The sequence below is a fragment of the Solea senegalensis genome, linkage group LG10, assembly GCF_019176455.1.
Source record: "Solea senegalensis isolate Sse05_10M linkage group LG10, IFAPA_SoseM_1, whole genome shotgun sequence".
Classification (NCBI taxonomy): domain Eukaryota; kingdom Metazoa; phylum Chordata; class Actinopteri; order Pleuronectiformes; family Soleidae; genus Solea; species Solea senegalensis.
Genome location: NC_058030.1, coordinates 10305470 through 10376512, shown reverse-complemented (window position 1 = coordinate 10376512; position 71043 = coordinate 10305470). Strand labels below are relative to the sequence as shown.

The following is a 71043-nucleotide window of genomic DNA, read 5'->3' as shown; positions in this document are numbered from 1 at the left end:
ATACCATTGTTTAGAATCTATACATCTGTCAGAAATGGTGATTTAAAAAAATGGAATTGTGTCACGTCATCTAATTGTTCTGCCCTTGGAGTTACTCGTACACTTTAGAGTTTCTTGTGTCTAACCAATGCTTGACTTTGAGAACTGTGATACACAATTTCCTAATTACCTTGTAAACATGTTTAATGTTGCTTATAGATTTCAATGAATTGAAAAGGAAAATGAAGCACAACATCTAATACAACTGATAATAGAGGGTATTAAAGCAATTCCCCTGTAGGTATGATTGATTACTGATGATCTAACAAGAATACTGTACTGTATATCATGAATCCCTGATAGTAATATACCTTATATCCTGTCTCTTTCACGTTCTCGTTCTTAATGATGCAATTACATGAACATAATGTGATTTTAATTTGTTGTATTCCCTTCACACATGGCCATGGATTGCCCTTATAACATGTCAGATTCGCAATAGAACCGTGCACTGCGGATGTTGTTAGGCCCAGAGTTAGTGCAGATACAAGGAGGCAGTGATGGAACAGACACACCATTAAAACAAAGTCAGTGGCGCTTACAAAAGGTCATGGACATTCACTGGCTTCCTGCACCACACTGTGTTCGGTGACGACAGGGGTTTTTCTGCTATGGCGAGTGAGTGCTATGTACAATCAATATCCCGTCGTAAGTGATGTTTAGCCGTTGCATGTTAAGCTCAAGCTGATGTGGCACAATACCCCATGCATTTATGACATCATACATTTGCACCCGTTGCGTGTCTAATACGATGGTGATATGTGTAGTTGGGTGTGAACAGGCTCCAAAAAAAAAGGAAAAACAAATACTGTGAAAGGGCCGCAGCTCATCAAGTCATCAAACTGATCCCGAGCAATAATGCCACATCTGATGTGATATTAATAATGTGGAAAATTGTGTTGTGTCTTTTCAAAGGAGTCACATCACTATTTCATAAAGCAAGCAGCACATTTCTTGTTGCCATAGTGACTGAAACACTGAATGTGAAGAACGAATATTGCTTGTGCCCATAAATATGCATTTACTGTACAGCAGGAATGAGATTTTTCCTTCACAGAGTGTGCTATATGAGACAAAGAGATAGTGAGGCAGGTATACACTAAGTCTGAAAGTGTTTGCCCTTTGGAGGCAAACTATGTTTGCTCTGCTTAAAAGAAAGCCATTTATGGTACAGAACGGATAGGTTCAGTTCCAAAACAGTAGCACAATATTCAAACTGCTGAAAGTCTTACCATACATTACTTAAGAGGAAATAAGTGCTCATTCAAGTTCCTCTGTGTGACTTTGCTCACGGTTTAAGCAATGACAGTCTAGTGATAACTTGATTTGGTGATGTACTGACAAAAACTGTATTGCTTTTCCAATGCAACGTACGATGTAGTGGGTCACCATCAGATTTACTGTTACATGATATGCTGTGCTCCGAGGAGGCTCACCGTTGAATCAGAATGCTAACTGACTAGACTGTCACATTTCCAGGCAGCTCAACTGTCAAAACCGAAATTAACAAAGATACCTGTCGCGTCGCGATGCTCTCATTTCCCAGGTAACCTCAATAGGACCTGAATTATTGTCCAGTAGAGGTTTCCTTGCACTATGCAGTTAAGAACAGCTGTGTGCTGGGATACCTGCCCTGACAGTGAAAGTGACATAATGCTTGGCAAGTGTTCAAATCTTGTGTGTTTTACTCAAAGCTTTTGAAAACAAAGTAAAATAGGGGAGGGTTTCTGTTAGAAGCACTAGGTTTTCATGCAACTCTCAAAATACATGCTTATAGACTGTAGTAGCCTAGGCTTGAATAATAGAAAACGCACACCCTCACACACACACACACCTTTAAAAGTGTGATGTATTCCGTTTAGTAGATGCTTTAACCCCACAGCACCTCACAGAAGGTCAATACAGTTTTGACCCGTAGTGGGAATCAATCAACGACCAAATCAAGAGGAACAACAATCCACATGTTTAAATCATATTGCTCTCTACAAGCAAGGATGATTGCACCCTTTCTTACTCTGTCAGATCTTCAAATGCATTTCCAGTTTTGCACAAACGCACACACACAGAATACAATTGCAGGAAATAACATGTGACCCTCCAATATATCAGTCCCAAGTAACAGTTATTTAATAAAATATAAAAATAAATTGATAATTGAGGCACACAGCTGATATATAATACAAATACGCCGTATACAGATGAATGAACACTGCACCAGTTTCATAAATGAAGGTCAGTTTACGAATAAGCACTCAATTAAAATTAGAAGAGAGAGCATCCTGATTACTGAGAAGATTAATAAGAATAAAGATTTCTCCTCATTCGGTACCTGGACCTTACTTTGATGACTACTTTCTCTGGTGTTGTGGTCATTAAATAAAGTGCAATGCAATGTGTTATACATTAGACCCCATACAACTGATGAAATAAGACTGTGGCTCACCAAGAACCAGCAATAATAACTTTTCCTGTACTTGGCAATGTCTAATGATACAGTAGCGGTGGAACACCATTCTTACGAAACCTATCCCGTCACTTGATGCTTTAACGATGGTGGAAATTGAGCGTTGCCGCTCCAGAAGTTCCTATTTGTTTAGTTAGGTTATGAGCTGATCATTTGAGACATATCATGTTGATCCTCATCAGATCCCCAAGTGACCTCCACGGCTTTTTGGAAGCATCAGCCTTTGTTATATTTCTCCTCATTAATCCAGGGTTTTCTGTTAATTTGTCAAACTTTTCATCTATAATTCACCAAAAAAAAAAAAACAATTGACACAATAGCCTCAGTTACAAAGAAGAAATATCATCTCAGCAGAGAGAAAATGCTTTCCTGAGTCTGAGGCTGATTATATTCCAGTGATCCATTACATTCTAAATGTGATACATTCTAAATGATCAGTCCCACTATGAACCCCCCTGGCCACATCCCTCCACTCATATCTGCAGATGAGTGTGGGAGGAAGTGAAGTGCTCTCTGCCTGTCTGCCTATATGACCATTTACAGGAGGCTGGCGCCAGAGAGCCTTGGATGAAGAGATTCAAGTGTGCATATCAAAAGGCCAGTGGAGACAGATGGAGGACAGGGATGTTTGGACAAGCTCCTCTTGTATCACTTTAGAAAATGTGACGCGTTTGTCTGTGACGTCAACAGAGAAATGACTTGTGTGCTCTGGACATTGCATGACATTAGCTGAATATTACAAGCGAAGTATCCCCCCTCAAAAATACAAATGTCTGCCAAAGTGTGTTACATAACTCCTGGATTGTGAAATCATCTAGAAGATTGAAGAACTGTCACTGTTTTTATCCTAAATAGCTTGCTGGCACAAATTAGGCTTTTCAAGCGATGTGGCTTGGCACTGAATTTGGCCATGGGGACAAATCTGATTAGCATTATGGTGATGGGTCAGAGCAGGAGTGCAGTCATCATTTAGAGGACCTTTGGTATTGGTTCACCAGATCCAGTGTCCTCTAGCTATATCACTGCATAACATAATGTTGTGACAGCACTTGACCTTGCAGTTGCTTCTCTGAGAAAATTACTTCACAAATCAACAAGCTCCGGTCTTTTCATGTATACAGTAAATTGTGACGTGCAACCATCAACACAGTGCAGTGCCAGTTTTTAAATCTCCTCCACTGCAAGGATTAGTTATGACAGGATTTTGCTGGGGTTGCTGTCACATGCATTTTTATTTATTTTTATTTTTTTTGCATTCAGCCAAGGAATTGCTTTCATCAAAACCTCTCAGCACCCATTTGGTTGAGGAGCAGTGATTCATCAGTAACACCAGGATACAGTTTGTCCTTTAAATGATGAATCAGCAGCAAAGTATTTGTGGTATAAACAAAAAAACATGTTATTAGTGCAGTTATGAAACATCTTGTTATTCAGGTGAACTATAGCTTGCATTTATGTGTTGGTGTTTGAGATGTTTATACTGTATTCACAATCACAATTTGCAGAACTCTCACAGGAGGACTCTTCTAAGTCCCACATGTGATGGCACAATTACAAGATGAAAAGTAACAGGAACCATTTGGTTTTAGTAACTTGTACCCATTTGCAAACACTCACATTTCATCTGATGTGGAGAACTACCACCACAAACCATTGTATTCTTATCTTAAACAGTAGGAAAAACAAAAAGATGTGGCCAGAGTTTGTTCAATTGCAAAAAGAAAAGTATTTGTAATAAACTGGCATGTATGAACTAATGTATCCATATAGCATTTGAACGACATGTGCCTTAACTTTGCCTCCCAAGGTTCTGTTGTCCTTCTCTGTGCCTGGTATCAGCAGATTCCCAAACTCTATCTAACCAAACAACTGCTGCCCATGGGGGGGGGGGGCTGTTCCAGGTGATAAAAACCCAAACACTGACTCCTTTCCCCTGAACACCTGCACAGACCGCCTTGATGCCCTGTGCTGTCTGTTCCTCAAGAGGAATAAAACTCACAAAGACACCTGCTGTTCTCTTGTCCTTATTTCTACACTCAACCATCGACACAATAAGTATATTTAAATATCAGTGGAAGAGAATAATTCAAATATTGATAACCATATGATGTGATTGAAAGTTGGACATGTCGACTTTAGAACATCCTCAAACATAGGTTTGAATTAACTTCTTCTTGACAGTCCACAAATACTAAAGACAGTGTAATTCACAAAAGCAAATCTTGTAGGAGGGTTTAAGTGCAAGTGTTTATTTTTTCACTTTGTGTGTGTTTGGAGTGACTGTCCATGTCTGTGTGATTGATGCTCCCTCAAGGTGTGAGGTGCAGTTGTGGTGGTCTTGTGTTTCCTCCAAACTCAGATCCTCAGGGGCCCGGTAGCCACGCGTTCTTGTTTGTTGTTTGGTCTGCATCAGCGGTCTTGGACCACTTTCACACTGATACAAATGCACCGTACTAAGGGGGTAAAATCGATTTAACCACACTAAACCAGGCTGATGTGAACGCACCCTTAAGCTGCCACGATCAAGACACATCAAAAAAGCTAAAGGTGGTAAGAGAGAGTCCCTCTGGTCCATCATGGCAACGTGGTTAGTACTGGATATGATCCAGCAATGAGAAATGAAAGTGATGGCAGAACGTGAAAAGAAAGTAAAAAGGACAGAGAGATGTAAAGAGAGTGAAAGACAGACTTGAGTGGAGGTAAAGTGTAAGGGAGGTAGATGGGAGAGAGAGGGTGGAGTGGAGGGAGTAAATAGTCAGAGCGATAGAGATGTGGGAGGATGAGAGGGCTTGTTATCTCAGGAGAGAGGCAGTTTGGGGGTTACATTTTCCGCAACACTGCCATCTGGTTCTAATGACGCAGCGCTCTGCCAGAAGGGGCGAGACATGTGCAGAAGCCATGGGAGCAAAAGCATCCACCTGGAGAATAACTGACATGTGAGGTAAACAGAGCAGGGTGACCACAGGTATGACAAAAAAAACCTCTGGGCCAAATGACACATGTCTATATACATCTTATACTTATACAACTTTAAAGAGAAGAAAAAAACATTTTAAGTGATCTTCATCTTTGGGTGTAAATGATTGATTATGAGGATGAGGAAATCAACATACACTTGCTTGATGATAAATAATCTCAGCCCAACATCACTATGAAGCTGACACATCTTAATAGATTTCAATAGCAAATAGAGTATTAAACTGTAAACTGTATTAATGTAACAGCCAGCTGAATCTGGACCATGAAGAGTCTTCATGCTGCTTTTGAATTTTGATTAGACTCGGACAATTGAGACAGACATGAACTGGAGCTTCAAAGTTATCTCCTTACTGACTATACAGGGACTTCCTGCAGTTTGTCAGCATTTTGAGGAAGCGTGCCCCTATACAACTGTACAGTTATAGGTCTTGACATCTCCGGTTCCATCTCCTGGCTTGTTGAGGCTGTTGAGGCTTAGGGTTTTGAAGAATGTGTAGCTACATTACATGTTCATCCTTTTCCATGTAAAAGCTCATAGAATTATGACTTATATTGACTCATATTGTCATAATGACCGTAAACAAGTGGTTTATTAGCAGTAGATTAGTTGACAAATGGCCAGCCATTAAATTAGACCTACAAGGCTTTGGCTAAACAGCACATAATTCACAGAAATAACCGAAAACAAGGTTGGCTACTAAGTAGTGTGAATATTGACTTTAAATTAGCAATAATCATTTAATGTACCCTGATCACCACCCTCATATTCCACTCATTTATTTCCTTTTATACACTTTTATCCCATTTCATTTGAAATGAAACCCACCCATGCAGTGTAAAGACACCCAGGGCAATGGATGACAAGGCACTGATCACCTGCCTAAGCAAGGGAGCTATTGTGGAATACAGAGTGAATTTTAATTATGCTGCTGTTGTAGTTATCACTCAAACAGAGGGCTATTATTTCAGAGAGACAATTGTGCCCTGGTCCTGTGAGCCGCCCAAGAGATAAAGGCACATTGCTTTGACGATGTCAGCTTTGCAATAAAAGACCTCATGCAATACATTCAATGAGGAGTGACACATTTATAAAATTCCTTCTGACAATGAGCGCATAATATTACCCACACAATCAATCTGGTAATCATCTTCTAGTGCTATTATACCTAAAAGGAAGCCAAAAGCAGGGTAATGTAATCCCATCCATCATTGTAAAATACTACGTACGTACATACATACCTACATACAGTGAAACCTTGATGTGACTTGTGATGGTATTAGTTGTTAAATTGTATTCCATGTTTGTAGTTTGTTGTTTACAACTTACCATTGTATTTATTGTAGCGCAGAATCGAGGAAATATACTGAGGGTACACTGAGATGACAATAAAGTTAATATGCAACATTCTGCATTACAAGATATCAGGAAACACAAAAGTAAATAGAGTACTCTTTGCCCTTTGTTAGACTTGTGACCTGTCCAGTGTGTTCCACATGTCAGCCAGTTGTATCCATCTCCTCTCATAACCCTCAACCGGATAGGCTGATTTCTACATTTCACCTGCTTATTTGTAGGTGAAGAATATTTCTATTTTAAAGTGATTTTACTCTTATACAGGCATAATTATGGGTCGTAGGCTCGGTTGCTGCCAATAACCCTTCCTGAATGTTACATACTGGACCTTAAAAGCACAAGTTCAGGACGTTGTGTGGAAAATATCTTTATTACGGATTGAACTTGAACATAACATCACACACAAAAGTAAAAAAGACGCTCATTAGTGGCAGAAAGTAGTACAGCTGAGAGCTACTCTAAAGCATACCTCCAAAGAGGCAAGTCTCCAATGTCCATCTGAGATAACAGCTAACCGGCATTGGGACATGTTACATATTGCAACCAATATGTACGTTGAAAGGTTTAAATAAATAAACTCAAAGACTATTTCTGAATGTGGAGAGGCTCTTGACATGAAGGAAGCAGTGGTGCTCTTGCTATGACCTTTTTACTAGCACTCCCTAAGTATGGGGACAGAGTTTTCTTCTCCAAAGATTGTGAGGTTAAAATTATGAAAGGGAAGGCTGCTAACAAGAATCCAAGATGGCATTTGACAAAGATAAGTGTTGGCAAAACCTGTCTGGAGATACAATCTCCAAATCTCCAAATGGCATTTAGAAGTAAAATATTAGGCCTAGATACCCATCACAGTTTTTTCTTTCTCTCTTTTCATCAACCAAGAAAATTTTAAAAGGGTTATTGCTCACCTCTTTACTCAAGAGCAACTTGTTTATTTCTCAAGGTTCAAAGCCTGCATTTTATTTTGCAAAACAGCAAACAGAACAAAAATGTGTCAAGCACAGCTCGACATTCAGAGATCAGGAATCACACGAGCTGCAATCTTGAATTACAAGAGCTGACACAATGGAAAAAAAACTGCAACAGAACAGATCAGAGTCAACATTCATACTATCTGCACTATACATTGTTTTACTTCCATCTATCCACGCAAATATATCCATTCATCCATCCATCCTTATTCTAATGGGGAAAGGCACATTGGGCCAATGAAAGCTGACACTGCAGTATGGTTAATAAACAAGGTCGGTCAAACATAATGATGGAATAATTATGAGAAACTCAGCGATATTAAAGACATCCAGACTGTCCTCAAGCTTAAAGAAGCACTATGAATCAATTACACTCCTCCCTGCAGTCATCCCTACTGTGGCCTGCTGTGGGCTCTGGAATGCAGTAACCCACAACCATATGCTAATCAGACTCACATATGTCACCTGTGAGACTATCAAAGAACCCGCAGGACCCAGTGGACAGAGGGTGTTGCTGAGACAAGGGTGGGGTTCGCTGGAGAAGAGACAAGTCTTTGCCCTGTGCATGTCTTTGAGTTGTAGCATGGAGAGAGAGCGGGACGGGGCAGTGACTGGGACAGTCTGGCTGGCAGTGTACTGCCAGATGGAGAGACTGCCTGTGGACATTCACACGTAGTAGGAGACAAGTGCATATACCCTGGCGTCGGAAAAATAATCTCCTCTTGGCCCGCCGTTCCTTCAAACCGGAACTCTCTGTAGGTTTGGCACCTGCACTTCAGCTTAGACACTGTGAAATGTGTCTAAGCTGAAGTGACATATAAAGAGACAATGATCAGCACATATTATGCCACAGGTCAGTAAATGACACCATTTATTTGACTTTATCTGAGCTGCTTGAAGAATATTTTGCCTATTGTTTTTATCCACTCAGTGATGGAAGGCAAGGCAAGAGCTCTCCAGCAAATATATTAAAATTTTGTTGGGTGTTTTGCATTGTGTTTTCTGTTAATAGAGTTTATTATAAGATGGATAGAAAGTTGATTCAGGTTGATCTTTAACTCTCAAATGTGTTGTCTTGCTGAAAGAGGCAGACAACCACTTTGTGTTGTTTCAGGTTGTTTTTCATTCATGAAAACAAATACTGTGTTCATTACTGAAAGAATGAAGGCATGACTGCAGGCATTAGTGCGTTTGACTCCAAAAGAAGTACTAGACAGAATAGTGAGACAGACGTGGCAAAGAGCACAAATGAGTGACTTGCTTGTTGTGTCTGCATACATCAACACTCTCCAGACAGCCTAGAAGCTGGGGGTCGCTCAGGGTCACCCCACATGTTGTCAACATTGCCAGACTCAAAGGTCCTTGGTTCGAGACATTCAAGCACAGAATTTAAAAAAAGCCTCACTTTTATTAGCTTTTTATTACAGTCTATCACCGAAAAAAAAGCATCTTTACAATCTTATTGGTGTCAAGTCAACCTTTTGTGCCACTCCTCTGAATACATACATCTTAAAGAACAGTTGCTTTGTATGATCCAGGGTACACACAAGACAACAAATCACAGACAATAGTGCAATGTAGTTACAAAAACACACAGTTGCCAGTGGTCAATCAGGATTGTTCTTTGGTCATCATTGTTTGTTTGTTTTTTAATATAAAAATAAAGAGCTGCTCATGTTCCCATGTTTTCCCCATTTATGAAGTATTGCCTTCTGTTCTCTTGCTGCAGGTTTCCATTCTGTGTGTCAGTACGTCTAATGGATTCAAGTCGATCCGCGTATCACCTCTGATCATGCCATCATTCTTTGATGTGAGACACAATGTTGCTACATATTTTGAAGTTGCTTGTTAACTGTTGGCTTACCGTGCTGTGACTAGAGTTGACATTCTCCCCTCTGTCTTGGTCTGTTTTGCCTTTGACTATATTTAGAATTGGGTTTAATTAAACTGCGAGTAATTCAATTGTGTTCTGTCTTTCATCTCGTATTCTCCTCTTCATCTGTTTTTCTCTGTGAAAACCAATTCAATACACTGGGTTAGGGACTGCAGTCAAATGTCTGAATGTATGAATAATTGTGCATTCATAGTTTGCTTCCCAACGGACTTTGTTATCATCATAAAGTAAACTGTCATTCTGTAATTCTGTTTCAGTGAACAAGAGCAGCCACTGGCACATGCTGTATTTGTGCAGGAGCAGTTCTGAGACTTCATAGCTAAGTAAGTCAGGTCAACCTTCCAAAACGTACAATTCTCTGCTATTGTTTAAATGGGTCACAACATACCTGGTGCAGTCTGTCTTTGACAAATCCTAGTATCCTGCATACACAAAAAATATTGTATGCCATTTAAACAGGAACATAGAATGGAAACGCAATTCAGACTCATTACTGCTCCTTGTCGCTCCTATGATCTGCGCCTCTGCTGTGTGTTTTGGGTCAAAGTTGGTTAAGGCTGTAGGCTGAAGAAGAAAGAAAGGAAGTGACCCAGAATTCAGATTGTTGCCCCCTAAACAACATCTCAGGAGAAACGGCGATTCTCTGTGGGTCTCTTATAGCCAGGGTTTTGCTTCATTGAAATGCAGAGGCTGTCATGTTAATGCATACATCCCATGTCTGAGTTCACAGCCAATGCACAGAGTCCCTTTGAGACACAATCCAGTGTATTATTGTACGCAATAAATCAAGCATGAGTACCTGCGAGTCTGTCATCTTAAGCCAAGGAAATGTCAAACAATATTTGTCGTCTAATTGGAATGCGGTGTCATCAGTCTCGTGTCGCGCTTTGAGTCTCAGAAGTGCTGAGTGTTTGGATGCCATTAATCAGATCTAAGTTGCTCGAGTTACTGAGGCAAATGGCAAAAAGAGTAGCAACACAAATGATCTATGCTAGACAAACCTCACTAAATAGTTTACATTATTTATGTAAACTAGCTAACTATCTGAATAGGAGTGCATGTTTTTGTAATTATTTTGTCAGGGTGTCAAATACTACTTACAGCCGTACATGGATTTATATATACATATATACACACACATATATATATACATATACATATACTTACATATAGTATCATATTCAAGCCATTTTATATTTACATTTTAAAAGTGGTTGCCTTGGTGACTGAGTGTGTCGTTGCTTATGTTCTTTCTTTTATTCACTGCAGTGAAAGCCAGTCAGTTCACAGAGAGCCTGGATTCACGGAATGGTGAAGAGTTCCCCATTACTAGCTTCTTCTGCCATATTTCCTATTTTGAAGTCTGTATCCACAGGGAGTGTCCTAGTTCTGTGAGACAGTTCAAAGCCCAGGCCAAGGACAGAGACTGTCAGTAAATAAGGCATGTTATTAACACAGTGTACTGTACACTGTCCACCCTGAGGTCTGGCTGTGGACATTTGATGCATAATACATGTCCCATAGATCTAATGATAATGTAATTGGATGCACACTTGGAAAATAATTGGTGCATTTCGGATTTCGGCTCCACAGTGGGTTAATGAGGGTAAATAATTATTGTTGTGTAAGAAGTTATAACATGAACGTTCAAACATCCTGTATAAAATTTATATAATTTGGAGTTTTTTACTCAGCTAATCAACAGAAAATTAAGTGTAATGAGATACACAACATTTTTATAAAGCATTTTCTGCAATTTATATGCATTTTTCTTCTGTTTTATCCACTAAATTTAATTGCCTTAACTTTTAATTGTGTGAAACGCCAAGGTAACAGTGACATAACAATTAAAACAAAAGAATATGAAGTTGTGGTGAAGCTTTTCCCACTATTCACAGTTTTAATCCACAAACTCCGTACAAATAGGGAGGAAGATGGACTCCATCTTGCATAATAAACTTAATAAAATCTTATTTACCAACTCATCATCAGCTACAATCATCTAACTAAACTCTACATTAATGAATGACATCAGATAACACCCATAAACTGTTCTACCCTCTATTTTACAACAATTTTATTAAGACACAAGAAGCAACACAAAAAGCTGATGTGATGCAAATGTTTCATAATTGTGTAATTAAAAAATATTTTGAAAAAAGTTGCATCGTTTGCAAGTCTGCCTTCTCTCAGGAGTGCAGTTTAAATGATGCACTGACACCATTATCTTCATCTGTTCATCTTCTTTAGTGTTTGTAAACATTTATATCATAAGTCATTATTTGTGCTCTGCAGTCTGGAATCACACAGTCGCAGTCAGCCAATGGTTGCAAGAGGCGTTACACTATAGATATATATGTATATATACATATATATATGTATATATATATGTATATATATACTGTATATATATATGTATATGTAACATTCTTAAAATGCCTGTGACGCTTTGAATTTTTTTTATTTTATTTGTTATGTTGTTAAAATTTATTATCGATGAAGGCCTTTACAAGTCCACATTTTCAGAGTGAATTAAGAGAAAAGGTCAGGATCAAACTGACGAGAGACGAGAAGCAGCTATTCATGATGTGGTTTTTCCATTGATCTCCTAAATTAAGACTCCCTGAGATGAAATCGTGACAGACAACCATAAAACAATGTTGGGCCATGCTTCTCTGCCTTTCTCTTGCATCTGCTAAGGCTGTAGACAATTATTCCTCCCTGAGTCGAACTCACAAACTAATAATTAAGTACAACTCGACTTCTGCATGTCACCATGTCTTCATATGAAACTGACTTCCGATGTGGAGCTGACTTGACGAGAGAGAATATATATTCTACTCCCCACACATGAAGAGGAGAAGAATAGTCAAAGGAATAAGAGGAAGAGGAGTAGGATGGAAATACCTGTTTATTATGGAGAGTCTGCCAGTTTTCACCACTCACTCCACTGCAGGAGGTCCCATTAGCTGCTCTCTCTGCGGTGCCAGCGTCTGTGTGAGTGAGCAGGCTGCTGGCTGAGGTTTGACGGGCTGCCGAGGGACTGAGAGGAGACTCAGGCATCTTAGTGCAGGTCCTACAACAATATTATGCAACACTGAATAAGCTGTGAGATTCTGTTGATTACAGCTCTGCATCCCTGCTAAACACAGCAAGAAAGACCAGAAGTTTGTTTCGCGTGTGTTAGATGGACAGAAGAAAAACAAATGAAAACATGGGGCAGGAGCTATGGAATACAACCTATTCTATCTAAAAGTGAGCATAAAAAGAAGTCAAACTAGACAAGATGAAAATCTGATCACATGGTAAGAACAAGAGAGCTTTGTGTTTTCATAGGATATAAATAAAGCGACATACCATTCAGCTGAATAGTCAAATTCAAAGCAGCCGGGCAGAGTTGATGTCTCCTTGTCATGCAGTTTGGAGTGAGGATGGGAGATATCAGCTACACGGGTGCGTCTACCTGAGAGGGAGGAGTCACCACATCAGTCAGTAAAGTAGACAGAAGCAGGAGAAGCAGTCGATTACTACATTATGTGAAGAAATGATGCTTACAAATCTTTAGTAATAGCTGTGGGTAAGTGGACTTGCTCGAAGCAATAATATGACCTTGATGACTGAGAACCTTCTCAAACACAATGGTTACAAATGGATTATTTGTGCGGTAAAACAAAGCCACACTCATCAATATTGCATAGAGCAAAAGCCATGTTTATTGTAACATGTTAAATAAACAAAACATGATCCTGTGATTTTCAGTTACCTTTCTGACTTTTCTTTGTTGCTATTCCTATTCGTACACAATCTAATAATGAAACCTAAAAAAAAATCAATCTTTAAACATAACTTATTGTCTTTAATGGTGAAAAGAAAGGCCCCTTTGAGAGAAGACAAGTATAGTTGTCTGTGACTTTATTTAGATATAACAATTTTAAACAACAAAAAGCGCTCGGCGGCGAGAGATTGTCAGAGTGTTATCAAAGAGCTATTTACAGTTGCATGTTTACTTGAACGATACATCAGTGCATCTATGAAGAACAAACAACAGTGGTTTCATTTGCCGGTTAATGCAGTTGATACCAGGGTGCAAATGTTCATTTGCTATCCCTTAACCTAGTCATGCTTGTTTAGTGTTGTTCTTTCTGTTGAATAATGAATTATTGTTTTTCTTCTTCTTCTTTCTTCAGCTTTGTCACATCACATGTTGCAGCTTCTTTTTTTTTATTACAAAATATGTTTTACAGATGACACATGAAGCAAAGGTCACTCTGTTGTAACATCAAGAAAGAGAGAGAGAGAGAGAGAGAGAGAAGAAACAAAAACCTTGAGTCCGTCATTTCATATTTTACATGTTTGTTTTTTTTAATTGTAGTATTTATTTCATGCTGTGACACAACAAACAGCAAATAACATACACAGAAATAACGTAGACTAGAACGTGTCAAAGGTTAGGAGCTGCGTATTTATTTATGCATCCACACAAATGACAGGTGAGGACAAACATCAGATTCAAGGACTTGATTCAAATGTAGATTCTGTTTCCAAGGTAACTTTCTGCCACCTACTGGACTAGTATGTATCTGTTCTGAAGTGTGTGTGAGAAGAAGAAGAGAAAGTAAACATCCCGTGTTGTCCGCTCTTTGTTTGCAATGTGGACAAAGCAGTGGTTGAACCAAAGGTTGACTTTGTAAAGCACAGGTTTGTCAACTCTTTGAAGAGTGAGGTGTCACAACAGCAAGAATATTTTATTTTATTGCTGCAACATTTTACTACTAGACCTTCATTTTCAAAAGAAAGAGTCTCCTTGATGACTGACATGATAATTTCTCCTCCAGTGGTGGATGTGCAAATTGTGCAAATGTGGTTTTATGTGACACAGCCGTATCCAGGAAAATTCTGAAAGGTGTTGCAGTGCACAGTCATGTCACGAGGCTGCTGTCATGTGTCTCTTTTCACGTCAGGGTTATTTGTGTCTTCATGGTGCAGCCTGGAATTTAGAGGTGGAATGCCGTGCATCGCCCCAGCTGCAACACTACACATTTGAGTCAGGAGGACAGTGACGTGTCATCCAGCTGGGGTTTTGTAACCAGCCAATGTGAACACTAAAAGGCAGATAGCACGGCTGAGTCCACTCCAAAGGAATCATCTGATACCTCCATGGTTCCTGCAGAGGGCATGATGGCTCCACCCAACCCAAAGATCTACTCTCACAGAGCGTTCTCAGGAAGCTGCTGCTCTTCATCCACACCACATACTGTGCCATTACTTTGTTATATCGCTCCCTCTCCCTCCTTCCTCTGGCCTTCCTGTACTGCTTGTAGTTCCCTTGCTCAAAGTCTCTAAGGTAATCTCGGTGGACACCCCAGTGATGACCTCGACCGTCCTCACAGTGACTCACCTTCACAAAGCAGTCATTTACAGACAGGTTGTGCCGGACACTGTTCTTCCAGCCCGGACCACGGCTCTTCAGGTGAGGAAACTGCTCCTCCATTGCTGCGTAGATGGACGCCAGGCTGAGTTTCCGGGAGGGGGAGGACAATATGACTTTGGCGATGAGGGCAATATAGGAGAGCAAGGGCTTTGAGGGGAGATGTGCATCCTCAGGAGAGGGATTGTCTGAGCAGCTCCTCATGTTAGCTGGAAGATGGATTGGGTTAGTGAGGACTGCAGGCATTTCTTGTTCAGTTAATTCTCTGCTGCACTGCGATGTCTTCGAGTCACATGCTTCTTTTTGTTCCTGCCCATATGAATTCTCCATCAGATGTTGTCTTGTTCTAACTTGCTCTGTCTTCATGCTTTATTTTCAAGTCTGTGTCAGATCCCGTGTTCCTTTGACACAACGCTGGACTGAGTTATTATCGTACCTGAAGGTTTTTCCATGCTTTTATACTATTCATATCCAAGTCAGGGCGTGGGGGGGGGGACACACACACACACCATTCTTCAGTTAAGACACAACACTATTACTCATTTTTGAAATATCTATTTTATTTGGTCAACGAGATTAAGAATTGACCACTTTGGTCATGGCTTGGGCTTGACATGCCACTCTGTCACAGCTGTGAGATAAACACAGGAAGTTAATACAAACACATTGTTGCACAACTGTGAACTGTGTAATTCTTGAACCCACAGTTAAGTCTTGATATGGAATACGCCGATAAAAGAGCATACTTATGTGAGGATGTTGTGGTTCTTCACAATGTCAGGCTTTCGCAGTCATTGCACCAGGGTGTTAATGGTCGGTCAAGGGAAATGATTTTGGAGGAAAGCAGTATGTCAGGGCCATTCGTCTTGTTTTAGACCTCATGTGGTCAATTTTAGGCAAAAAAGAAACAAAACAGCTGCCTTGGGAAATCCCATTCCTATAGCGCAAATGTCATTAGAACTCCTCAGAGAGCAATTGCTGTAGTAAACAAAACAGATGAGCTTTTGGGATAGTTTTGCAGTAAGGAAAAGAGATCATATTTGATCTATATTGTAGGGTTAGGGTTAGCTTGGATCAGTATACATAGTTTTAGTCCCCTCTCACCTATTTATAGTGTTGGCCCTTGCAACAAAGTCATCTGTAACTCGACGCCATCTGTTAAATCAGAGCATGTTGAATGTCAGTTGCCAGAAGCAGAATCACTGCAGCTCATTTCCCGCTGACTCCCTCACCAAGTGCCCCATGGAGTGTGTGGGACAACCAAGACTTTCCATGGCCTGTAACCTCCTGGAAGTACCGGGCCTCAGCTACTCGGATTTTGACGGGGATGAGGGTGAAGTGGTTATCGGCATCAGGCCCAGATTTTCACCTCAACCACGGAGAAAGAGCTCTATCACCGACGATGACTCAGAACCTGATCCTCCCTATTGCAGCTCAAGGAGAGTGTCCTTTGCAGACGCCAAAGGCCTCAGTTTGGTACAAGTGAAGGAGTTTGACACATGGGCTGTTCCCAAACTGCCAGGGTATGATTCATCTGAGGGCGACGGTAATGAGGCCAAGGAATACTACCTGTCTCCTCTCACCTTCTCTCTTCCCTTACCTACCGAGGAGCTGCTCGTCAAAGTGCGAGACCAGAAAGTGGAATTGGAGTCAATTGAGTTACTTCCAGGGACCACAATACTGAAAGGTGTGATCCGTGTCCTCAACATCTCCTTCAGTAAGACAGTTTATGTCCGAACTACTTTGGATGCCTGGTCCAACCACTTTGACCTGCTGGCAGAGTACAACCCTGGTTCTAGTGATGGTCTGATGGACTGTTTCTCATTTATGCTAACATTAGTGCCCCCATTTGGCAAGCAGGGTGTCAGAGTTGACTTTTGTCTGCGGTATGAAACTCCTGTGGGGACATTCTGGGCTAACAATAACCACAGGAATTACGTGCTGTTCTGTCACCAGAAAATGAAAGACAGACCACAGAAGGACAATGAGAGCAAAAAAGGCTGCCTCAAGGCTGTCAGGTGAAGTTCTGTGTGGCATGTTTTACTAACAATACTTTTTAAAAAGGTCAATAATGATGGTTGATGATCAGTTTAGTGATGGACATCACAGATGGAAGAATATTCTTGAACCCAGTGTAGATGTCTGACCAAAACTGAAGCCACTTTTACAATGATTTTTTGTCATTTAATTAAATCTTTAATATATTATGATAGAGCAAAGGATAATGTAGGTAGATTCGGTAGATCTATGCATTTTAGATTTGTTTAGGTGCATGAGGACTTGTTTAGTATTTTTAAGATTTAAGCAAATCATTTCACAATAGCTTGCATCTGAAGTGTACATGTATTAGTGTGTAGACAGAGCTAGTGTATGATCATAGTGTATGAGCCAGAGCTATAAATGAAGTCTGACTCATCACAATTTTATATACTTCACAGTCAGATCTACTCCTCTGAGGAAAACATTTCCGGCTCAGATGCATCATCACAGGAAAGTATCTCAGCAGGTGAAAATGAATGTTGCTGCTTGTGAAATACATAAATAAATGAATAAATGTGAACTTTAGAGAAATACACCTGCAAAAGTGCAGCAAAATTTATATTCATTATGTCTTCTCCAGATGAATTGAAACTTGGTGAGGAAGTGAACTCTATGAAAGACAGGCAAAGCTCAGATGATCGGTCAAAAACAACTGGAGAAGGTGAACAGAAATTAGAGGTGAGTAAAAAAAAAAGTCCCGGGATTGAAAACCTACATAGTTTATCATCACACACCTAAATCCTGCTAAACACTGCATTTTAACACTGCACTTAACCAGAGATTTGATATACTATTGGCTATAAAAGGGAACTGAAAGAGACGGAAAGAATGGCAACCTGAGCCCAGGTGCATTTTTGTAAAGGTCACATGCAGTTTCAATAGCACCAGTGTAACACTGAGTACTGTGCACATACAGGACATGATGCTGTTTGCACCTTCTCCCTCATCTCATATTTTATATTGCATGCTAATTTGATACAATTTTATTCACTTTAATTAAAATTGTTGTGGTGTACACTAATCCCAGGATGTCCCCCGCGTGACTTGGAACCTTTAACGTCACCCCACCCCCCTTTTATTATAATGTAAAACTTCATAACATAATCGCATAACTATTATGTGATCAGGCTGACATTTATTTATTGCTTCTGTTGATGGACAGACTGAAAATAGACCATTCATCAGCCGACGAAGTGCCAGAAAGGCCGCACGGTTAGCCCGGGTGAGGGACCATTTTGCTCAAAGAAGTAAAGAAGGGAGTGACACTGAAAGAGAAGAAACACCTCCAGAAGTAAAGCAGACAGCACAAGAAGAAAAGCCACAGGAGGAGCACTCAAATGTGCCACCGTTTTCTGAGGAGAACAGTAAATCAGAAGTTTCTTCGTTTGCTTCCAACTCCATGGGAGTCCGCAAATCCCTTGTTGACGTTCCACGTGACTTTTTGCAGGCAAGTCACAACATAGCTTCCAATGAACCGGAGAAATGTGAGAGCAACGAAATGGATGACTTGGCCACAGGAGGTGTGAGTGTCACAGAAATCCCAGACAACCCACTGCGTTTAAATGACCAGCCTACTCATGCCGAGTGGCAAAATGTAACCATGTCTGCCTCCAGAGCTGAGGAGGAAAGTCAGATGCAAAACACATGTCATGGACCTGTGAACAACACTGCACCTGATCCAGGTGTTACTTCATCAGAGATCAGCGAGAACCCCGTTGGTCAGAACAACCGTTTCACATTCGGAACTGTGGTGGCTCCTCTGTATCATCAGATGCTTGGCAGAGAGGGAAGTGAAAGACAAAGCACAGCTGACAGGGGAAGTCCTGTAAGGGTCACACTGAGTACTGGCGATTGGAGAAAAGAGAGTTGCTGTACTGGTTCAACTGGTGTTGGACATGACACAGTTCAGGGAAATGTGATGAATGCTCAAGAATCAAACCAAAGTCCCTCCAATGTGGAGGAACAGAGAAGTGACAGCGTGATGGCAGAAGATGTCCTGGATCCTCCAGCTCAGATTATACAGTCAGACCACAGATGCACAAATACAGCTGAAGACCCAATTGTTGTATCTGGAGATACAGAAGTACATCAACACTGTGGAAACCTTTTAAGCACTGATACACTGAGTGCACAAATACCCCCTCGGAGGTTACATCTGCGGGGAAAATCACAGGAAGATACCAAACCTTGTGACTTCCAGAACCAAACTACAACAGAAAGAAAAATTGAAACTAATATAAATAAAACGGTTTTACAAACTGAATCTCAACAAGTCAGGCCCACTATAGGACCATCGTTCGCTAGCAGTGAGACACACCAAGAAACCAGGAGCGGTGGAGAATATGACTGTCAGTGTGTAAATGAGTCAAACTCAGAGGCTGATATTGGCAAAGATGATACAGAATCAATAACCAATTCATCTCCAAAGTTGGATAACCTTTTAGAAGCTTTGTATGATTTGAATTCTGATCAAATACATCGTTCAGATTTCTCCACACCTGGGTCATGTCAGGAAACTAAGAACGAAACTAGTTATGTGGAAGAACAAAATGAGATGACTAACCATGAAGATGAATCTCAAAATTCTGCTGAAACTGAGGTTAGTGATGAGGCAACATGTGATGATGACATGTTTGTGAAGCTGAAAGATGAAGACTCTTTAATGGATGAACCAAGATCAGTGTTTTTAAAACAGGAGGATATTACTTTAGCAGACACTACTGATGTAAAAAAGTGGGAAATGATGGTTGATGAGGAGGAGAGGACTATCTTACTCAGTCATGAGGAAGTCGAGGCAATGAGATCAGACACTGAAGCAGATCAAGGAGGGCAGTTAGAGGACACAGTGATAGGTACAACATTAGAAAAAGAAAGAGGGAAAACACTCGGAGAAGTGTGTGAGGCTCTCACAGCTGCAGGAGTGTATGATGGCACGGCTGAAGATGCTGTGATGTTAGAGGACAAGGGTAGAGTGGAAGAGGAAGAAACGTTGGAGGCTGTGGCTGGAATAGAATATGTTCAAGCCACACAGACAGTAACAACAGCTACAGGTGAGGAACAACAAACTGGGGAGGATGATCAAACCAGTGTCCAAGAGGTAAAGAAGATAGTGATAGAAGAAGAGATTAAAACAAGAGAAGAAAAGACAGGAGATGAGGAGATCATTGGTGATGAAGCAGGAGACTCAGACGATGTAAATGCGGAGTCAGTCGGCATAACAACAGATGACAGGGGAGATGAGGTGAGGTGTTTTGAAGCGAGTTTAGACATTACACAAAACAATGGTGAGGATGCTTTATCTCCTATGATGAACAGTGTTCAGAAGAAGAGAGTAACTGGCAGAAAAAGGGAGAGGGTAAATGCACACATTCCACCTGAAATCGATCTTTACAACAAGGAGGATTTTCAAAGCAGTGAGCACGTTAGACATGACCGATCACACGGAGACTTGTGCTCTGTCACCGATGAACCTGAAAGTGACCAAACAAACCATAACAGTGCGTCATCTGAGTCCGACTCAGACGACGAGGTGGAGTTGTACATGCACTGTCTGAGGGCTGTTCACACTGGGGCTCAGGCCACTAAAGACAACGACACAGGGTTTAGTGCGGGCAAAAGGGGCTCTATGAGCAGGAGGAAGTCACTGCCCACGCCCATGCCTTCCATCTGCGAGTCTCTGGATGAAGAACCACACTTCGGCGGCTTTCAGGACAACCATGAAGACCTGAACCCAGCAGAGTTCCAACCTGCACCTGCAGCTGCAGCTGCAGCGCCATCAGTGTCAAGTGGACAGGAAAGCAACAGTAGCGATGTGTCATGGTGGAAAGAGACTTTTTCCTGCAGCAATGTTTCCAAAACTTTGTTATACACTACACTGTTAGGGGCGTTTCTAGTCGTGGCATACCACTATGATTTTCTTGCCTGTTTTGTGCTCTACTTGATATCAATAGTCTGGCTCTACTGTCAACGAGAGCAACAGCCGTCGAAGAACAACAGCAGAATGGAATGAATTAAGTTTTTGAAATCGTAAATGAAATATATCAGTTTTAGTTGTGAAACTATTTAACACAGACTTCTATGGTTTTCTTCACTTAAAAATAGTTAGTAATGGTCTAAAGAGAACAATAGCATACAATAATGGGCATTGATTTAAAGCAATGGTTCTCAAACTGTGGTACGCAAGCTTCCTCTGGTGGTACTACAGAAATACTGATCTACTGTATATACCAGAGTATGTGATCAGTGTGGAGCTGAGGAATTTTAACCAGAAAATGAAATAAATAACAAAACTGACTTTGCTCAGCCTATTTACACCACTGTATTTTAACGTTGGTGATTATGGTGTTACTTCTAGAGGTCAATATTTTCTCAGGTGATACTTGGTACAAAAAGTTTGAGAAGCACTGATTTAAAGTATATTATAGTAGAATGATTGGTCTGTATTCCCTATGAGAGGAGGTTAACTCTCTGATGTAGATAAAGCTTGGCATGGACTCACCAGAGTGTTTCGTGTGTGAGGTTACACTTAATTTTCCTAAGACTGGAATGAATAAATTGAACTGTAGACAAACAAATGTGTTGAGTGACTTTAATAATGACTCCATGACAGTGACTGTTGCCAGAGGCAGTACATATTTCCTGGTAGTCTGTCTCATTCTTGTTAACACAGTGTTTCAGGAATGACCTGATGGATTCTGATGAATTTTGACCTGGACTCATGGATGAATTGATTACATTTTGCAATTTTAAATCTCAGGAGAAATGGAAAAAAACTAGATTGTGGTGGCTGAATGTCAATGTCATTTTTAGCATCGTGAAGAAAATATCTCAGTAGTAACTTTTTATGAGAGTTCTGTGGTCACAGCTCAGGATCCCTATAAAAACACAGAAACCAGATTCTGATCAGACTATTCCGACTCTTATTTGTGTTTCTGGTGTGTGGAAATGTTTTTTTTTTTTATCTCAGTCTACATTCTGATCAAATCACTTATCACCACTTATCATTTTTAAAATATGTTTGCCATCAAGCTGAGGAACGCGAATAACCTGTGTTTGCATACCATTTACAATAGATGTGCGGGGCTGTTGAGGTGCAGCCTGAAAGTCAGCATTAAAAAACAAACATCTCTTGGGACAGAGTAGAGAGACATTGTTTTCTCTGAGTTATTTCACATCTTGTTCCATCCTTCTTTCCCTGTCTTTCTCTGGGAAAGAATGTCAGGCTTCTTTCCAAGATGGACTTGTTCCAAACAGAGGATGAAACATGAGCCAAGCCAAGTCTCACATGCTGACTTGCGTGTTAATTCACAACAGTAAATCTAGTGAAGTGGAATTCTCCTCTGAGCGTGCAATGTCTGTCTCAGAATAAGTGAGTAGAGTTTAACCTGATCACTTGTATCTATAGCACATAGTGCCCTGCTCCCGGTTTGAACTCTGGCTTTCAGCAGAACACAGCTGCAGTGATGTACTCGCTGGCAGATTCCAGGACAGCCGCCTATGAGGATTACCTCTCTCTCTTTTGCCAGAACACAACTAAAAAAAACACAGTAACATTTTAGACACACAGAGTATGTTTAAAGGGGAAGTAATCCTCCAATAGCCATCAGTAACAGATTTGATTCTTGTTTTATATGAAGTCCTGCATTTTACCTCTCTACTCTCTCTGCATTTATAAACTGCGATGCTTTAAATAGGAGTATCAGATGAGACACAATAACTCTAACTTCTACCTGCCTCATTTCTATGATTTTAATACTTTCATTAAGCAAGAAATCACCCTGTCATTTGTTATAGTTATATAACAATTAATATTTTTGGAGTTTATAGGTATTATTTGGCTACATATCATCTAACCCTGTAGGATGTTGACCCTTAAATTGACGGCATCATTCTGATGACATTCTGATGTTCAGTAGCCTCCTGTACAGAACATAACATCCTGTTTCGTGTAAAGTTGCACTCACTCAAATCTGTTGTGCAATACATACATTCCATTTCTGGGCCTAATCTGCTTATCCCATTTGTTAGCCAAAGGTATTTTTGACATTGCAGCATCTAAGACAAATCACTGTATTTTTGGGAAGCTGTATGGGCACCTTTTTGGATTAATGTATATTACAAGGAGACAAATAAACAATGATAGGCTGGCTTTTGCATGGGTGTGTATGCAAATACACATGCTGGCCACTTTTGCATTGTATTGGACAGTTATAATGTAACAAAGTACAAAATACTTTGTTACTGTACATAAGAACAAAATTCATATATCTGTACATTACTTTATTTATATTTCTAGAGACTTTTACTTTTACTCCACTACATTTCCTGTAACTATCTTTGTTACTTGTTACTACCAAATAAAATCAGAAGAGTTGGTAATGGTCTGTATTTATATAGAGCTTTTCTAGTCTTTTATATCAGAAAATTACAGTAATTGTCAAATACTTTAAGACTTTTAACTTAAGTAATATTATAAAAAGGTGACTTCACCGTCTTTCTGTGAAAATACTTGTACTTTTACTCAAGTAGCCCTTTTAGGTACGAGGTATGAGGTACATCTAACATATATAACATATACATATATATATATATAAATAGAAACATATATATTTTCAAAAGTTCAATGAGCTGTAAGTTCAGAGATGACCTTCTGCATACTGTGGTTGTAATGAGCAGCAGTTTCTGAAATACCCAGATCATGTGGCACCAGCAACCATAGCACATTAAGGGTTACTTGAATGCCCTTTCTTCATAATTTTGATGCATTGAATTGCGTTAAATATTTACATATAACAGGGGGCGAAAAATCCTAAAGTGACCGGTGAGTGTTCACGTTATTGATAAGTAGTGGGATTTACAGGATTCCTTTAAACGCAACACAAAGCACACTTCGACTTGAGTACGTGTTCTGGGCTGTGATTGGACGACAGGCTGTCACTTGCGTCACGTGCCTGTTAGACTCCACCAATCAGCTATCGCTTTGTTGGCCAGTGCGCCGGTTCGCCGGTCGGGTTGGAGCTTGGAAAGGGGGGCAACAACTGGTAGAAGCATCAGCGTCCCGGTGCGGTTCGGTGCTATGGACCCCAGCGACAATGTCGAGACCGGGGAGACAGAAAACTATCCTGAGCTATTTTACGTGCCTATCCCCGGGGAAGCACCATTCAAGAGGGAGCAGGAGAAGTTGTCAGGGGTCGTGAAGAACGTCCACAGAAAACTGCGCAGGAAATATAGAGAGGGTAAGCTGCTTCAGCGGGCCCTTCCTTCCTTCCTACCTACCTGCCTGCCAGCCTGTGTCTGTGGCCCTGCTGCCGAGTGGCTAGCACTCACGAACACTATAACCGTCTCCGTTACAGTAGTGTCGTTAAACAGTTCTTTGTGCTCACAGCTGACCTTTGGTCTTGTGTTGAGAGTTGAGAGTGGCTGCTGTCGACAGTAGAGAGGAGGACACTACATTCATTCAGCGAACGAGGCCTTTAAATCCACCACAATTGCTGCTGCTGATGCTGCTGCTAACTGTAATCCTGTATCTCAACAGTAAACATCTTATCACTCTTTCAAACCAGTGTACTGACTAGTGACACATATGTAGTTTAATACAAATTATGTAAAAAGAAAAAAAGGGTCATTGCCACCAAGTATCTAGAGGTTGTTGTTTCATAGAAACAACAACAACATGATGTCTGTCATCTTTTGACGAACAATTGAACAAGCTTATCTTAAGAAATCGGAGCTAACCCTAACCCAGTCAGTGGCTGATATATGAAGGAAGGAAGCAGTTTTAAAATAGTAAAGCTTTTTCAAAACCGCATAGAGAAGAAATCCATTTTGCATCTACGGATCAAGTACCAGCAGTCCATACAACTTATCCCTTCATTTGTGTCCATCGGTCCATCCATCTGCTACTACTTTATCCTCCACATGAGGGTTGCTGGTGCCAATCCCAGCTGACATCAGGCAAAAGGTGGGGTACACCCTGGACAGGTTGCTAGTCCATCACAGGGACACAAACAACTATCCACTCTCACAAATGTAAAATAAAAATCTGTTTGCATACAGAGAAAAAAAAAATTAGCCCCAAATTTCTCTTTAATCTTCATCATTCGTTCAACAATCTAAACTAAAAAGCCCAGAAACATTTGCATATACAATTATCAACACTATAATCCACATTTCCAGTTGCAAAACCTTTTAATTTAAGCAAGATTCTCTTATTTTTCTTACTATTCTTAGTCCATCTTGATAAGAACATGTCTGGTGGGAAAACCCTGAATTAGTGTCATTGCATTAATTGCTCAAACTTGATACAATGCCATCGCACACAGGCTTCTTGCTGCGGCTGACGCTGCACTCTCATTTTCCGAGGACATGCAGAAATTTGCTGGAAACTATGTTGGAGCAAACACAAAATCTTTCTGTTTGACATTCAGGGTTCTTATATGATTCAAGCAGAACAACAGCATGGCACTTTGCAGCAACATGTTTATTACACTTTAAAGTTCATTGCTCATTGATGTTCTTTATACATTTCACTGCCTCTTAATTCAAAACATACATTTATTTATTTGACTCCTTGGAGACTTATGGCAAACCATAGAAAATATTAAAATCAGCATTATAGAGTTGTAAGCAAATGTGGTCACATTCTCTTGTATCAGTTGTATAGTAACTAAGGCAAAAGAGGTGACATCCAGCTGTTATGTTTTGTAGCTCTGACGTACTTTTTCACCTTAAAAGCAATAAATGACCATGACCACAATGCTTTAAATATATTTTGGATCAAATCATGTTTTGTAAGTATTAGTTATTGAGCGTGAGAGAGAATAGTGGGTTGTTTTGGAGGCTGGAACAGTTCAGAGAAGTTGCCCTGCTAACAGACCTCATGATTGGTTAATAAGTAAAGCATGATCTGGTAGGCTTGGCATTGACTCATTGTGGTCATGCTTTCAGAGTGCTGCTGTTCACCACCACTCCCCTTGTTGTCCTTTTCATTTCTGCAAATCTGATCGAGAGTTTACCCTTGTCGTCATGGGATTATCAGTTTGTTTGTCTGTGCTACAGGCTTAAACGTCTGGGTAGCTGTGAAGATGTACTGAAAGAATTTTCGTGGACATCGTTATTACTGTGAAATTACCGTTTGAGGCAGATTTTTAGAGAAACAGATCCACTTCTGTGCTGGCAGGAACGAATGAACACATTGGAAATGCAGCAGTAACTGGAGCTGATTTTCCTCTTTTTCCAGAGGAATAAATTATGTTTTGTCACAGAGTTGGATGACCACATTTAAGACAAACAAGTAGATGTTACCAGTAGCTTGATTTAATGTTGAAAGTATTTGTTCCTCTTATGTTGTGAACTGGAATTCATCATTTCTATTTTAACTTTTTTGTTCCCTCAGTGGGTGACTTTGACAAGATTTGGCGAGAGCACTGTGAGGATGAGCAGACACTGAGTGAGTACGCGCTGGCCATGAAGAATCTCGCTGACAACCACTGGACCAAAAACTGTGAAGGAGAAGGACGGATTGAATGGTGTCGCAGGTAAGACTGTTTCTTTCTTCAGTGCTTTGTAATGACTTTCAGCTGCAGTTTCGTGATTCATCGAAACCTATTTTGATGTGAAATTTCATGATTTTATGTCACTTCTGTAGCATTTGTCAAGAGTATTTTTTGGATGGCGGGAAGAAAAGAATGTTAGAAAAGGATGAGAAAAGTGCTAAGATTGCCATGGCGGTGACTGCAGCATCTGTAAATACCCAACCTTACAGAACCATCCCAAGGTAAGTTCAGCATTTATCTACTTCAGGAATATATACAATTGAAATTAAAATGCAGTAGAGTCTTCATTGTACAGTTCTTGCAATTTACATACATTGACATATGTTGCTTTAGTAGTAGAAGGCAGTAATAAAAAAAAAAACATCAATGAAACCCCAACGTATTACACTGAACATCAAATTTAAAATGTGCTTGTTTTGTTTTTTTATCTATATACTTATATACACAGCAGTGAAAAGCACCATGGGGCAATTATATACCATACATCATTTTACCAGTGCATTGCATCCTTGTCTGTGCCCAGAATATTTATCAGTACTTGTGTACAGTTATGCTGCCAAGAAGTAGAATGTAAATTTGAATAGCAAGATTCACAAAATGTAGTTAAGTAAATGAAAAAGAAAACATTCTTGAAACTGTTTAGCAGAACAGGGAGAAAATAATTTTAGGTTTTGGGTTTTGTTTAATTTTTTAAATGCCTTTTTAAAATGTTTAAAACCTTGCAGATCTGTGCCAATCTCCATTTAAGTGTTGTGGTTTCTATCAGTCAATATCTTGATTTGCTGCAGAACACAAACACAACTTTTGACTGCTGTGACACACGCATTCATTGTTTCCATTTTAAATGTTTTGTATGATGTGCTTATCTTGTGCTCAAATCTCAAAATCCTCTATGTTTGTTTCATTAAATGAACCACATGTAACATTGAAGTAAACAGAAAGTCACTTATTCAACTACCAATTCATTATTTTTGTCTTTCAAATAAGAGATCCCACTGGATGTAAAACTCTAAATAAACTAAGCGTAAAAGCACATCGTGTGCAGGGAAGTTTTGCTGCAGTTAACACTTGCTAACATTTGTTTTACAGTTCAATTTCTCATCTGGGGAAAATGCGTCTTCTTGATGTGGGAAGCTGCTTCAACCCTTTCTTGAAGTTTGATGAATTCCTCACAGTTGGTATTGACATTGTGCCTGCAGTTGAGGTATGACTGTTTGTTTATTCAGTCACAGCATATTTAATATACTTGTCTAAGTGCTGGTCCTCCAAAGCTAAAGCTGAAGCAAAAATGACTCATGCAGGATTATCAGTGTTGTGGTTTGGCAGTATGTGTGAACAAATTTAGCAGAAAGCAGAAGCGATGCACATTCTGCAACTGCAAGTAGTGAAACAAAAATAAGTGTAGTGACACTGGTAGCAGGAAAGAAAAGATGTAAACCTTTGTCAACGCAGGTTTCTTGCATTTGCTCTCCTACAGAGTGTGTACAAGTGTGACTTCCTCAACCTTCAGCTCCAGCAGCCTCTCCAGCTGGCAGGAGATGCAGTTGAAGCTTTCCTCCGCCAGCTCCACAACCCCATCGATGCTCTGCCAGCACAGCTTTTCCATGTGGTGGTCTTCTCACTGCTTCTCTCCTACTTCCCCTCGCCATACCAGCGCTGGATCTGCTGCAAGAAAGCTCACGAGCTACTTGAGTTGCACGGCCTACTGCTTATCATCACGCCTGACTCATCACATCAAAACCGCCACGCCCTCATGATGCGGAGCTGGCGTGTAGCCGTGGAGTCGCTTGGCTTCAAGCGCTACAAATACGTCAAATATTCCCACATGCATCTCATTGCATTCCGCAAGGTTTCTCTGGCCACCACCAGTGATCTGGTGTCACGCAACTACCCTGAAATGCTCTACATCCCTCAGGACTTCCACTCCAACGAGGAGGAAGACTGCGCTGATGTACCCATGCAGGTGCGCTCCGAGTATGAGGATGACCAGCTGGCTTGGGGCTTCACGGAGCTACCTGACACACCCTATGATTCAGATTCCGGGGAGAGCCAGAGCAGTTCGGTACCTGGCTTTCATGAGCTAGAGGACCCCATTCTGCTTCAGAGCTAGGCTAAATCACCAGCTAACACCCCCACACTTCCCCACCCCCATTACTGTCAACTCCCCTTCAACTGCTGCGCTGCCAAATTTAACCTGCTGCATTCTCCTTCTCTTTATCCTCCCTCTCCTTTGATGCAGTTTGCACAGTGTGAAAGAGAGAAGTTTACAGATTACTTTCTCATATACACACATTTCAAAGTACATACACACACATGTGCACACAAAGATGGATATATTTTGATAAATAGTTAGCTTTTATAAGAGTTGGAAAGTGACTTCCCCTAAGATATCATAAGTCCCTGCTCCTTTATTTCCACCCCATCTTCCAAATCAGCTCTTAGTAACAAAAGTCAGCTTGTGTACAACTTAACTTGGTCTCTATTTGAATAAGCTAGTGTGGCAGGCTGTAAAGTATAAATGCCAAATACAGCAACCTGAGCAGTCTAGTAGGAGTTCGATTGCACTGGAAAGACTGAGATAGACTGGCCGATTTTGGTGTGCTTGCTTCTGTCACAGTCATGCAGCTAGATTGAAAATTCTTGATGTGCATTTAGTTTTCCAAGATTAAAAAGGAGTAAATACCTTGAGAAATCTATATTATCAACAGTCGAAGCATTGGTGTTGTCCAGTGTAAAATGTGGCAATGCCATTTTAAAGTGGTATCCTCTGATTTGTGGATCTTTTACAAGAAAGTGGTATTTGTAGCATTTTAAACATTTTCAGAACCATACAGTAGGAGTATTAATAGGTTTACTAATGTGAAACTGTAACTGTGTTTACTCATTCTATAACAAGGTACGAATGTTTCAAACTAGGTGTTACACTTTTTTTCCCCTCCTCTCATTGTCCTCACAAATATTACTGATGAATTATCTCCTGTCAGATTTCCAGTACATTTTGTAATCTCACACAGATAAACAGTACAACACTGCAAGTAAGTGACCCATATCAAACTGATTTTCCAGCACGAGTATCCTTTGACACAGTTTTGTAACTTTGATGTTGAAATATTGTAAGCACTCTGCCTCAAACTATACAGATCTGTGTCGGAAACTTCACCTTGACTGAAGATATTTGCACTAATTTATTGTGTCAGACAGAAACTCTGAAACAGGTAAGATACTGTAGATTTTAGCAATAGCAAACAAGCAGATTTAAAGATAACTGTGAGAGGAGGTTTTATCTTAAGACACTACCTGGTGAAACGTTCGTGTATGTTCCTGCCTGTTCCTGAACAGGCCACGTGTGTGGGTGTGGTTGGGTTTGTTAGTATGAATGGAGGAGTGAATTTACTTGATGTGTTGTTGTTTTTTGCCTGTGGCACTTTATGATTGATCCCAAAGAGTGTCACAAAATGTAATTATTTTCCTATGAGGACAGTTTTAGAACCAACATGATGAGCCCATTACATAGACCAGTAAGTCTAACGTGCCTTCTTTGTTCACATTTACTTTGCAAGCAGACTTTAATAACCCTGAAGAAAAAAAGAAATTCATACTTTTAATAACCAGTATCCAGCATCTTTGGCCAAACAGTAAATCCGAACTATTAAGTTGGTTTGTCATACTCCTGGTTAACAAGAATCATCTCCAGTGTCGATGTGATGTAGTGTGTTGTTTCCATCATTCCTATATCATTTTCCAGTAATACACATGTATCTCTGTTTTAACAGGAAAAAACAACACAAACATTCAACAGTAACATACGAGTACATATTCAGATTCTTCAGAAGGGAGTTTGTGACTGATTGGTACATCTGTCTTCCAGTGTTTCCTTATGGCAAATTTGCATGTGATGGTTCATCTTCATTATCAAGGTTTTCAACAGCGCAGAACAATGTGTTCTTGTAGTATGGTTGTGTTTCTCTTTTATAAATGAATGTAAATGTAAAGCGTCTCTGAGTTGTCTGTGTGTGTTGTGCTTTTACTTTTTAATGCAACCGTCCACTGCTTTTTGATTGTCAAGTCTTTTGAAACACTGAAAATATCAAACAGAACACATTAATAACACTAGTATTACCAAGATTAGTACATTATGCTGTCATGTTTGTCCACAGATGAAAATACAATGAGTTGGCTCCATAGGTCAAAATGAATAAAACTAAATAAAAATCCAACTCACTCAAATTAGCTTTTGAATCAGTTGGTGTCTTTATGGGCATTTTCTGTCCGGTTTTCGTTGTTGTACGTCAGACGTAATGTATCATACGCTAGCGGAGTCCTATTGACCCTCTTCACTCGCCGTAGTCGGAACTAGAGTCATGGCGTCTGTTGTCTGACTTAAAACTTTTGACGTGACAAACTTTTTGAGTTGGTGCTTCTCCACTTCCTGACAGCTCCTCACGGGGCGCCTCGAATTGTATTTTTGCCACTTGTAGAGAAGGAAAAGTGAAACAACAACCATATAAGATGTAAATGTATATTTAAATAACTGCGACCGGTGCGAAGATGCGCCGCTGATAGCTAACGGAAGCTAAGCTAATCACTTAGCAGCTTAACTTTGGTGCGGGTGTGTTGCGGGATTTCAGATGTCACGCCGGACAACAGATTCGCCGTAACTCACTAAAGTGCCTGGTTTTGTCTTCGGGCAGTCGGTGTTTATGCCACGATGTGTCGTTTTTTGCGCTACTTTGTCAGCCATTGCATTCACGCTGCGATGACCCGGCTGGACGAGGTCAACGGAGAGGTGAGCATGTGGTCGTCGGTGCGGTGGCTGGGTTACCTGTCCGGTCTCAACCTGCTGCTCGCCCTGTGTCTGGGGCTCTACGTCCGCTGGGAGAAGACAGCCGAGTCCACCCTCCTCGTCATTTTCGTGCTGGCTCTTTTCGTCCTGGGAATAGCGAGTGTACTGTACTATTACTTCAGCATGGAGCGGGTCAGCCTCTGTCTCCTGCACCTGTGGTTCGGCTTTCTGCTGGGTCTACTTTGCCTGCTCAACAGTCCTGCGCTTCAGGGCGACGTGAAGGAGCAGGCGGCCAACTACATGCTGCTGGCGAGTGTGGCCCTGAGGACGCTGTGGGCGCTGCTGGAGAGGTTGCTGGGATGTGCCAGGTAGGGATGGACACTCACCAGTCTCTTTGTTAGGTTTTCTTGTGCCGGAGCTCATCTGCTTCACAGTTGAACGTGTTCAAAGATGACATATCTTGATTGTTAAGTTCCTATTCTATCACTTTAACATATGATGTTCAAAAAGTAATTCTCAAATAATATGGCAATACTAATATTAATAGTAACAAAAATGCGAGGCAATTACATAAAACTTATACTGATTGATTTAGTATTAGGGATGTGAATTGGTATCAGTCAGGTCAAAATCACTGGATCTGAAATCAGATTCAATATATAAATCCTCTATATTGCATGCTTCACTAAACAGCAAAAAGTTGAGTACAAACAGAATGCTTTGCCTGCCTTTGCTTAAGAATCTTAAAAAAAACGTTCAAAGCATACTTTCACACTGATCTCAATAGTATTGAGTCACAGTTATACTGGTCAGCATATTCATGACAGGAAATTTTCATGTCGTCTCATACTTAATGTCAGGTACCGTCCTGCCTTCCTCACCTCGGCAGAGCGACTGGAGTTGGCAGGCTTTGCCATCGCCAGCACAGCACTGCTCCTCCAGAAGTCCCTGAGCGTGATGGTGCTGCTGGTGGCACTGGCTGCCGTCATGGTTGCCCTCCGGATGAAGGCGGTCCTAGCTCTTCCCAACCTGGTGTGCTTTGCCATCATCACAGCAGTTCTGTTCTTCAACTCTCTGAAAATCACCATCAACCCATTTGCACTCGCCTGCTTCTTCAGTCAGCTCATCTGTGACCCTCTGCTGGACGTCTACTTCAGCGGCCTCTCTGTTACCGAGCGCTGGCAGCCTTTCCTTGTGTGGCGGGGCCTGTTGCGCCGCCTGTCTCTCCTCCCTCTGCTGGTGGTGGAAGCGACCTTTATCATCCTGGCCTCTCGGAAGCTGACAGACCTGGACCAGTGGTACCTGATGATCCCAGGCTTTTTAGTGTGTATACTCTTCTGGTCCATCTGCCACTTGGTGTTCATCATCACCGTATGGGGCTTTCACACTAAGCTCAGTGACTGCCAGCGACTCTGCTTGTCCCAGGGGTTGGGGGTCAGCCGACTGGACAAGATCATGGCCTCAAAGGGCATGAGACACTTTTGCCTCATCTCTGAACGCCTGCTGCTCTTCACACTGGTGACAACTGTTGCTGTTGCTGTACTTTGCTGGCAGGTAAGGGCAGCAGGACAACAGACACTTTGCATGGAGACATCATATAGTAAGAGCTCCATACCCCTTCAGAGAATTTTCAATCAATGGAAGAATAAGTACATAACTAAACATTGGCTTGAAAATGTTATATTGCAAATAGCAATCACAATATACTGTACTACTACTACTATAGAACATTATGGTGGCATTTTCAAGAGAGGATTCTTGCTGCAGACACAACAAGCATCAAAATGTAATTTCCAAGTTGCAGAAGTCCAACTTAATTTGTGAAGTGTGGGGTAATGTTTGTTTTTATGGCACCACAGCTCCATCCTCTCATGCAAAGCTCATATTGGACATAACATATACAATAATAAGTGGTCACAGGCACTGCCCATTCACAATCAATTGGGCACTATTTACAAGATTGTCCCTCTAATAACCAACCATTTGTATCATGGTCGGATAAATTCAGTGCCAACATTTAATTAATAGCTGCCATTTTTGCAGAAAAAAAAATTCTGAAAATATAGTATGTTGGCATGTACAATGATTTTCATTGTATGTGTGTTTGACTCACTCGTGTGCTCTGCAGGCCTCCAGCAGCATCTTTGTCAGCATGTTTCTGCTCGTCCTGCCCCTGGAGTCTCTGTTCCATGGACTTTTCCATGAGCTGGGTAACAGCCTGGGAGGAACCTGTGTGGGCTACGCACTGGTCATCCCCACCAACTACTGCAGGTACTAAGCAATGTGTTACTCTGACACAGCAGGAAACTATTAAAGCAGTGCTTTGATTCACTGGCATTAAAACACTCCCCAGCTTCCAAACAATATTTTGTGCTTTTCAAACATGACTTGTTCACTGTAACCCCTGCGTTTGTCTTGTAGTCCTGATGGTCAGCCCATGCTGCTGCCTCCAGACCAGGTGCAAGTGCTGAACCAACGCTCCACAGGCATGTTGAACAGCGTGCAGCGCTTCTTCGCCCACCACCTGATCGAAACTTTCGGCTGCGACTATTCCACCAGTGGTGTGGCTCTGGAGGCTCTGCAGTCCAAGATCAAGTCCTTCCTGGAGCTCCGCACTGCAGACGGGCCTCGTCACGACACCTACGTGATCTTCTACAGTGGTCACACCCACAGAACTGGAGAGTGGGCGCTGGCAGGTGAGAGTGGAATCAGTTTGGAGGTGTTGATACATTGAAATGTTAGTTTTTCACATTATTTAGTTGCATTATGTAGTGAATTATTTTTGGTTTCTGTTTGTAACTAACTCTAAATGTAATTTTTTGCTCACTTTTTATTCCCAAAATGTCCTGTTGTATAATAAGGATCTGCACTAAGACAAGGGGACATTGGAACTAAATCAAGTCTAAGGATGTTTTGGGTGAAGTTTGCAGCTGCTGTACTCGGTCTAAACTTGCTCTCTCACTGAATGTATTGGTAGCTGAAGGTTATTACATTTAAATATGTATAAATGACATTTTTTGGACAAGAACATATTTTTCTTCATTATTTTCAGATTTTAAACCTTGACCCAAACTTCATTTAACTATGTTTTAAAAAATAATAATAATAAAATGAGGAACAGTTCTTTAACAGGAAGTTGAAAACAGATGTTTCCTGTTTAAAACTAGGCCAATGAAATAGTCACATATATACTAATGAGCAGATTTGAATCTAGATTTGGCTGAAATCTCCTGCAGATACAGACAAACTGTGTTTGTTTTGTTCGGTTGTTATGTGGCTGGGAAACAAAATCTTGATTATATTAAAACACATAATCATATAGTGAGGTGTAATGTGTTTGTCTCCATGCTCATCAGGAGGAGACACTCTCCGCCTGGACCACATCCTGGAGTGGTGGAGGGAGAAGAACGCCAGCTTCTGTTCGCGCCTCATTCTGGTACTCGACTGTGACAACTCCTCAGCCTGGGTGAAGGAGATCAGGAACGTGGAGGGTCCATACGTGGCCGTGCAGGGAGCCACACTCGCCAGAGTGACGGACGTCGAGCTGCAGGATCCGCCGCAGCTCGGAGACTTCACCGCTCAGTGGGTGGAGTACAACTGCAACACGGACAGCGGCGTGCTGTGGTCAGAGAGGGGCAGGGCGGTTTCCGCCGTGTACGGCATCTCCAAACACTGGAGCGACTACACACTGCACCTGCCGAGCCAGAGTGATGTCACCAACCACTGGAGCATGTACTATCCTCGGATGACCTACCCGGTGGTTCAGTGTGCGCTGTGGTGCGGCAGCATGAACTTGCTGTGGGTCTGCAGCATCTGCCTTCGTTGCATCAAGAGAGTCAAACTCAACTGGTTTCCACCGGCAATACTGGACACTGGCCAAGGCTTCAAACTGGTCAGATCTTAGAACTGTGAACAGCAGAAAACACTAAATACACTCTAAAATCATAAGAGGCAGCAACTCTGTTATAAACATGCCAATAACCAGTGTCCTTTTAATAGTTACTGCAAAACGAATTAGTTACTGATTGATGATTTTTCAAAGGTTGTCTTTTTAACGTTTTTAAATTTCCATTCAGAAAGCCCCATCAAACATGTCGATGTGAGACTGAACGCATTTACAACTTTGCACATTTTTGCACTGAACTGAATTTAATGTTAAACATTTGCATGGTGCCTTTTTTTTACCACGACATCCACCAAAGAACATCAAAGCTCACGAGAATGACCTTATCTCTTAAAAACCAAAGAGGCTATGGTACATTTCAGAGGAAGATCTCAGGCATAAATTATATTCTTAGCAGAAAAATTGTATTATGTTTTTGAAAAGTGACATATTTGTTCGGAAGCTCCTTTGTACTTTGCTCAAAGTTTTTGAGTGTAATGTCTATGCACTCCCTTGACATTTTGTAATTCTTCTGGGAAACCACAAGCTAAGTGAAACAAGTTAGACAGGAGATAAATGATTGAATGATGAGATAGTTAAGTTGTGTGTGCTGGGAAAATGCTTTTTATTTGAATCATTTTTGAAAGTTTCCTGGATGAACTATTCAAGAACCTTGTTATTTCCCTTCATAATTCCTTGTATTTTCAGACTGTTCCTTTTGTAAAGTTGGACAGAGTATAAAAAAAAATCTAACTGTGTCTTTTGTCATTCTTTCAGTGAGCATGGTCAAAGCATCTTTCAAATAGTTTCACAATAAAGCAATGAATCTTGGTCAGAAGCAAGACTGATGAGCAACTTTTCTTGTCTTTTGTGTTTTGGAGAAAGAAGAGGTAGAATGCGTCAGAAAATAAAAAGAAACACTTGATACAATATATAAACTGTCACACTATGCAGATTAAATTTAAATTTAAAGGTGCTAGAACTAGTGACATCTAATGGAGTGTAGATTGTATCAAATGGAGGATTCTTCTGCTAATCTCTCCCCTTTCCTCGAGCACAAGGAACCACAGTGACCTTTGCTTACCAGATTAGGAAATTAGTCTTGAAAACACAAAGCTCACCCTCTCTAGCTGGTTTTTCCACTCAGCCAACAAGTTGCCACCATAAAACCACACTTGCCTTAATGTTGTCTATGAAGAACAAATTATTGATTGAAGTGATTATACATTTCAATATCTGCCACTAAATCCCCCATACATGTTACTTAGTGTCTTTTCTTTTTCTAAAGGGATACAGACAGACTCAGTTAGTACAAGTTTCAATTAGATTTTATTGAAAACATTATAAAATTATGCAGTGCAGCATTTCTCAGTGTTATGATCTTTACATTTACACAGACCTTGTTGGAAATGGCTTTTACTTCCGGTTTACCAGTGATGTTGACAGAGAAACAACAATAACACATAATCTACTGCCCCCATGTGTCTGCAAGTATAACTGGAGAGTAAAAACTCCAAACTCTCACAAAAGGTCCTGAATTTCTTTTTCCAATTCCCATTACATTTCACATGTCATTGATGAGTTCAGTCTGTGAAAGCATTTTTTCCAATCCAAGATATGTAATGTAACATGAGTGCACAGTGAGTTCCAAGCCCATGTTTTAAAATACTTTCATGTAGAAAGGATTGAAAAACATTCTCATATATTCTTCCCAAGCAACTGAATCAGGACATCACAGAAACAAGCATTTTTGTCACGTTTCAGACGACTACTAACCTATGACTTTTTTGTCACATTTCAGATGACATAAAAAACTATGACATTTTTGTCATATTTTGAACGACATACTAACCTATGACTTTATTTTTCATATTTCAGACGACAAACTAACCTATGAATTTTTGACTATGACTTTTTTTTCATATTTCAGACGACAAACTAACCTATGAATTTTTTGACTGATTTTGGACGACATATTTTTAAAGGTCTCTTGTTAATGTTGTGGGGCTATGTGCTTTCCAGGTGGACAGTAAGGGCGAGGTGAATCAGTTCCTGCCCAAACATGGTCAAACCATATTAGGCAAACTCAACCAGCAACGTCTCAGCAATCAGTTCTGCGACATCACCCTGTTGATTGAGGGTGAGGAGTACCGAGCACACAAAGCTGTGCTGGCAGCATGCAGCGAATACTTCCACGAGCTCTTTTTTGAGAAGGGAGCCGCAACCACACATGAAGCTGTGGTTGACCTCTCTGGTGAGTTTCACTTTGTTTCATTCTGTGCAGATTTTTCTGTTTGTCGGCTCACTTTTTAAACTCCCGCCCCTTCTCTGTCTCCAGGTTTCACCAAAGCCAGCTTCCTCCCACTGCTTGACTTTGCATACACTTCCATGCTCACGTTTAATTTTTGCTATATGGCAGAAATTGCCAGCCTTGCCCGGCATTTGCTGATGACTGAGGTGCTCCAGATTTGTGAGTCTGTACATAAGCAGGTGGAGGAACAGAAGCTGACGGTGTATCAAAGAGGAGACGTGCATACTGTGGTGTCGAGCCAGCTGGCTCCTGAGGAGGGCGCCAAGGATGAGTCTGGTGCGTACGTTGTGGCTATAGAGACTGACGACAGTGGAGTGGTCACCCACAGTGCTGTTGCTGTAAGTGGCGAGTCCTTGGCTTTTGTTACACCTTCCAAAGAGGCTTACATCGAGCAGCCACTGGCAGTTGTTACTGAAGCGATAGAGGAAAGTAAAGTGCAAGGAGGGGAGGCGGGTGATGGCGAAACAGTGACTCTGATTGCTCACGGTGGACATGCCGAGTCGGGAGAGACTGTCACTTTGATCTCACGCAGTGAAGAAGGAGCAGAGGGGGAGACGATGACTGTGGTCACCCACAGCGGACAGGCCGGAGCCAGCGAGTCCCTCGCCATGGTGTCGGCCTGCCTGGCAATGGAGCAGCCACAGGTCGCTGAAGCTGAAGCCTTTGTACTGAATGTGGAGGCAGACAAAGTTAACCCCTCAGAGGTCATCAAACTGGCAGCTGAGGCAGCAATATTGACTCCAGAGACGGTGGATTCAGCGCCGACCCCTCAGAAACGCAAACGAGGTCGTCCAGCCAAGGCCAAGAAGGAGGTTGAGTTTGAGGAGTATGTACCCATGGAGGAGGAAGACCCTTCTGCTAACGAAGGCCTTGCAGACAAACAAGGGGCGGCGTCAGATGACCCAAACAAAAGACGGCTTCGTCAGCGATCTATCGGCGAGGGTGGTTATGCTCGTCTCCATATGGGGCTGGAGGGTGAAGAGGAGGTGAAGATGAGCACAAACCTGCCTCGTGCCACAACCCCTAAGGTACATAATTACACTATAATACTCTTACCATTTACTCAATGTTGTGTTTTGTTCTGCAGATCAATTGCAAAGTTAATTGAAATGGGGACAGAAGTAAAAGAAATACAAAATAGTAACCTCTAGATTATTAGTGTAAGCTTCCTGTTCCTGTTGTTGTTTTCGTTTTTCGGTACAGCGTAAAAGAGTCATTTTTACACATCATCACATTTTCACATCATGTATTTTCAGGTCGGTCCAAAGCCTGGGAAGAGAGGAAGACCACCAAAGCAACCAGCTGAGATTCCACCTGAAGGACAGTCTGACTCTGGCGCGGAACCAGAGGCCAACGCAGTGGAGAGCATGGTGGCTGCAGAGGTGATCACAGAAGAGGCTGCAGCAAAGTCGACAGAGCCAGAGACTGAAATGAGCCACGACCAGCTCCCTGCAGAGAGCAATGCTGATGGAGCGCACACATGTTCTGAGTGTGGCATGTCCTTTCAAAGACGCTACTCCCTGATCATGCACACGTTAAAGCATGAAAAGTCCCGTGGATACAAATGCAGTGTAAGTACCGGAATTTGGCAGCATGTCATAGGGCTTTTACTTTTTCCAAAAATAATACTTGAATGAATATTATGTGACACACTATTCCACCATTTCACTCACACACGTACAAACATCATAATATTTATATTCTAATATCACAAGTAATATAAATATCATGTTTACAATACTCCTAAAGTGGAACTTTGCAAATGTGGTTGGCTTTTCGGCTTTTTCTCGATGAAGCTCCTCCTTGTGTCTACTGCTTTATTCTCACTGTTGTAAAAACTCACCTCTGATGCTCCCCCATTCCTTCCCCTCTCTTAGCAATTATTACTTGTTGTTATTATTATTATTATTATTGTTATTTTTCTCTTGCCATGTTTTTGGTGGCTCTGTGTGTGTGTCTGTGTTTCCGCAACATGAGCAGCAGAGGCCCACGAATTTTGACCCCACAGAGTCTGTTACACATAAAAGCAGACAGAGGCTTGTTGCGTCTGTCTGCTGAGGCAACATGACATGTAATGTTGCGTGAATGTGGTGAAGTCTGCCATCTCTTGTTTGTGTGGTCAGACAGTCATTTTCTCTTCCTCGCCTCCTCCAACAAGACCCGAGACTTTTTAAGACCTAACAGACAGTAGGGGGATGGAGACAGCCCCCAATCTCCCCACAACAAGCAATTTAACCATCACAATGACTCAGAAGCTGTTAAATTAGAGTAAAAATCCTTGTGCTGCCCATCTGTGATGCTGTGTACTGTGGTGGAGCGATACAGTAAGCAAACAGTTGACTCTGATTGTCTACTTGGGCCAAGCAGCACTCACAGCACCTTCTTCTGGATCATGTGATAGTTACTTGGAAGATCTGATGCTCTTCTAGGCTGTATATTTTGCACTTGAATAGATTTTTAAGGATCAAGTTCAACCGATAAAAGGTGACAGCTATGGCGTGCCACATTTAAATAGCTATTACCGCAGTTTCACACTGTCATTTCTTTTTTGTCCCTTCAGCTTTGTAGTAAAGAGTTCCAGTATGCTGCCTCGCTCCGCGCCCACCTGGCTCGGCACAAGCAGCAGAGCAGCCAGCGAACTTCCATGGCCATAACTGCTGCACACCAGAGCTCCGAGGCGAAGGTGGACGGCAATTTGGATGATAAGACTTCATCGACGCCCACCAGGAGAGAGTTTGTGTGCGACATCTGCAACAAGACCTTGCCTAAGCTGTACTCTCTGCGGATCCACATGCTGAGTCACACGGGCGTGCGGCCTCACTCCTGTAAGGTCTGTGGGAAGACGTTCACCCACAAACACAGTCTGAAGATGCACCGGGCACTGCACGACGTCACCAAACAGTTCCGGTGTGAATTCTGTTTGAAGACTTTTGTGAGCAAGAGGAACATGGAGGAGCACACCACCCTTCACACAGGTACTTACACACTGTGTTGTTGTTTTTTTAAGGACTAATTCAAATTATCTGATAAAGAGATGATTTTTTGAGTCAAACCGTTCATTGCTTTCCATGAAATTCATCTGTAGGTGAATCAAAGTACCTGTGCAACACGTGTGGAGCAACGTTTCACCGAGCCTCAGCTCTGAGCAAACACATGAAGAAGCACCAGCCCAAACCAGACGTCCGTCCATTCGCGTGTGCTCAGTGAGTAACGCTTCAGCTTCACATCCATGTGCTTAAAACTGTATTGTACTCATTCGTCTTCATTCCCCTCCTGCAGCTGTGATAAGAGATTCTATGAAGCCAAAGATCTCCAGCAGCACATGAACAAGCACATGGGCCTGAAGCCCTTCCAGTGCCAGGTGTGTGGGAAGTGCTACAGCTGGAAGAAAGATTGGTACTCCCATGTCAAGTCCCACAGTGTAGCTGAGCCCTTCAAGTAAGTCTCAAGATGCATACGGACATGCACTGAAGTCCAGATTTTGAGAAAGCAAAAGTCACTTTGTCAACTTTCACATCATGTACATCCTTTACCAGTAGTGCTGTATCAAACCTTTTTAAGTTCACTATACATGTGCTTCTACACTTGGAGTGGTCAGTCAAGAACGTCGCTTTAATATCAAACATGTATGTCTGGTGTCTTCAGGTGCAATGTGTGTGGGAAGGAGTTCTTTGAGAAGGCTCTGTTCCGGAGACACGTCAAAAAGGCCACGCATGGGAAGAAGGGCCGAATCAAGCAGAACCTGGAGAGAGAGTGCGAGCAGTGTGGAAGAAAGTTCACTCAGCTCCGAGAGTACAGACGCCACATCAACAACCACCAGGGTAAGATTCTGACTTCCTTTGTTTCTGTGACACCAGTAATCTGACGACTGACCTTATTCCTATAATACTCTTTACATCTCACAGAGAAAAGTCTGATTAGGACTTATAACTCTACATTTCATTCATTGCTGATATGATAATTAAATTTAAGACAAGTTCATACTGCAGTCTTCAGTTCCAGGTTTTTGCAACTTGTGTATGAAATATGAAATATTCAAATAGGCGTCTCGCAGAGACATGCAGACATGTCACACACACTTGATCTCTGCCTGATCACAGCCACTCCTGCCAATCAGAGAGCAGGATGTGGTAACAGCAGGAATACAACACTTGTTCACTGGTTAAGAAGAGTGAGAATGAAATAGAGAAATACAACATTAAATAAACAATGGGACAAAGGTCAAAGACAGCACTGCTACAATAACAGAAGCTCAACAGTCGACCTGTAGACCATGCACCTGGTTTTGCTCATCCTTCCTGTGTCACTTTGCTGGGGCTTCACCTGCTGAAAGATTGTATAATGTATATGATTCCTTTGACGCCAATTCATGTTGTGTAAATGACCGAGCCCTTCTTCTGTCCACTGTCCACTGACCGTGATGATTGTTTGAGTTAGGTACTACCCTGGAGTCCATCATGTCTGTTTGTTAAGTCACGGCACAAAATCACCTAATCTGAAGATTGTGTTGTTGGGATTGATCAGATCAGCCAGAGAAATTGTTTTTATGGCAATCAGAAAACGCTGTCGTATGATCATGTATGTGAATTGTTTTTGGTGCTGATTATTTTTCTTGCCCCGCTCTCTAGGGGTGAAGCCATTTGAATGTCTGACCTGTGGCGTCGCCTGGGCCGACGCCCGCTCCCTAAAGCGCCACGTCCGCACGCACACGGGAGAGCGGCCCTACGTGTGCCCCATGTGCCAGGAGGCGCACATCGACGCGCGCACTCTGCGTAAACACATGGCCAAGTACCACAGTGACAACCTGCCCAGCAAGATCATGCTGGAAAAGGACACCCTACAGTTCCACAACCAGGGCACACAGGTGGAGCACGCCGTCAGCATCCTGGCGTCCGACCTGCCCCCTGAGCTCCGCCCCGCACAGCAGCCGCCCGCAGAGGAAATAGAAACAGTGCTGATCACAGAGGAGACGATCGAGGCAGTGGAGGCTGTTCAGGCCGCCAGCGAAGGCTCAGTGGCCACACTGTCCGATCAGGGCATCATGCAGGTCGTGAACTACGTCCTAGCACAGCAGGCGCTTACGGGGACCAAAGTCGAAGAAGAAGAACCCGAGGTTATTCAGACCATGGAGGTGGAGGTGGCTCATGTGGCCGAGGTCGAGTAGCTCTTTGCCAGAGAAAAAGATTCTCTCACCAAGACTGATCAGCATTTGTCACATTCTGTATAAAGTGTAACACAGTGTAAAAAGATGCTTATTTTTCTGGACATGTACATAATGTAAGTGAACCATGAGCTTTGTATTTACTCAGACCTGTATGATTGATGAGCTGACATTCACATTCTGGTGTGTGTGAATAGATAAATGGTAACAAAGATTGTTCATAAGCAATGAGCTGATGAATTAAAGTTAGAAACAGGAAACAAGGTTTTGGCCTAAATGTGTTTCACCTCAACACAGAAGAGCTGAGGTGTTTCGTTCTATTAAAGCTCACAGCATGTACTCCCTCCTGGTGTCAGTTTGAAGAATGAGCAAATTAAACAAAGTGCTTTATGTTTACCTCGATCATCAACATTTCTTTCCTCCTCACATTTGACATTTAAGAATTTTACAAAAAGATAACCACATTTTATAGTTATCTGAACAATATCTTTACCAACTATTTTGTAAATTTTACCCAATGTGGGGCCCCTTTCAAAACTCTCAAGGTTCTTAACAGTAAAACAAACAATGCAACATGACAACAACATGATAACACTAACCCAGCAAAAACTTCTAAAATGTAACAAAAGTTCAAAGCCCATCAAATATTTTATGTACGTTATACAATTAATGTGAGTTTTAAGCCAATATGTAAACGCTGATATAGGACTGAATTTAAAAGTAGCTCCCTCAAATTGACAATTTTAACCACTTTATTATGTTTATATGTTTGTTTCTTAATAAACATTACCTTGGTATAGTTAGTCATAAATTAAATGAGAAGCGTGAATATAAAAAGCTAGAAAAATGAGTATCATACTCATGATTTAGGAGAAAGAAAGGCAGTTATTACTAAGGCATAAAAATGTGGAATGTAAAGAAACAAACAAAACATATGAATTTTCAAAAGCATAATAATGATATAGTAGTGACATTATAGAAAGAGTGCACGTCTGTCATAAAAAAAAAAAGTAAGCACTTATGAAACTTATTTTTCCGAGCTTTCCCGAAGAACACAAATGGCAACACGAGTAAAAAAATGGGATAGACGGGTGTAAATGGGCTTTTGTTTTCGAAGTGTTGTCTTGCAGGTAAAACCTCCCCCTTGTCGTTTAACTATGTCAGAAAGACCACTAAACAACAGGTTTATTGGATTCTGGTTGTACGTTTATCGCTGTGGTTACAGTTACGTGCTCACATTCAATCTATCAAAGGACAGGCGATTTGATAGTGCAAAAAAATGTCACCTGTGAAACACAGCTCAGGACAAAATAGCGTCAATTCTTTTAACCGGAAGCGGATGTTGTTGTCGTGATCATCGTAGCAGCATCCGGAATTGAGAGCTGCCTAGCTTGACCAAACTGCTGCTAACGGTGAAATGATCCACTTCACACCTGGAAGAACAGCGCGGCGGTAGCGAATGGGCCTGATACTCAACAATGGCCGCGGTTTTTGTCGATTCGTGTCGTGTTCTTAGTCTGTCCGTGGGCATCAGCTCGACCAGTTAGCACGGCGGGCTAACTGGCCGATTAAATACTGACAAGTGCTCTCAAGAGGTGACGGGGGAGGAAACCTGTGGTAAGAAGAGAAAATCATTAACTTTATACGTAACGTGATTTTCTCTTCTCATACCAGGCTGATAACTGGAACTAGTGTGATCGGGAACTTCTTTATGAGGATTGTTGTCTTTGTTGGCTTCTGGTTTTAAATGTCTGTAGGTGGTAGATGTAGTCAATGACCCGATGACACAACAGACAAGATAACGCGACGCTGCTCTGCTTTGGTTTTATAGTTTGACTGCGGGCTCTTGTTAACGGAAGTCTCCCCTGGTCCGTGAAGTCTACAAGAAGAGAATATGGATATCTTAATGATCATGTTTACATAGCTGATGAGTGATTGCACCTGCACCTAACCGGTCTGCTCTGGTTATATGGGTGATTCGTGTTTTGAATGTGAACGTGTGACATGTCCTGTGTCGTGGATAAGGTCCGGGTGACAGCGTGGAAAAGCAAACAGGTGTGACAGAACATCCTGGGTAACATCCCAGTAACTTCATTTGTACGTACTTACATTTACATATTATCTGCTTACTTGAATTCAACATTCCTTTAGAGAATATTCAATTGTGATTTGGATTAATGGTGCACATACATAGTCCTGTTTATTTTATGTCGGCTGAGAAACAGGTAGATCCTAACTGACAAAATGTGTACTTGTTCTTCTTGGATTGTTTTGTAAGCTCTGTAGATGGATTATAGCTTAAATGGGTTGCCGTAGGTGAGTTCTTTTGGTGTAACATTAGTGCTGTATGGTTACGGTGGTCAGTGGTAAATGTATAAGACATTTAGAGAAAAAGGGATTTTTCCTATCTTTCCGATATTGTGATTTCAATTTGTGATTTTCTTTACAATACAAACGTCACTTCAATATTCAGTGCATTATACATTGAAAAAGGTGGTGAGGCATTAATGCAAGGCATCTAAAAATAGACTCTTTTCACTAAGGCAAAGAAGTGAAACTCGTTTCCAACATGTTATTTTTGTTTAAGCTGATGTAGAGCACAGAACATTTTAATTGCAGCCAGTGCTATAGGCTAATTGCTCAGCCCTAGTAATGAGTGGGTATTAGCGCAGTGACTGACTGAGAACCAAGTAGTTGTATGCTGTGACCTTGTCTACCTACCACAATGCCACCGGTACTGTTCTTACTGATGCTGTCCGGAGCGATGTTCACTCTTGGACAGTCCATGACTCGGGAGGAGAAGCAACAGTTGAGGTGAGTTCAACACAAACACAGCACTTTAATACATTTTTTTCCCTCCTGTGACGATGCAACACAGGCTGACTAATATCTTCTGCACCCTTCTCGTAGGAACCAAGTTGTTGAGATGTTTGACCACGCATATCAAAACTATATGGTAAGCTCTTGTCCTGAACAAAGTCAAACTGAGATGTTTGATTTTCTTCTGGCCTTGCGTCTTTCAAGCTAGTATAAGGTCTGTTACCTAATCATCTAATCACAAGTATTCATTATTTAGACGTTAGTTCAGTGGAAGGTTGTGAGTTCCCACCTCCGCTCGTCTTCATGCTGACGCGTCCTTGGGCAAGACACTTAACCCTATGTTGCTCCTGTGAATTGGTATATAGATTTGTGATAGAAAATGCACAGCAAATACAGTAGATGTCTAAAACTGTGAGTGGATGGGTGAATTGCAAAAACTGTAGTGTAAAGCAGTTTTGAGTGGTCATCAAGTGTAGAAAGTACAGACCATTTCCCAGTGTAGCGTTTTTGCTTCTGCATTCCCACGATCATTTGCAATGTAAAAAAAAAACAACACTCTGTGTCACCACAGACACGAAAACAAAACACTGCTCTACTGAGAAACACAGAGTCGTGTGGAGCTGATGGTCTCAATCAAGAATGTGTGAAATCATTTGACAACGATTTAGATGTAACAGACACAGTTACACATTACAGCTTTAAATATAAGATAAATCTCGAGGCCCCTCCACTCACTAGGTCAATCTCAGCAAATATGTTTTACTGCAGCTGTGTCAGCCTTCAGATTGCTCATATCATGTGTATATTAAAATGCTTGTGATGAAATTCCTCAGACAAAGAGGAGTGAAGAACTCGGTAAAGAACTGTGAGTTTGTTTGTGTTTCCCAGGACCATGCATACCCGGCAGATGAGCTGATGCCTCTGACGTGCAGAGGAAGAGTACGTGGGCTTGAACCCAGTCGAGGTGACGTAGACGACGCTTTGGGAAAGTGAGTGACAAACTACACTCGTTTGTGGGATTGAAATAATTAAAGTAATGGTTTGACATAGCCGTGACAAGAGTTTAAAACCACAAATACGACCACACCTGCTGTAGCTTTTTTCCCTCACTCATGTCTTCTGTGGAAGGTGGAAGCCAGTTCAACGTGTCCATGACAAAAAGGCTTTGGTGTATGATTCATTCCATTAAGTAATTACAGACTCGTAGACAATTAAAAAACCAGTACATAGGAAAACACATACATTCCAAAAGCACAAAAATGAAAAGGCATTTGAACCACAGCTGGGTCTGATATGAACACTTCTGAAGGTGATGTTAGAAAAAGTTGAAATTCAGCTACGACACCAATTGCATCATGTCAGCAATTGAATAAAAATAAAAGAAGTAGGAATATGCTTTTATAACTCAGGCAGGTACAGTTGCCTTTGACACTTATGACCTGCATGACTGAGTACTTTCATAGATAAAATGTTTTTATAGTTATTAAGTTATAAATAGTTCATCTCTGTCCTTTTCTAGGTTCTCACTGACCCTAATTGATACTCTGGATACTCTGGTGGTGAGTGTTTTGCATTTTGTTGTCATTGCTGTTGTCTCTTGGTAGCGCTACATTAAAAAAAAAAAAGAATGTTGAAAGAATGTTGTGAGAAATGTCTTTTTAAAAAAAGGACGAGGACCATGAAAGTTTCAGTGAGCATTAGTCACTGTACATTGTTGTTCGTTCTGCTTATGTTTACCAGCTTTTAAATAAGACGACAGAGTTTGAGGCTGCAGTGAGGAGAGTCCTGTCGGACGTGAGGCTGGATAATGACATTGTTGTGTCAGTCTTTGAAACCAACATTCGAGTCCTTGGGTAAGATTGGACTGTACTGTCAACAAAATATGCTGCAGCGTATGTCAACTTTGTTTTCCGATAAGAACTAAACAAAACTGTTTAGGTTAAAATTAAGCCAAGGAGAAAGGAAATCTGTGCATTGTGTTTAACTTCGTTGCTTGTGTGTGTGTTCAGAGGTTTGTTAGGAGGCCACTCCATGGCTGTGATGCTGAAGGAAGGAGGTCAGAGCATGCAGTGGTACCAGGATGAGCTCCTGCATATGGCCAAAGACATGGGTCTTCGACTGCTGCCGGCCTTCAACACCAGCAGTGGCCTGCCATATCCTCGGGTGAGAATGAGACACACCCACAAGCACTGGTTTCAGGTTTTGTTTATTTGCAACTTGTGAACATAACAATGAAATAAGGGTGATGAAAAACCAGGACACTCGGGGTAGAATCTAAGGACAAAAAGACATACGAGATCAGCATTTACATGCATGTTAAAAGTCTGATTTTAGTCAGACTAAGACAATAATTTGGTTTTCTGAATGTCAGACTGTTAGTCAGACTAACAAACCTGGATAATGCGATTCATAGTCCTATTACTCCTGCATGTATACGCTTAGTCACACTGGAGTCGGACTTGGCGTTCGATATAAAGAGGTAATCAAGGTTGAAATGGCACAATAATATTTATGGGAAAAAAGTTATTCATTTATATAGAGTCAATTTAGGGCTGCTGGATGTTATGACCAAAACATTATCTTCTATTATATTATATTGCTATTGAAGAAATTGTCATTGGGACTTATATTGTTATTAAACGTTTGCCCAGGTCCTAAGTCTAAAGTGATACTGTAGTTAAACTACTTTATTGTTCTGATTGGAAGACGAAACGTACCCCTGATTGAGTCATTGTTTGGTAAGGACCGATAAATATTATGATGTATTGTTGAGACACAGCCCGAGTCTGTATGTTGAAAATGATTGAAATGAATATAAATTCTTTAAGTTAGTTCAAATATTACACATTTGCGTTGACATTTGCTCGCAGTGTGTCTATGTTTCCATTTTCTGCTTCATTACTCTGCACACACGCTGTCACTCACCACCTTTAAATGCTTTTTTGGCTGACTAGTTTTCAGACACATCATCTCTTGGCAGTCCAAATGCATCTCTAAAACGTTTCTTTTATTGTCATCTGATTACCAGGTGAATTTGAAATACGGTGTGAGGGGTCCTGAGACTAGAACGGGCACAGAGACGGAGACTTGCACTGCGTGTGCAGGAACCATGATCCTTGAGTTTGCTGCCTTAAGTCGATTTACTGGGGACCCAGTGTTTGAGGTATGTACATTTTCATACCTACGTTAAAATGTTGTTGTCATTTTGTTTTTTGAATTTTTGTCACTGCAAATACTTTCACCCTGCTGAGAGGAGAAACCCATTAGAAATATCCACACTCATCATTGTGTTATGTAAAATATCAGTATTTTAATTAACAAATGAATGAGCTCTGAAGTAAACCGTGTCGTGGTTGGCACTCTTGCCTTTGCAGCAATGAGACAGAAAGACGGAAAAAGGGAAAAAGTTTGCATGTTCTCCCCGTGTGTGTGGGTTTTCTCTGGGTCCTCTCATTTCCTCCCACTGTCCAACAACATGCAATATGGGGATTAGGTAAAATTGGACTCTTAATTGACCAATCATGTTTAAACTGCAGGTTTTGGTTGTAGCATGAAAATAAAATGCTGAGAGAATACATTAACCTGAAATGCATCAGTTATCTGGTTTTAAATGTATCTGCATTAGAGTTGTAGTCGGGCCTTGAAAGTTAGACCCGACGAGGCCCAAGCCCAACAGAACTCGGCCCGAGCCTGACCAGTACATTTTGATTGACATCTTTTTAAAAGCCCAAAGCTGAATGAGTCATTTATACATTTACATAGGCCAACAGAGAAATAAAATAAGTCCTCTGTTAACACTGTAACATCTCAGCATTCTAAATAGCCCTAGGAGGAGGAGAGCTCTGGGTCTCAACTCTCCACATCTGGTGCACCTGCAGCCATGGCTTGCAGAAGAGTGCGGGCATGAGCATGTACGGCATTCCTGTCTGAGTTGCGATCTTGTGCAGGTCCTGTATTATCACTTTACGACCGAACCCGTCGGGTCCTTCAGCTCTGATCTGCATATAGTTTCTATAATTAGAAGTTAGTCAAACTTCAAGTCTCTATTTACCCTTCAGGGAAAGTGCTACATTCAGTTGCAATTCAATTACTCTCTCTAATTCTTTTTTTTTCCACTTGATTACATTTTTATGAGCAGAACTGTTGAAATATTGAAACAAATAAAAGATTGGGTTTCCTGGAATATGTCTTCTGCAGAAAGGTATTTCCCTATCACCACTGTCAACAAGCTTTTAGCTTGTTAATTGTTAAATTTCCATCAGCTATTTAAAGTAGACCTTTATCAGCTCCATGTTATCTGTAGTCCAGGTGAAATCTCTCTCTGAGAACCTTTGTTCTTGTTTGGTGGTCAAAGCTCACCGTACTTTTATAAAAATGATTGAAGTCAAGTATTGACTTGGTAATTATGATAGCATAGTATTTAAAGACTTCAAATAACCTTCAGTAAACTGCCATGTTAATCTGGACAGACAAATTGCAGTGTCACTGGTTTACAAAGATAATTTGACCACAAGTCAAAAAGTCTAGTCTTTGTTTAAATATTTTATAACATGTTGTGTAACTGAGCACTGACAGTTGTTTTATAATGTCTGTCTATTTTTATCTTGGTAATTCCGTACTCGTACGGATTTGAAGCAGAACTTTGCACGTCTGGTTGCTTTTTCGGCTATTTCTCTCCACGGAGCTCCCCCTACAGTTTCGGAGCACATATTTTTAAAGCATCGTAAACAGCATCCATCCATTGTCTACAGCTTTATCCTAGAAACTCACGGCTGATGCTCCCCCTTCCCTTGAGGGTTGGCATCCATTTTTTGCTTGCTTCCATGTTTTTCAATTCTCGCTATTTGAAAAAAGCCGGTCTGATGTTTACTCGTGTGTCGCCCCTCGCTCGGTCAAATGTTTCCTCTTCCTGTTTCACCGGCTCTGCCATGATGGAAGTGTGTGTGTGGTGTTTCATGTTTCTTGCGAGACCTGAGACTTCTTGCATTGTCCTGCTTTAACATTTCAGCTTGTCACTATTTCCCTATGTTCTATACAACTTTATTTCTTAGTATCAATATCTTTCCATGATGAGTTACCAGCAAAAATAAAATGCCTTGCAATTACCTCAATGGACTTTGACCACCATCAATCATGTAGCGTTTGTCAAAACATCTACTGAAATATAAAAGCTTCCTTGTGTCAAACCTGAATTAAAATTAATGAAATGAGTGCATTTTCTTCAAGAGGATTTAATGAAAACTAACTGTGTTTTTATATTTCTCCCTGTGTTACTGCATTAGAGTGTGGGGCTCATTTATTTTCTGGCAGTATTGGACTGCTGAACAAGCATATAGTTAATCACAGTAATCATTCAGTAAACTGTGGCCAGCGACTGCAGATTTACTTTTTTACTTTTTTAATCAGTTTCTTCCCTCCCTTTCACACACACACACACACACACAGGCCCATGCTCGTAGAGCCATGGACTTCCTGTGGGAGAAGAGACAGCGGAACAGTAACCTGGTTGGGACCACCATCAACATACATAATGGAGAGTGGGTCAGACGAGGTGAGAGCGAGAGAGAGGGCACAAGGAGGGTGTGAGGGAGATGAAAGGTGAAAATGCAGACATTATCTGTGTTATTGTCCTTGCGTTTGGCGAGACAGGGAGTGAGGGGGTAAAAACAAACAAACAACATTTTTTTGTCATTTATTTTGTCTTATCAGATGAGGTAACGTGTGATTTATTTTTTATTATTTTTGTTCCTGCATCTGCAGACAGTGGAGTCGGAGCGGGAATTGACTCGTACTATGAATACCTGCTAAAGGCCTACGTCCTCTTGGGAGATGACCTCTTTCTGCAGCGGTTCAATATCGTAAGAACACACAGCGCTTGTAATTTGACCTCCTCATAAAGCAGTGTTCTCTATTTCCATGTGTGCAACAGGATTCTGTGTAGTCTTACAGCACATGAACCTGAACACGTCTTTTTACAGGTTCATTATTTTCATTTGGTGCGCTAATAGAATAGTATTTATAAAGGCTATGGTTTTATTGAATTGAAATGTTCAATACATGTACATGTACAAGTTGTGGCATTGAATCATTTCCCATAGAAAATCCCCTGCACCCCTACTGCCATACCATTCTGATGAGCATTTTATTTAATATATGTGAGCAATTGTATTAGAAATGTAAATAAAAAGGAAACGCCTGAAAAACACAATATAATATGTACTCTACATTCAGACATTGCTTTTATTTTCAGAGCTTAATTGAACAAACATTTTATCTTCATGTCACAAACCCTGATAAATCCTTGAATACGTTTATTCTAGCACTATGCATCTATAATGAAGTACATCAGCCAGCCTCCTCTGCTTCTGGATGTCCACATTCACAAACCTCTGCTTCCTGCTCGGACCTGGATGGACTCTCTGCTGGCCTTCTTCCCTGGACTGCAGGTAAAAACTGGTTCACACTGGATGACGCTCTTTCTGTCCCCAAAGACTCCAGTATCTTTTTCACATTTCATATTTTGCATGTCCCAGGTGCTGAAAGGAGATATCCGTCCTGCGATCGAGACCCATGAGATGTTGTATCAAGTTACCAAGAAGCACAACTTCCTCCCAGAGGTAAACTCTTACAAAATAAGTCTTATGTTCTCCCTGACCCACAATGAGTTGACTTCAAAGGATAGTTCAGGACCTTCGGAGCAGGGTGTATGAGGAACTTACACATTTAATTCTTTCACACAGGTGATTGTGCTCTGCCTGTTCCTTGTGTGGGTGTGAGTTTTATAAAACATTTCTGTGACCAGGAACAATGAGAAAAAAAGTATTTATCCACAATCTATGTCAAATGTCTCAACAGTATGTTTATTGCTTTACCTTTTTGTGAGACAGCCTTTGTAAAACATTCACCCCCCAGCACCCGTGTCTCATTTATTTTACACAAGACACAAGAGTTGCTGCTCTAATGCTGCCTCAAACAGTATGTTTGGTCAGAGTGCCGTCACAGGAAGAGGCATGAGCAAAAGTCTCGACGCAAGAATCAAACACTGAACGACCAATGCTGAACTGTAGATCAGTTAAAGAGACTTAAAAATCCTGAAAACGTGTTAATCTCCAACATTTATCATGGAAATGTCTAAAATTTCAAAGTCTGGTGTATTTGGTGACAGCACTGCTGAAAGCCTGCGATCGTGACTGTGTCAGATCAGGAAGTTCTGAACAATTCTGTGAACAAACCTTTTTAATCAACTCGTTCTAACGATTCAGCACACCGAAAACAACTGCTTTACAAGTCACTAGTTTGTGTGTTACGTGCAATTTCATGCATCTGTGCAGTGTTGATGTACTATAATGTAATGGAAAACCAACCAAACCGCGCAGAGACGAGCCGTGCCCAGGTGAGGTGAGCTGGGACCATTTAGTGGAAAAACGACATAAATAACGAAGTTTAAATTAGAGGTGGAGGCAACAGTTGCCCAACAACTCCTGGGTTCGGTTTTTCGGCCCCATCCTATGGAGTCGCTTTCCATTGTTTTGTTGATGATGTGCAAATTTATCAGCCACTAAAATCTCTCCAGCTCTTATTTGACTGTATCAGTGATATTAAAACATAGACGACTATAAACGTCCAAGGAGAATAAAATAGAAGTCATAGTGTTTGGACACCCTGATCGAGTGGATGTTGGTGCGTTGGGTCCTTCAGCCCTAGAAATCCACTTGTCAGCTAAGAGCCTTGGTGTCCACTTTGACAGTGCTTTTAAATTTGATAAACAGATCTCATCAATCGCCAAGTCTAGCTTCTTCCAGCTAAGGCTTATCACCAAGGTGAAGGCCTGTCTTCCTGGTTAAGTGTTTTGTCTCTTTTTATTAACTTGTTTTTTTACTGGCTCTGTGAGGTAAAAACACAGTTTTTGTTAGTGTACTCTGGTGCTGGGAAGCATGTGGTTTACAAAATGACACAAAATTCACTCTCCTGTTGAAAAAGGCTGTATAATGGCACAATAAGTCGGTGAACATATTCTAAATGCTGCTATATGTAAAATGTAAAACTGCAGCCACTAGTGTTTAATACAGGTACTGCAACCACCATTCCCTGATTCAAGGCCCTCGCTGGTTGCCAGGAAGTTTCCAAAAAGATGGAAACAAGAAACTAAAGTTGTACCTGATTCTGTGTGGGGGTGGGGGACCGGTACCCTATGTGCGAAAACATCATGGTCGCAATGGTCGCAAGTTCGATTCCACCCCTCGCCGATTGTACTCAATTCCATTGTAAGTCGCTTTCGATAAAAGCGTCTGCTAAATGACATGTAATGTAATGTGTTCATGCACATGCTCCTAATAATCCATATTTCTATTATAGGTAATGGACCACTACATGACATTAATACCTTATATGACCCTACTTCTAAAATGGCAAAATACTCCTTGTTTTAAAGTTAATCAGCCTGAGTTTCATGCAGCACGGCTGCATTTTCGCTTGGCCTTTCTGGTGTAATTACAGCGCTTGTGATCGTGTCTTCACCCCATCTTTCGTCTCCATCTGTCCCCAGGCTTTCACTACTGATTTCAGGGTCCACTGGGCCCAACATCCCCTGAGACCTGAGTTTGCAGAGAGCACCTACTTCCTATACAAGGTAATCCATCAAGCAAGCTTCACATACAGCAGATTTTTCTCTTTTCATCAACACATTCCACTATCTCAAAATGTCTTACTGCTTTTAAGCACCCTCTAGCAAACAGACTGATTAATTAATATTCATAATTGTCTTGTATTTAAATGGGGAACATGGGGAACCCTGTGATAATATGTCTAGTGCCCTTCAGAGCTGATGTACTGTCCTCTGTTACAACCACCGTCTGTCTTCTCTTTCTCCAAGGCCACAGGAGACTCTTATTACCTGGAGGCAGGGCGCACCATCCTGGACAACCTCAATCGCTTTGCTCGTGTTCCCTGCGGCTTTGCTGCAATGAAGGACGTGCGCACAGGCAGCCACGAGGATCGGTGAGAAAACAAGAGCTCAAGATCATTTATTGGAAGATAAAAACACATTCAGAGTTCAGGTGGTACAAGGGCACATATGGTGAAAATGACTTGGTGTACTTGCACATAAAAAAAGACTTTATCATAAATATATATAGGCCTATTTTCAGTGTTAAATATGATAACGACTTGCTCAACAGACTAAACTGCAACTTTATAAATTAAAATACAACTGAGATGTGCTTGATGTACCGTAGCATCAGATTCACCGTCGTAGAAATAATGGCATGTAAAACATTTTATTTATATGCAAATGAATTGATGAAGTGTTGTTTATTGCTTACTGGATACAAAAGACCTGAGACCAGCTAATATTAAAATCTCAAGACTTGTATTTAAGAAATACATGTTCAACAAACATGAGATCAGGACAGATTTCTGTTTAATGTCGTTAATTAAAGCTGTGATATGCAATAATTCCACAGTGACTTTTCAACATAATGTAAATCAAGTGATCTGAGGGAGAACTAGACTTACACGCCTCCTTTAATGAGATCAGAGAAAGATGATGCCTCCCATTGGCTGTTCTACTAAGCATCAGCCCGTACATGTCACATCAGTGGAAAGGTTGCTCTTCCAGCATGCTTGGCATTTAACGTTAGTGATGGCCAGGTGATCCTTTGAGAGCTCAATATTTTCTTACGTGGTACTTGGTATAAAACCTTTGAGAACCACTGGTCTAACACCAGGCAGTTCCTGGTAATTACATGTTATCTTATGCCTTAGTAGTTGAACATAATCATCTTTTAAGCATCATAATTTGTCATTTAAGAGTAGTTTTACTTTTGACACCTTAACCTTGTCTTGTTTTTGTTTTTTTGCTTTGTGACTTTCTAACAAATGGACTTTTGCTTAACTTATCCTTTGTCATCAATTTTAATAACATTAGCTATTCTTACAGGATAATGCAAAAGCAAATCCCTTTACTCAAGGGGGAAAAATGCTGGCACACTGGCAGGGATCAAATGAAACAGGGGAGTATAAAGGAGGCTGAGGATAACAAGCAACTGGTGTAATGACACATATTACACATGCCACTGTTCTGCTTTAGCTGTTAACCATTATTTGAAATAATAATAATGTGCTATAGGTCTGCTGTTACTGTATAAATACACCATTATACAAACAAAGTCATTAAACCTCAACCAGAATCAACACTGTGAAATGGGCAATGTGTTATTTATTGTTTCTGTGTGATTGTCTTTAGTTATAAATGTATGTATTGTAAGTTGTTAGAGACATATTTTTATACTGCAAGTTTTAGAGGGGAAGAAAAGTTTGGACAATGTTTACGTGTCAAAAATAGGTGGGCTTTTTTTGGATCGTTTCATGTCATTACTCGCCTTCATTATCTACCCTGATAATGACTATAGTTTCCTCTTCTCATCCATTTGAAACAGAGTTTAAAACTTTTTCACAGTTCAGTTCATCTGCACTCACAAGGCAGATGAGGAATGTGTCCTAGGTCAGGTCGTGGGCTTCCCCATAGTCACCAACCTGTCTGGAATGGACACACACACACACACACACACACACTCATCCCCTCGCAGAGCCCCAGGGCTCCCAACAACACATAGGATTAATCCATATAATAAAGCAGGTGGCTGAATGGGTTTTGTAGAGAGCAGAAAGGAGGTAATGTTCTGTGTTTTCTAAATGGGAGAAGAGAGGGTCTTTCAGAGGGAAAACATGCTGATTACTGTATTGTAAAATGGCTTTTGATTTCCCCCTGCCTGCTTTAATCCCCAGGACACAACAGTGGCCCTGTCTCCCACCAATGGCAATTGAGCCTCTAAGGAGACTTGTATTACCAGTGAGCAGGGTTTAATTGTGAACTCGATCAGTTATTAAAGGAGCCAGGGCCCAATGAATTGGAGACCAGTGGGCCAGTCCTCCACTGCTTTTGACCGTTGTGCCTCTTTCTTCCTAGACTGTGGTTTGCAGTTTGTTGTTTGCAATGCATAGGCCTGGGATGAATACAGGCTCCCCTCTATTGAGCTCTTTCTTCAGCCTCCTCCCTTGACGTTTTTCCTTCTCTTCTCCTACTGGCTTCCAGGGAACGCAATTAAAGTGGGGAATTTTATGGGAGGCTGGTGGGGAGTGGAGTGGAGGGGGACCAGGCAGGCGAGGCTATTATCCGTGCCATAGGGTTGAATGGCTGTCCCCCCTCAGCGAACACAAAAGGAGTGGTCAGAGCTGAACTCAAGAGCTGCCGCATCTGAAGAATGACGGCCATCATTGGTGGTTGGTCCCCGGTGGCTTTGTGTCTGAGGATGTTCACCTTGGACAAACTTTTGCTCTTGTTAATGACAGAGTTCTTACACTTGGAAAAGTTATTATGAACGGAATTTTAAACGTCTGCGCTCATTAACAATAGTTATATGAGTTGCAGCAACAACACATTAAAAACCTTACAATTATCCACATTATAGATGACAGTAGAACAACATTAGACCATCACCCTTGAAACACTTTGCCAATAAAGACAGGTGTTATTTAGTTATTAATATTGCTGTTTTTGGTTATTTTTTATTTGCTTTCAGGCACCTGTTGCCAATGTTGGAAAAGCAACTTCTACACCAAAGAGATATGTATACCCTGCTGAGTAGAACAGCCAACAAGTGCACCCTCTATCACTCAACTGTCCTGTGATTGGTCAGTTTCTCATGGGTCAGATTTCTCCAAGGCTGGACACAGAGCCAATAGCAGGAGTCTAGCTTGTTCTCAGATCACGTGATTTATATTTCCTGAATGAGCGTAATGATATTGTGACCAAAAATGCCAAAATATCATATAACATCTCGGCCAGCTAAAGTGCTTGCTCCTCTGTGCCACAAGTTTATTTGAGGACCGACAAGACAACCTTTGACTCATTTTGAAGGTTTTTTTTTCAGCCTCTGCAACAGACAGACCTAATAGGAAACACCCATCGAGCCTTTACCTCATCATTCCTTGCGATCCATTGGCCTGGTTCTCCATCACTAGACAATAAAGGATTGAGGACTCAGCTTCTGTGGGGCCTGTGAGCTGTGTGCCAGGATGGGTAAATAGAGGCTTATTAATATCCACCAGGGGGACGAGGGGGTGGGAGTGGGGTCAGAGTATGGAGTTCACAGAGCTGGCAGCCACGCTGACCATTGTTGCTGTTTGTTAACAGGTGTGTGTGTTTAAATGGGAGTCTTTCAGTGGAGCTGCTACAAGAGCCCATGGGGCCCAAGCACCTCTCACCCCCTCACAGTGTTCCCATCAATGACAGCTTTTCAGCAACCTGGAGAGTAGGAGGAGGAAGAAGAGGCGAATGATGAGGACAGACTGCACTACAGTGTGTGACAGGTACATTACAGTCAGGGAGACTGAACTTCAAGATGTAATTGAGCCATATGTACCACAAATCTATGTATATACACACACACAAACAAGCGATACACTAAAAAATATAATTGTTTTGGGAAATGCGTTCATTCAAACCTTTTTTTTATAAACTGAAAAACCATATCTGTGCACTAGAGACACACCACGTTTAACCTATGTTAGTATAGACTAGAGACTGGATATATGTGCTTTATTAACCCATCAATCCTTTTATTATTATTATTATTATTAGAGCAAGAACAGTAAGGCAGACCATAATAACACAACACATTTAAAATACAGAATAAATAATGTATAATATAAAAATAAGTAACTAAATCAAATACTATTAGGGGGAAACGGAAAAAAAATCTGTCCAAAAATGTAAAATCATCACCTCTAAATACAATAAGTGATTGCACCTTTAAGAAAAAAAAACTAAGAACATACTGAAATAGAAAAATAAAAACAGCCGTTTGTGGTTTTAAGGGTTGTTGCATGCCGAGGCTGGCATGCAGCAACTTCCTGGAGTTTTAGGGAGGTTGCCAGGTTTGCCACCATCATGGCTTACAGACTAAAACCAAAACCCACGTATGCCAACCATATCAGGCAACCCAGCCTATACTGTCTGTGGCAAGGACAGGCAGTGTTGCTAGACAGAATCACAAGTCTTTGAAAATGTGTGTTTATGTGTCAAGTCACAACAGGCTTAGAGGTGTTGGTGTTTTGTTCAGTCTGTTTTGATAAGCAATGCCAGCTGTTATGTTTGTTGTCTCACACTGTTTGATAAATATTGTGTGCGTTCATTTTCATCATGCATACCAATACTTGCCATTCAGCTCAAGTAACGTCACCAATGTTTAATCGTTAAATAATTAATTTGTGGTGACACTGGTCTACATGCACCTTATCTTGTTGTCAGTTGCCACGATAATAAGCGGGGATATGGCCCAGTTTCAACCCAAACAAACAATGTAGAAATGTGTACAGTATGTAATACAATACATGGCTTAACTTTTCCTCTTCACAGCCATCCACTGATTATCTTTCTTACTTATCATTGGTGAAGCCGGTGGAAAAACGAGCCATTCATTTGACCACTAATGACCCACTAATGTCATAACACTCATAAGTTACTGTCCTATGTCTTTATTGTGTTTTTCATGAAAGGTTTAGCCTTGGGACAACATGTTGCTATTCTGTTGACACTTTGTAAAGCTGTAGTTGCCATCACATTTTCCTTCCTATGTCACCCCTGCCTGTGACACACCGAGTCCCATGAAAAAAGGTCAAGTCTTCAGCATTTTTACCACATGTGTATCAGGAAAAATCGTTACCCTGCGGCTGAGGGCAGCCACTCTCCCTTGCTATATTGGGCTGTGTGTTGAGGATTACTGTACTGGGGAATGGGGGCGGGTGGGGGGGCAGTGAAGGAAAGCTGTGTGAATGATAACCTCGCCGTATACCGCTGCACTGCTCTACGGAATCCTGCCCTGTTAATAGTTTCCACCATGGGCTGGTGAGGAGGAGACTGGGAGAAAAAGGAGGGAAAGAAGGAGGAGAGGAGAAGGCGGGGGAGCAGTGGAAGATGCTTCCTGTGTGGCTGAATGGGTGCTGGCCACACAACGGAGAAGGAAGCAGCCTTGAGCGCTGTGGAAGAAGTGATGAAAGAAGCACTTTCCCCCGCGTACAAATAAAAACGACTTTATTACGTGTCAACATGCAGAAGCCGTATCAGTGACATACATGTGCACACAAAGCTAATTTGATTTTAATTAAAATACTGTATATTTTAAACTTAGAATATGGCCCAACCATATTTAATGACACATAACTGTGTCAGTAAAGGAGCAGCCTGTTAACATGTCACAGCAGAGGTCCAATACCACCTTAAATAGATGTCAGGCAAGCAAATAAACATTCATGTACATTCATGTGTGTTAATGTGTGATGTTGCAATGTTCCTACAGATTAAAAATAGGTGACAGATTCTCATCATAGTGTGACTCCCCCGCTGGCTTTGACTGTACAGTATCTGCAATTAGATTGACTGAAAAAGCATTAGATATTAGATGCATACAGGAGAATGCATGTGCAGTGCAGTATAGCTCTTTATCTTTACATGACACAATCTTTACACAATGTGTGTTAAATAAATGATCTTTAAAAGCTAAACTGAAGTAATGTGGTCCATGTAATCCCAGGTGAAGTTATTATCCACCCTCTTTCCTCAACCCTCCCACCACACTCTAATGAATCATGGAGCCAAACTCTCCTGTCCTCAGGTGGTGAGATATGAATTTGGAGCCCATGAGACAAAAACAAACTTCTGAGGCCTGCACCGCCCAGTCCACCGCAGACCTTGGCACTGTTGGGCCTCAGTGGTAGCACAGTACAATGTAGTAAAAGGCAGCTGTGCATTACAGATTATACATGTTGGGATGGCCCTGCTGATAGGGCGGGCTAAGAAATCCGTCTGTTCTCTCCCGAGGGGAGAGCTTGACCCCAGACAAAAATGAGGCATAACCTTGTTTTCCTCTATAGGGGAGAGCAGCCGTGACATGTTAAGCTTTTCAACCAGAATAGAAAAGGGTATATTTAGGATGAGTCAACATCTCCAGAAAACAGTCCCCCATGCTTGAGTTAGCAAGCCACAAGGGTCTTTAACATCTTTGTTGTAAACTATATAGAAAAGATTTAATTCTGGAAAATCCAAAAAGAAACAAAGACTGGGACTCAAATGTGCATTACCCCGAACAGTAGTGCTGTGTTTTATGGAGATGAATTGCTGTATGCACTTACAAGAAAAGAAAGAATTTTTTTCCCCCATTATATTCAACATTAATTCCAGTGGTATTGACATATTTCAATAAAGCTTGTTTTTAATCCTGCACTATTATATATTGACAACTGACTTTGCATGATGGGAAAGGAGTTACTTGTAATGATTAAAAAGCACAGAAACACAACACAGAATCCAAATTAGTAACCTTCTTGCTATGAGGCAGCAATGCTAGCCACTGCACTAACATATAGCCCCAAGTTTGGCTCAATTATGGCCAAAAGGTTTGCATGGAACACACCACAAAGAACTGAGGCACAAGCCCTGTAGGACATACGTTAATTTGTGGGAAGCAATTACAAAAAAGGAAAACAGGAAAAACTGTTTGATTTGATTTGGGGTTTTGGATTGTTAGTTGGATAAATGCCAGTGACAGTGGTCACTGAGTTAATAATAGTATCCTGTGTGTGCATCTAGTCAATTGGATTCATTACTGTTTTTCTTCTTGTGTATCATTTGCTCAGCTGACAGACAGTCAGTCATCTCACTTCTTTCATTTCACATCTTAATTCACTCATGCAAACTCCAAAATCACATGTGTGTGTTGTAACATAAGGTCAGCCATAACTTAATATGGGAGGCTATTATCAAACGCAAATGTCAATAAAGCAAAACATTAATCTAAAGCCACGTCAGTCACTTTCAATACCACATGACATGCTCATTCAACTTCCAACTGTATGGAAAACAAGAATTCCATTTCTCAGGGCAGACAGGTTGCATTATTCCTAAAATTGGTCACACATCATTTGTCAGTAAGCACATCATTTGGGAACAATAATCCTATGACAAAGATTGGTTGGATGGAGGTAGCCACATTCAGCGAGGGTTCAGGGAGACCTTGCTGTGACCTTAAAGACTGATCTGCATGTGGATCCCAAGCCTTCATCTGGGGAAAACGTGTGTAACTATTGTGATGCTGGAAAACATGTCTTTCGACTTCCTTTCACTCCAAAGAGCATAAAAACAAGAAGAGCACTTCCAAAAAAGACATGCAGGAGTAGTGGGAACACAGATTGACAGGCATTGGTTTGGAGTGTGTTTTTCTTAAGCATCTGTCTTCCTGCTTCGATTCAAAGGGACAAGCCGGAGGAAGCGTTTCGCTCCTCTCCAAGGCCTTGAATGTGGGGAGGAAATCATCCGCACATTGCGTGAGATCCAACCGTTACTTGCTGGTGTCTGTGACAGCACTCATCAGCGTGGCATTAATTTAGGATAAATACAAAGCATAAACAATAAACACGTGACCACAAAAACCACAACTACCTCCCATACCAATTCAGACCTTTGCCAAAGAAAGCAAATATAATAATCCCTTCAAGATTTACTCCCCCCCCAAGTAGCCAGGGAGAACCCTTATGTGAAGATTTAGGTGAAATACATCTGTTGCATTCAACAGATAGGAGCGTAAGGATGTCATTCATTGGAATCAAGCAGACCAGCATTAGATCGTATTTCACATGGCAGCTTGGCAGGATTTAACTGCAGATGTGCAACTTGGCATATGATGCCATTTTCTAAAATAACCTGTTTTTGAGTGCTGTGGGTCTGGGTCCATGTCTGAGTTTTGCTGGAGCACCCGTTGGAACTGATTTGTACATGTCTATGGAGAACTGTGTTTCAATGGTTCTGCCTGTATTTGTGTGTGTGTGTGTGTGTGTGGTTGAATGGGAGTAAGTGAGTGCGTGCAGAGGGGGGATGGTTGAGGGGACAGCTGTAACGGAATCACTTCATAAGTGAAATACCACTCCCTGTACAATAGCCAGCCACAAACCAGAGCTGTGGTGCAAATGTTTTTCCAACATGGCATGGATCTATCCCTGCATACTGAGATTAAAAAATGCATTTTTCACTTCCTTTTAAACAAGAAACCAAAGAAGGTTATGATTGGTACGCTCATGGTTTGGGGTCTTATTGACGCACTTGAGGAAAACTGTTTCAAAAACTGCTTTTGTGAATTCTAAATGAGATTTATCTTTGCTGCAGAGAGATTATTGTTTGGATTGGTGGATGATCCCATACGTCTTCCCTACTGTTTCACCTTTTCACTTCGCAGACAAGTTTACCAAGACAGGCTTCAGAATGACTGTGTCAATGAAGACAGTCTATTGTGGGGCAGATAAAGGGTGCTCAAATGCATTCGTTCTACATAGTTTCACATGCTGAGGGCTGTTTTGCATCCCCTGAAGCATTGATTCAATGGTCTCTCACCCTGAATTTGTAGAATAATAAGACCAAGGGGATGAACTACATTCCAGAGGCCTACTGGGAGAAAACAAGATGGCGGCATGTGACATGTGGCTTTGTTGCCAGCCAAGGGATGTCTCTCATGGCCATCAGGGTGTCAGAACTGGTTACCTCTAATCACGCCTGATAGGCAGAGTACTACCACAGGGCCTCGTGATTCAAATCACAACCACTTACAAAAAAGCGCTACGACCACACATTGACAGATTAACATTCCGTATGTTTAACTTGTATATCCCAGTAGCTGTGAAACAGCAGTGGCAAACTCACTCCCAGATTCCAGATCACATTGTTTGACCCTTTTCCCTTGTAGTCTCCCCGGGATGTGAACCTGGAGGAACAGCAATATGTCAGAGATGGAATTCCACTGAATGGCTGTTTGACCTGACTCACCACTTAGTGTCAGCACAAGGAACACACTCAATCATTAACAACTGGACCATGGTGACCACTGACTAGAATAGCTGTCGTGACCCAGGCCTCATGACTGGCATGGTCACTTATACACATGCACAGGCATGGAAATCCTGTGGCCCTGATTCCACCATTAGCCATGACCTTCCTATTACAATGATAGAGAAGGAAGCCTGGGATGGGTTTTTGTTTAAGTTGACAAATGCTACTGAATGAAGAACTTACCAACATGGTAATAATCATTTGTAACCTGCTTAAACTGTAACACAAACACCTATTTTAATTGTTTATTCAGGATGTGAATACATTCCAGCTGCCATTGCCATTGCTCTTGTAGGAGGAATAGGTGATAGGAGATACTAGACACCAATATATATTTAATTTGGATGTGTGGATAGAATTATAGTTGCAACTCCATGCGTGTGTCTTCTCCATTTTGTACAAATCAACCCTTTGCTTTTTCCCTTTCTCTGGTTGGTTGGTTTGTGTCAACTGCAGTGGATTCTAACTGCATGTACTAACCACTTTTCACTGTGGAAAAAAGTCTCAAATCACCTCTGAAACATAATCATCTTCTTTGTCCATACGCCCAGTATTCCAGTAACATATTCACACAAAAAGGGGTAAACGCAGAACTTCCAAACATATTTTGCTTCTGTGATGTTACTGTTCATTTCCCACTGTGATGAAAAACATGTGTAATCCAAAAAAAAACAAAAAAATCGGATTATTGATCACATTTGAGGCCTCACTAGAACCCACATTCACAAATATTGAGGCAGCAACTAAGTCAACAAAGTGATGAAAATATATATTCTTTTAAATCCAGAAAAACCTGTTTTTGCAGCTTTAATAGCTCAAACCTCTGTAACAAATTCCAATTGTTTATGCAGCAACTAGTTACATCGACCACTGAAAGCTCTCCATAAGCCACAAGCAACATCCAAATGCACGATGACTGGACAACCTTCAAATAAATAGCTAAGCTGTGACATTTGGTCTTACGCTCGAACATAATTGTGGCTTTTCATTTTATTATTAATATTAATGTGCTTCTATAATAAACCAAAGTTGAATTCATGTATTTTTTCTTCTTCTGCTTCTTCTTGTGGCTTCTCCCTTTAGGGGTCGCCACAGTTGGAATGGTTGATCCAAACTCATGCAATTTTGATACATCTTCACCTTCACCTGTCTCACTTTCATTCACACACAGATATTCTGTCTCAGTCCTACTAACCTTCAATTGCTCTGCTCTTAAGTGCATACCTCCACCACTCCAGGCTCTCTTCTACCTGTTCCCTACTCTCGCTACATATTACAATATCATGCAAACAACAGACTCCTGCCTGACCTCATCTGTCAACCTGTTCATCACCATTGAGAACAACAAGGGGCTCAGAGCTGATCTCTGGTGTAACCCCACCTTCAACTTCAGCCAATACTGCTGCTGGCTGATCACTTTTTTCCTTAATCAAGCTTCAACAACTCTTTCCCATATATTCATGGTGTGGCTGATCAACTTTACATCTCTGTAAATACTACAGTTCTTCATATCATCCTTGTTCTTGAAAAGCAGTACTACTACATTTATTCTCCATTCCTCAGGCATTAGTGGTAAGTATTCCTACTGCCTACTTTCTTAATCTCCCTGGCTGTCCCACATTTTCTTTGCCATCCTCTTCCTCTGGATACTTTTCTGTACTTCCTCATGTTGTTTCCTCGATCCTGAGGATACACCAAACACCTTTTTGGCTGTATCTTTCACCACTTAAGCTGCACTTAGCAGGAACTCCTCCCTGGACTCTGCAAAACATTCTTGCCTTTTTCACTTCCACCATTTAATCATTGGCTCTGCCTTCACTCACTCCCTCTTCTTGGTTTCCAAATCCATCCTATAGACTATAGCCACTTTCTCCCTGTCCTTCTACATTTCTCTCCTTAACACCATTTCTACTCAACACTTCCCCATCACCTCTGCTCCCTTCACCAACATGCCCATTGAGGTCTGCTACAATGACCACTATCTCTCCTGGGAACACTTTATCCAACTTACTCCAGAACTTCACTTTCTCTTTCTGACAACCAAGTTGTGGGGCATAATCTCTCAAGCTCCGCCTTCCTCTCCGCCTATGACTCATCTCAGCATGCAATCAGGTCACCTGCGGCAGGAACACACCTGCTCCCAACCCCCTCATCAAGCCTCTACTTATTTCCTGGTTCTCCAGCCTCCCGTCGCTAGATTGTTACAGACCTCTCTGTGGTAAACGTCACGGCTCTCTAGAAGATATCTCAATTCTCTTGTGCTGGTCATTTGTTTATATTCTGCTATACTCTGCATGCTGCCACTGACGCCTACCTTCTCCGCTGTCTGGATCTGACTTCCGCCTTCTGGCATTGTTCTTCTCTTCGGTTAACCCATTCATCAATAAACTGTTAAACTGCCTACTGTCTTTGTCTGCATGCCCTTGGGTCCAGCAACACATTGCCTTAACATAATCACTGACAATTCAGTTTCTAGCTTAAAACCCATGATTCTGTCCTCCAGAACCCTCTTCAAACACTCTACCTTCAAGATTTCACTTTATATCGAAACCTTGGTAGAACAGTTTGAATTGATCTCCTGACCTTGCTTCCCTTCCACCTGGTCTCTTGTATGCACAAGACATCTACCTCCTCTCCATCATACCTGCCAGCTCTCTCCCTTTACCAGTCATAGTCTCTACCATCAACACCACACTTCCTACCCTTTCTTCTGTCTCGCTGCCTCCTAACATGCCTTACCCCTCTCATCTTCCTTTGTATTCAGCCAACAGTATCTCAAATTCCATCTGCACCCTGTTGGTCAACTGCACTGATGGTGACCATTGTTAACTCGGGCCTTGACTGATCAGGTATCGCAGTATTGTTTTCAGTTATCTGCTTATAATAACTAACCTGAATTGTACTGTCTACATAAAAAATATGGCAGTTTGCGTAGAATGGAAGCAGGTACACACTTAAATCTGCAATAGCTTCAAACAAATGATGGTGAAAGCAGCATCTGTTCTAGTGTAGCTCACACCGCTGCCAACATTGTGAGGCCTCCCCTCACCACTTTGACCACACGAGGCTCTCTTAACTCCTCTGGCACAGAATGTTAACTGTACGCCATATCACTTTTTCACATGATATATCCTCCTGCACATTCCACAAGCTCATTTTGTGGATTGGGAGAGATAGTGGGTTAGTTGCAGCCATAAGACTCTTTCCATGAAAGTCGTGGTGGTGCACCTGTTTATCCAAAGTCCAGAAAATGTCACAGTTACTGTGGTGGATGAAACCTTGTCTTTTCAAGTCATAGCAAGTGTCAGTGAGTGTCTGAGATATCTCTTGCTTTGCCAAAATTGCAGAGCGGAGTTTTGCTCTCCGCAGGAAACATGCCACGTTGGTTTCATTTGATATCTGATCACAGATTATGTTCCCAAGTCATAATTAGGAAATATCTCTTTCAAACAGTGTGTGCCAGTAACGTTATATTATGGTTTAAGGAAACCATTCCTGCAATGTCGAAACAGCGCTTCTGAAAAAACAAAATATGTCACTGTTGAAAAATGTACTCAAGTTCATTCTTATTGGAGGCTTGTATTTTTGCTAGGAGCACCCACATTTATTTTAACCAGCACTTGTCAACAGCCAAACCATCAAATAACTTACATGCAACATATCTGAAACCAAATGTGAGCGAGCTACCACAACAACCCCAACAAAACCATGCTCTCCTCACAGGCAAGGGGCTGTAGTGACTCCAAATAATGACACAATGCCACCCAGAAACAGCTGTTGGGAAATGATGGGGAATGAAAGTGGACTGACTGGTCAGTGGGGAAGCATGTGGGGTCCTTTTCAGGACTGGGGAGGAGGAACCTGTGAAAAGGCCTGCCAGAGGGGAGAAAAAAGCATCTCATGGCCCATTGTGCATGAATGCTCCAATCTCTAGACCTGTCTCCCCATCTCCAGCCATCAGCTTCGCTCCTGACCCAGGCCCGCCTGCTCTCACCCAGTAGGAATGTTTGTGTTTGTTTGTGTGCATCTTTCATTTTATTTTACCTCTGTTGTGACTCATTTCACAGAACACATTTGAGCGTAAAAACATACTGCTGTTATGCAAAGTATGGAAAGTGCATCCAGTTCATACACTTGTTAATCAGAGCATTTTCAGTGTGATATTTCGAGCAAAAAGCAAGGGGCTACAAACATGAGCAGTCCTCAGACCTTAAGTCATGTACAAGACAACATGTTTCACAGCATCACTGACCTTTTGCAGTTTACCCCTGTCTTTACCCGCTTTTAAATTATAATTGAATTTGTCTGTACCACTACCAAATGTTCACTTACAGACCACACCCTAAAAATTGGTATACATCTCAAACAACATCATCCCTTGGGAACATTTTTATGTAACTTGAAAAGAAGTCACAAATCAGTCAGATACCAAATCACTGTCATTTAGCAAAAAGACAGACTTTTATTTTGAAATTGACAAAGTTCACTTACTCCAGTGCCTTCATGCAGTGAGAGACTGTTACCACTTTGGATGACCTAACTTTCTGTCTTTCGCTCCTTCTTTCTTTTTTTCATATAAAATGAAAACTGTTGGGTTGTCTACACATGTTTTGATATTTGGTCCCCCTCGTGTTTCTTGCCATGTTGGAACATTTCATCAAAATGTTGCCATTTTCCCAGAGCTCAGTGTTTAAAATGTGATTATATCTGGTAGACATGAAAGTCAAATCAACAAGAACAATAGAAATTCAGCATAACACCTAACAGAGGGACTGAGATGTTGTCACAGAATCAAATATACTTTCAATCATATGGCAAGTCCTTTTAAAGCAAAATGGCCTTATGGGAAATACACTTGGTCGGCTGACCAATGGTGTAGTTCTGGCTCTCACTTAGTCAAGTCAGTCACAGACATTCACATTTGTGTGGCTGGCCCCACTGTTTGGCAGCCCAGCCAAAAATAAGAGGCAAGTTATAATAAACTTTTTATCCTTCAGGTTTACGTAGTACAGGCTGAAGTATGAATGAATGACTGCAGTGGTTTCTACAACTAAGTAAGCAATTCCTCTGGCCAATTCAGGGTTGACTTTCTAAAAATAAACTAGACTAAGTAGAGTAGTAAGCTTGTGTTCCTTTGTTATTACAGTAGCACTTTGCATTTAAATGCGACAGTCTTGGGTTCCTGGTCACACAGTAGTTGGCAGTTATTTCCATATCGTGAAAAAAAATAAATCTTGGAATGAACTGCAACAGTTCTTTCTCTGTGGCCACCCCCTACCTATTTTATGAATCTACATTCATCAGCTTCAGTTTCATGCAGACTCAGCTTGACTTTGATAACTGAGTCTTCTATGCCACATCTTGAAATTGTGGCTATCCAGCATTGCCATCACGGGACCTCTAAAGTTTTAAATGTTGAGCTTGCAGATTGGTTTGCTTATGCATCCAGTCTCTAATCCGCAAGATTTATATCTTGTACCACCCCTGTAATTAACAGACTTCCTAATAACTCACCTCATACATGGATAACATTTACTATCCCCACATATCAACACACAACAGGACTTATTGGGATGTCAGCTTCAAACTGAAAACATGGGGAGGTTTCCATAGTGACAGTCATCACTCATATAGTCCTCTCAAACCAGCTCCCCTTCAAGCTGTGTTCACTATTTATTCTTCAGCCAGATCTAAAGATCTTGCCGAGGGAACTTCAAGTGGCATATTTAAAGAAACAGAGAGGAAGGGATACAACCCAAGGACAGGATTACTGTGGGTCACAAATCATAGTTTGTTTAGCTGGGGAGTTACTTAGCCAGTTTAAAGAAGCTTATTCAAAGAAAGATGAATAAACATCAGCAGAATTTTTTTTTGTGTCAAAATTAGCCAATCATAATGTGACCAAGCAAACCCAGAAAGTCCAGATCATTCACACCACCAAGTTTCGTCCATGTTGTCATCAACCCCACCAACCACAGCACGTCAACCAGTAGTCTAAGACAGGATTTGGGGTCAACTCTCTACCCGTGGCTCAGCACGGCAGCACAAGTGTCTGGTCAGACCCGCTGGTCAGGCACCACACCCTGTCAACAACCACTGTCTGACAGCTGCTGTTGCCTCACCAACCTGTGTGCATGGGAAAAGTCCACAGAAAGCCAAGAAGACAGTTGGGACGAGACAGGAGCAGCCATCGTGTCTGTGTGCACCATTACAACTGTGGAGAAGGCCAAAGGATGAGAGGTGTAAGTCCAGGTCTTAGGCCAGAAAACTGGCAGGAGTTAAAAATGGATTTTACAGTTGCTCCAAAGACAGACCTAATAGCACTTCCCAATGAGGTCTAATGCGTTTATGTATTTGTGGATCACATTTTATTGCAATTCAGCTCAATAAAACAGAGAAATGTAAGGGTAGACGTTTTCTTTGGAAGGAATGATATACAAGTCCATATGTAGAAACCATGATACTTAAAATTAGAAACATATAAATTTTTCCCCTGCTTTCTGCCCAAGCCCGCTAATTGATAGAACATATCCGAATACTGGTAAGGTGATCCTAAAATGAACATACTGAGCAAACACTTTTTTTAAATTATACTTCATATGCTGTGAAAAGCTAATGAAAACATTGTCTAACCAAAGTCACACGTAAGATGGTCTTTTGATCATCTTTCACAACGTCAAATAAAGAGATTATTTTTGCTAATGTTCAATCCTCTGCAGACATCCAGAACAAATATTACAAATAAGCAAATCAATTATCAGGTGTTACCTTTTTTTTAATAATCGTTTCATAGAGCAGCTTGAAAATATTTCAATGAAACAAACAACGTGACATGGCTTTACCAGGATATTTGTACTTCACATCTTGGCATCAAAGTCGAATTGAATTACTCACCAAAGCACTGTCAGTTAAAACCTGCACTGCAAAAAAAATGATCAATCACACTGGTGATACATTATGGAGCTTTAAATGTATCTCAAATACACTGATAATACATTATCCTTGGATTACTTGTGGCAGTGAGAGGTGGAAAAGCTGTTTCAAACGGGTGAAATGAATTCCTATAGAGATTATCTTATCTTTTCATGTCAGAAAAAGTTTATGTTTCTAGCATTTTGCAGGATAAATGAGATATGGAAAGATGAATAACTGACACAACTTAAAATGTAAAGCACTGGTTTACTGGAAAAAGCTATATATATTTTTTTTTCAGAAAATCTTTATAATATCATATATAATATCTTAATACAGGCCTACTTAGCGTAGCACAAACACTATAAGCAGGGTGGACTAGCATGGCTCTATATGAAGGTACCAACATCTCAGTAATTGATCACCCAAATGTGTTTAATCCATAAAGAACAGGGTAGATAAATTGTTCCCATACATAAAATCAGCAGATTGAAAGGTCTCAGTGCTTATCGGCAGAT

At 41.2% G+C, this 71043-nt stretch overlaps 6 protein-coding genes across 7 annotated transcripts; 5 read left to right on the top strand and 1 right to left on the bottom strand.

The window, feature by feature from the left end:
• Window positions 1–14145: 14145 nt before the first annotated feature.
• On the bottom strand, window positions 14146–15333 carry LOC122775859 (fork head domain-containing protein FD2-like). The gene has a single exon (XM_044036063.1). It carries the CDS (start codon window positions 15331–15333, stop codon window positions 14734–14736), a length of 600 nt encoding a protein of 199 aa, XP_043891998.1. The 3' UTR covers window positions 14146–14733.
• On the top strand, window positions 15136–21377 carry ppp1r3ab (protein phosphatase 1, regulatory subunit 3Ab). Its single transcript, XM_044036355.1, has 4 exons — window positions 15136–17147; window positions 17568–17635; window positions 17750–17847; window positions 18332–21377. Exons 1-4 carry the CDS (start codon window positions 16300–16302, stop codon window positions 21176–21178), a joined length of 3861 nt encoding a protein of 1286 aa, XP_043892290.1. The 5' UTR covers window positions 15136–16299; the 3' UTR covers window positions 21179–21377.
• Window positions 21378–24169: 2792 nt separating this feature from the next.
• On the top strand, window positions 24170–30715 carry bmt2 (base methyltransferase of 25S rRNA 2 homolog). 2 transcript variants are annotated; one of them, XM_044036380.1, is made up of 5 exons: window positions 24170–24404; window positions 26564–26705; window positions 26816–26944; window positions 27813–27927; window positions 28201–30715. In XM_044036380.1, the coding sequence occupies exons 1-5, from the start codon at window positions 24245–24247 to the stop codon at window positions 28831–28833; spliced, it is 1179 nt and encodes a 392-aa protein (XP_043892315.1). In that variant the 5' UTR covers window positions 24170–24244; the 3' UTR covers window positions 28834–30715. The 2 variants fall into 2 exon arrangements, with proteins under 2 accessions (XP_043892315.1, XP_043892316.1); XM_044036381.1 differs by lacking the exon at window positions 24170–24404 and adding an exon at window positions 26112–26461.
• A 359-nt stretch (window positions 30716–31074) lies between these two features.
• On the top strand, window positions 31075–36227 carry tmem168b (transmembrane protein 168b). The gene is made up of 5 exons (XM_044036369.1): window positions 31075–31874; window positions 32367–33060; window positions 33635–33777; window positions 33928–34202; window positions 34863–36227. The coding sequence occupies exons 1-5, from the start codon at window positions 31432–31434 to the stop codon at window positions 35408–35410; spliced, it is 2103 nt and encodes a 700-aa protein (XP_043892304.1). The 5' UTR covers window positions 31075–31431; the 3' UTR covers window positions 35411–36227.
• A 791-nt stretch (window positions 36228–37018) lies between these two features.
• LOC122775858 (zinc finger and BTB domain-containing protein 11-like) lies at window positions 37019–43257 on the top strand. The gene is made up of 9 exons (XM_044036061.1): window positions 37019–37029; window positions 37375–37643; window positions 37728–38728; window positions 38957–39271; window positions 40261–40675; window positions 40786–40903; window positions 40980–41138; window positions 41346–41521; window positions 42329–43257. Exons 1-9 carry the CDS (start codon window positions 37019–37021, stop codon window positions 42862–42864), a joined length of 3000 nt encoding a protein of 999 aa, XP_043891996.1. The 3' UTR covers window positions 42865–43257.
• Window positions 43258–44193: 936 nt separating this feature from the next.
• Window positions 44194–54708, top strand: LOC122776039 (ER degradation-enhancing alpha-mannosidase-like protein 3). The gene is made up of 13 exons (XM_044036377.1): window positions 44194–45675; window positions 45772–45817; window positions 46570–46670; window positions 47201–47240; window positions 47422–47534; window positions 47691–47844; window positions 48710–48844; window positions 51127–51232; window positions 51442–51539; window positions 52002–52127; window positions 52215–52298; window positions 54227–54310; window positions 54554–54708. The coding sequence occupies exons 1-13, from the start codon at window positions 45587–45589 to the stop codon at window positions 54680–54682; spliced, it is 1305 nt and encodes a 434-aa protein (XP_043892312.1). The 5' UTR covers window positions 44194–45586; the 3' UTR covers window positions 54683–54708.
• Window positions 54709–71043: the final 16335 nt, after the last annotated feature.

Coding starts and splice junctions, on each gene's coding strand:
- tmem168b (XM_044036369.1), top strand. CDS start 31,432: ATGTGTCGTTTTTTGCGCTACTTTGTCAGCCATTGCATTCACGCTGCG. Junction 33,778..33,927: donor ATCCCCACCAACTACTGCAG/GTACTAAGCAAT, acceptor TTTGTCTTGTAG/TCCTGATGGTCAGCCCATGC. Junction 34,203..34,862: donor TGGAGAGTGGGCGCTGGCAG/GTGAGAGTGGAA, acceptor CATGCTCATCAG/GAGGAGACACTCTCCGCCTG.
- LOC122775859 (XM_044036063.1), bottom strand. CDS start 15,333: ATGAGGAGCTGCTCAGACAATCCCTCTCCTGAGGATGCACATCTCCCC.
- LOC122776039 (XM_044036377.1), top strand. CDS start 45,587: ATGCCACCGGTACTGTTCTTACTGATGCTGTCCGGAGCGATGTTCACT. Junction 47,241..47,421: donor ATACTCTGGATACTCTGGTG/GTGAGTGTTTTG, acceptor TATGTTTACCAG/CTTTTAAATAAGACGACAGA. Junction 51,233..51,441: donor TGGAGAGTGGGTCAGACGAG/GTGAGAGCGAGA, acceptor CTGCATCTGCAG/ACAGTGGAGTCGGAGCGGGA.
- bmt2 (XM_044036380.1), top strand. CDS start 24,245: ATGGACCCCAGCGACAATGTCGAGACCGGGGAGACAGAAAACTATCCT. Junction 26,945..27,812: donor CCTTACAGAACCATCCCAAG/GTAAGTTCAGCA, acceptor TTTGTTTTACAG/TTCAATTTCTCATCTGGGGA. Junction 27,928..28,200: donor ACATTGTGCCTGCAGTTGAG/GTATGACTGTTT, acceptor GCTCTCCTACAG/AGTGTGTACAAGTGTGACTT.
- LOC122775858 (XM_044036061.1), top strand. Junction 37,644..37,727: donor AGCTGTGGTTGACCTCTCTG/GTGAGTTTCACT, acceptor CTCTGTCTCCAG/GTTTCACCAAAGCCAGCTTC. Junction 38,729..38,956: donor CTCGTGCCACAACCCCTAAG/GTACATAATTAC, acceptor ATGTATTTTCAG/GTCGGTCCAAAGCCTGGGAA.
- ppp1r3ab (XM_044036355.1), top strand. CDS start 16,300: ATGTTGAATGTCAGTTGCCAGAAGCAGAATCACTGCAGCTCATTTCCC. Junction 17,148..17,567: donor GGCTGCCTCAAGGCTGTCAG/GTGAAGTTCTGT, acceptor TATACTTCACAG/TCAGATCTACTCCTCTGAGG. Junction 17,848..18,331: donor AAGGTGAACAGAAATTAGAG/GTGAGTAAAAAA, acceptor GTTGATGGACAG/ACTGAAAATAGACCATTCAT.